This window comes from Miscanthus floridulus, chromosome 17 (genome assembly GCF_019320115.1).
Source record: "Miscanthus floridulus cultivar M001 chromosome 17, ASM1932011v1, whole genome shotgun sequence".
Taxonomy (NCBI): Eukaryota; Viridiplantae; Streptophyta; class Magnoliopsida; order Poales; family Poaceae; genus Miscanthus; species Miscanthus floridulus.
In genome coordinates this window covers 109,749,846-109,821,934 of record NC_089596.1, presented here as the reverse complement: position 1 = coordinate 109,821,934, position 72,089 = coordinate 109,749,846, and the positions used below count along the sequence as shown (strand labels likewise).

Sequence of the window (72,089 nt, the reverse complement as noted above, 5' to 3'; positions counted from 1 at the left end):
TTGGCTCTGATCGCGCCAGTCGGAGAAGAGTAGTGAGCAGGGGTTTGGCGCATCCCCAGTCGGAGACGCGGGTCAGAGTCGAAAGTGGTGCTTGGCCAAGCCTTCCGGTCGGAGAGGCCGTCCGAAGGCGGGCTGGAGACCAAAGCGAGTGCTCCGGTTAGAGAGACGGGCCGGAGCCGGAAGCGGGTGCCATTCCTCCTCGGCCAGGCCTTCCAGTCGGAGATTGGATCACCCCTCTGGCTTGTCGTTTAGGTACTTGGGCCAAGCCATGTGTAACACCCTAGGTGTTTAGCTTCCACATTTGCACTGCATTTCATAAACATGAGCATCATGCATCCATTCGTGAACTTATAGCACATGAAACATAATTTCGAAACATTGCAAAATGTTGTATATTTCATGTGTGTTGTTCTTTTATGAAATGTAAAGTGTGCAACACTTAAGTGCAACATGTGACACTCACTTAGTGAAACAAGATTAGTTAATACTATGCAACAAGATCATGAAACATGTGAAACATGACTATGAAACAGTTGTAACATTTCAGGTGTTTTTCATTGTTTCAGTACATACCTTGCTTGATTCGTGTGTGACCAATGTGTGGTGGGGCTAATAATCATCCTAAGTAACTTAGTTACACCTAGAATGTCATTAGGAACAATGTTCATGTTGATCATTTTGCCTAATTAGGTTTCCAAGTCATGGTTGACCAATTTGGACCCCTAGAGCTCCTGAGTTTGACTGTTTAAAAAGTGTAGCTTAGAATGTTTGCATGTCTGAGCAACCTAAAGCAAAGTTGTAGAGAATTATATATGGAACAAAAGTTGTTTTATGGCCATCTCATGAAAATGTGCACAACATGTTAAAAAATGACCCACAAGTAAGAATTGAAAGTGGAATCAACAGTTGAAAAATTTTCTAAGTCTGAAACCGGTTTTTCAGTTTCATGTGTCGATGTTTGGGGTATTGTATCTCACAAACCAAGCCGAACCAGCTCGAGCTCCAATTGTGAAAGTTGTAGACCACATGTAGATCTCCATCTTTGTTAACTATGACATGATCTAGATCGGCACGGTTTAGGAGTTAATCGGTGTCAAAGTTCGCCTGTCAGTCGGACTCGATGAACGCTGAAACGTGACCTTCAGACCGGTCATGGCCGACCGACAACAGAGACCGGCCGCCGCGTGTCCGCCACGCGCTCGGATCGCCCTGACCGCGCCGCGCGCTGGTCGGCTTGAACTGGAGCGCGCCCTGTTGCCTCTCCACTCACCCGCACGCGCTCTGCCCCCATTCACTTCTCCGTTCACAGCCGAAGCAGCAGCAGCACACCGCGGTCGCCATTGCTGCCGAGCGAGCTCCGCCTCCGTCTAACTTCCTCGCCTCACCACCTTTGTCCGATTGATCACGGTCTTAGCTCCATCACCATCACCTCTACGATCTCCACCTCTTCATGCTCGTGTTGCCCCGTTTGGTGAGCCACATTTCGCGATGCGCTCGAGCGGGAGGCCGGCCAGAACGCCGCCGCTCGCACGGCCATCGTGGCCCCATCTCCCCGTTCCCTCTCTCGCTGAGATCTCTACCATCCTAGTATCCTCCTAGCTTGCTGGTGCTCGGGTAGGAGTGACGTTAGACGCTACCGTGTGTGCATGCCGGAACGGCCGGTCGCTCTCGCCATGGCTGCCATGGCCGCATACGCGAGCTCACCGTCATCGGCCATGCCTGGCTCATCTCCGTTCTAGCTAGAGCACGCATAAGCTTCCCTATTAGCTATAGTTTCTACCCTCTAGATGTAGTTCGGTGATTCGTTGTTTTCACGCCGGACCGCGGACCTCGTCGGCGTGCCCTGAGCGCCGCCGTTGGCCGGTGCACATGGCCAGGCACCTACACTGCACCTCGGAACCTTAGTTCGTCTAGGAAGCTTCGCTGTGGTCTTGCGGGGCTCGTACCGAGCTCGAGCGGGACCATGGCAGGTCGCCGTCGTCGGAGCGCCGCCGTGCCTTGCGCACCGCCGCTGCTCTCGCCGCCGGCAAGGCTAGGGTTAGGAATAGGTCATGTTCTTGGTACCAATCGGTGCGGGTTGCTTAGGGGAGCACGGAGGTACCCTCTGCGTCGCCGGTGAAGCCGCCGCCGGCGAGCTATGCCGTCTTCCGCGCCGTCGCAGCCGTGTCCTCTGTTCTGTGTCTATGACACGCGGGCCCAGCTGACCGGTGGACCCCAGTTGTCAGTGGCCTGAGCAGTCTTAGGGCTAGTTCAAATTTTCAGTTTTGAATGCTGATTTGTGATTTTTGTAACTCCTAATTGGTAGATCCAAATTGAGTGATTCCAATTTTGGTAGACTCACTGTTAGGTCTAGTATTTAAGAAAAATATATCTTGAGCATATTATGTAGAAATTTTGGGTGAATTAAATAGGAACTTGAAAAGTGTTTTTGAATGCATGCAAACTTGTTTAAATCATATCATGAGTTTCTGTGATCCAAAAATTATGAAATTTTGTGGGTAAGCTAGTATTGTATAGTAGAAGCTCTGGTTAAAATTTGAGAGTCATTGCATGTGTAGTTTTTAAGTTATAGATTTTCCTTTTATCTTTGGTAGATACTTGTGTGAATTTTTGTAAATTATCTATGAATCCTATGGCCATGAAACTTGGTAGGTAGTATCTTGGTACCTTATAGATGCTAGGAAAAATATGAAATCTGTTGCTTGACACTTTTCACTAAGGTTTCCTAATTATGCCATTTTAAGCCATTCTGTCTTACCATTTTTGTGTAGGCTGTTGTACTTACTAAAATGGTGTGAAATTTTTATGGTAGTCTACTTGGACCATGTAGGGTCTACTGTAATTTTTGTAGATTTAATGGTGTAGCTTTCACATGTGTTTACTATTTTCCCTAATTAATTAAATAAATTAAGAAAGGTATTAAAAGAAATGTTTTGGTGATGAACACCCTACTTTCTGGTGTGCTTGTGATATGTGTCATATGTCAGTAAAGTTGGTTTTGTCTAATTATATGTTTACATCATAAGTTGCTAATTATTGTTTGCATTATGTCCCTCTGGACAGATCTGGGGACTTTGAAAGGTTCCCCATGATATTTTGGTTTTCTGTGATTGAGTTGAATACAAGAGTTGTAGGTAATCTATGTATCTAGCTCCTGTCAAAATTTGAGGGCATTTGGCCCAGTAGTTTAGAAACTACAGCTGTTTAAAGTTAGGTTGCAGTTTTTGCTGATTCTCTGCCTTGTGAGGATAGACTTCTGTTGATTAATGAATTCGACCTGGTAAAGGTTTGAATCATGCTTTGAGGTCTGAAAATGTATTGTAGACAATTTTATAAGCTTTCCAGATTGTCTTGTTGCATATCATTTGGATTTATAAATCTTCGGTTATGACTAGTTTATTGCACCGCTACATCGTATTCATGTTGCTGAAATACAAATGCTTGAAAGTATGTTGTTGCACGGTTCTCGTTGATTGCTTAGGGGTTAGCCTAACTTGAGAATATGCTTAGGTGCAGGTGCTAGGTCATTAACGGAAGATGAGCAATTATACCTTAGGTTGTATAAACGTGGTAAGTGAAAGTGATTTGAATAGGGCTTAAGTTAGAATGTGCAAACTACAGCGAACATGTGCATTCCCGAGCATCCCCGACATTCGTACATGTGCATCCATGATATTTATCTTGCGCATTCATGCAATAGGTGTGCCGGAGGGAGTGACGTTGCTGGAGTTCGAGGGAGCCAACCAGGAGGAGGAACCCGAGGTGCAGGAAGCCGACGAAGCAGTCGCCGCGGAGGAATTGCCCGAGTGCCCTGACCACCAGCCTTCCTCGTTCCTGAAAGGCAAGCCCCGGAGCATATTAAGCCTCCTATGTTTTCACAAATACATTGAGTATCTTTTATTGTTGATGATGCATTAAGTATAGGAATTGGTTGGAACCAATTGCTGCATTTTATATCCTTCCTTGTCCAGATATCGCACTGGAATCCTATTTAAGTCCAGGACGGGTTAAATGCTTAGCCATGCTTAGTGCGGTAGAAGTCAGGTGATTTCCTGTCACCTGCGAGCTTTAGGATGAGGTGGATCACGGTTGGCTATATTTGCTATCGTGGAAAAGAACCATGTGAATAATGAATTAAAGACCGGGCGGGGTCTTGTGTAGGTTTGAACATAGTGACTCCGTCTGAGTCGTTTAAGGACCGATACGCTGTACGTCCTCATGTCATGTTGAACGCAGCCTAACACTTAGCTGGCCGGATAAGTCGTTCCGACCGCGAAGCCTAGTAGCTCGATTCAGGCCGGGAACGCGAGCAGTGGCGGCACTCTGGAGGTAGTAAGGATGTGCGGAGAGCCATTGGCATAAGTCCAAGGCGGGTTAGAGTCCCGAACAACCTTGGCAGAGTGGTTCTCTGAGAATGCCGATCTGTTCGGACCCGCGACTCCTGAATTGTACCAAAGGTGACTTGTTGCGACCCTGACGGGGGAAGCAGGGTTTGTGTTTAGGAATACCCCTCCAGCTGGATAGGAATCGATTCGAATCGCCGTCTCTCCCGGATAGTGAGAACTTGACTGAGCAGCGGCAACGTAGATTCAATTAATTTAACGATATGGTTAAATGGATGATGATAAGGTTGCCACAATGAATACCTGATATGGTTATTAATGTTTGCACCCTAATAAAATGATTGCTTAGTACAGGTGCTAATATAGATGACAGGTTAATGGCTAAAAAGTTACTGCTAGTTCAGGTTAAGAGTTGATCAATATTACTTATGCTTTTCTGCAAAAAAAAGAGTGTCAGCCAGCTCCACTATATTAAGCTATGCATAATCCTTGGTGTCATTTGTTTGGTTTTCGACGGGTAAGTCTAGCTGAGTACATTCCCGTACTCAGGGTTTATTCCCTCTTGTTGCAGATGACCTCCTATATCAGGGATTCTGCAAGTATTGTCTCCACCCGGCGGGTGATGAGGACTAGATCATGGGCATGATCTCCTTTCTCTTATCTGAATGCTTTTGTGGTCTGTGATCAACCAACCAGTATGTGTATTTGAACTCGGTGTGTGAGTTAAACTATTTGCTTCCGCATGTTTTACAAGACTCGTTTTGTAATAACAATGACTCTGTGATGATGTAATCTATTTGCGAACATCTGTGAAATGTTGTAACGTACGATATGTTATGTTGGATTACTGTGATCTTGGTTGTATGCAAGTTGGTTTGAAATCCTTCGAGATTTCGGTTGACTACCGGGTTTATATGGGCTCAAGTTCGAGAATTTGATCGTTCCGGCGATTGTTTTTGTACTTGTGCTCTTATAAATTGGTCGGTTCCTGTGACAGCTGGTATCAGAGCTAGATTCAACATTAAACATGTCTTACGGCTATTTAAAACAAAAGCTTTTGTTGTTAAAATGGTTTTCAAAACTTATAGTTATATATAAGTGTTCAAAAATCAAAATTTTTATGGTATACTGGTGATCACATCCCTTATAGCCCACTTAAGGACTTCTAGGTGGCTTATATATAATTACTAACTGGGGGAATTGATTGTTTCTATTTCGTCGTCCATGCGGCGTGATATTGCATGGGTGCCATTCGTTGAATGGTAATGTATGGATCAATTGCCTCTACGCTAAGGTAAGTGTGAGTTGAGAGAGCATGACCGTCCAACCGTCGGTCTAGGGGAGAGCTAGTTGTGGTTACTGGAGTATTTACATGTTGCATACATGTATATATGAAAGTACTTAATTGTGGGTACATTTGTCGGGTAGTTTGGATGCCGAAGTATATATATCGGGGGATGTATATATGGAAAGTATCTTAATACTGTTTGTGTAATTAGCATTATATCTTGTTGGGTTGGGCTGCAATGAAGTTTTTCTGCAGGTACGCTAACAACGCACCGTGTAGATCGACTAGTTATCGCTAATTGAGAGAACGTATGTATGCCACCGTATATTCCGCTAAAGCTTAAATTTTCTTAGGTTTGTGAGGACGTACGGAACGAGCATGCATCATATTCACTCATGACATTCATATTGCATTACTCCCTCCCTTATAATTGTTTAACCCAAGTATAAGGTGAAATCTCTCGGCAAGAAGTTAGAAGGAGAGGAATACCCAGGAGAAGTCCAAGGTGTCTCCAATGTGGACAGTAATCGCTTCGACGAGTAGTTTGTTAGCAAGTCTCACGAGTTAAGCTTTTGCAGTCATACTTGTGAAGTACCTCAATTCGCTCCCTTCGGGATACGTATCGTAATGGAAGTTTAAAACTTGTCATGTTGGAATGCACTGCGTATGGCGCTAGTAATCTACTTGATGATGTGGTGATTGGGGAATGAATTATTGCCTCTGTTTATTGTATGAAGCTTTCATTCTCATCAGTAAATTCAGTTTGGCGCGATTATATTGATTCTTCTCCAATGTGCTGACATCATCAATAATTACTGGTTGCGCATTGTGCAGATGCCTCGTACTCGTTCCACCGGTGCGAGTGATGATGATGATCTTCCGCCACCACCACCCACACCCACGGAACTAATAGCAATGCTTGCGGAAGGACAGCGCACTATGGCTGAGGCCCTCCGTACGATTGCGAATCGTGATGGCCGTGGTCCACGCCAAGGACCGGATCCAAATCAATACAGTGATTTCAAGGATTTCCTTGACACGAAACCCCCAATCTTCAAGGAGGCTGAGGAGCCTCTACAAGCTGATGAGTGGTTGAACACTCTCGAGCAGAAGTTCCGTCTGCTCCGCTTGACTGAGGTGCTAAAAACTGAGTACGCATCGCACCAACTTCATGGGCCTGCTGGCATTTGGTGGAGTCATCATCGGTCCACTATGCCTGCTAATGCCCAAATCACATGGGATCAGTTCAAGTCTGCTTTCAGGGGAAATTACATTCCTCCTGGTCTTATGGCGATCAAACATACAGAGTTCATGAAGCTGACTCAGGGAAACAAGAGCCTGAACGAATACCTGCAAGCTTTCAACAACCTTGCTAGGTATGCTACCGAGTTTGTGGACACAGATGCCAAGAAGATTGCAAGCTTCAAGCGGGGACTTAGCCCCAAACTGATGAAGACCATGGGAAATTGCAAGTGCGCTCATTTTAATGAGTTTGTGAGCGATGCTTTATCGCAAGAGAACAACAATGCTGTGTATGCTGCTTCAAAAAGTCGTAAGAGGGCCTATGAGGCGGGCGCCTCACAATCTAAGGCTCCCGTCGCACAAAGGGCTCCATTTCGTCCTCCAGCGTCAGCCGCCAAGTTTCGCCCCCCACAGAAGAAGAATCCCGCCAAGACTGGGTTTCGCAAGGCATTTACAGTTGCTCTTCCCAAGGGCACTACCAGTCAGGGCAGTTCCAGAGCTCCACCAAGCAACATGCCGTGCTGGAATTGCAATAAGACAGGCCACTGGGCAAGGGAATGCCCTTACCCTAAGAAGAATAATTACCAGGTTGGCCGTCAAGGGCAAGTGAACCACACTAATATCACTGAGATCCCTTCAGGTGAGGTAGTGACTGCCGGTAAGTTTCTGATTGACCAACACCCCGCAGTTGTACTATTTGATTCAGGTGCTTCGCATTCCTTCATTAGTCCATCATTTGCATCCAAGTTTATGCTGAAAACATATACTGTTGAGGGTGAGGGTTATTGTATTAGGGCTGCCAGTGGTATTATCCCAACCAAGCTGGTAGTTGGGGACGTACAATTTGAGATAGAGGGGCGAAGTTATCAGGTTGATTTGGTAGTTTTACCGGGGCTAGGTATCGATGTGATATTGGGAATGAACTGGATGAGCCGTCATGGAGTGCTTATCGATACATCGACTAGGGTAGTTATGCTCAGAGATCCGAGCAATCAAGAGGGTTTTCTAGTACAGTTACCCAAGGACATCAATCTTTCTTGCACGACCAATGCGGTGCAAGCAAAGTCTCTGGCAGATATCCCGGTCGTGTGTGACTTTCCGGATGTTTTTCCCGATGATTTGCCTGGATTGCCCCCGGATCGAGAAGTAGAATTCAAAATAGAGTTGCTTCCTGGTACAGCTCCCATATCTAGAAGGCCATATAGAATGCCTCCCAATGAACTAGCTGAACTCAAGATCCAGTTGAATGAACTGCTACAGAAAGGCCTTATCCGCCCTAGTTCATCTCCGTGGGGGTGCCCAGCCATCTTTGTGAAGAAGAAGGATCAGTCTCTACGCATGTGTGTAGATTATAGACCCTTGAATGCAGTTACAATTAAGAATAAGTACCCTCTGCCACGCATAGATATCTTGTTTGATCAGTTATCTAAAGCAAAAGTCTTTTCTAAGATTGATTTGAGATCTGGGTATCATCAAATCAAAATTCGGCCTGAGGATGTCCCAAAAACTGCATTCTCTACAAGATATGGTCTGTATGAATACCTTGTTATGTCTTTTGGATTGACCAATGCCCCTGCACATTTTTCGTATCTGATGAATTCAGTGTTTATGCCTGAGTTGGACAAATTTGTGGTGGTATTCATAGATGATATCCTGGTCTATTCTGAGAATGAAGAAGATCATGTTGAACATTTGCGGGTGGTTCTTACTAGATTGCGAGAACACCAGCTGTATGCAAAGTTCAGCAAATGTGAATTTTGGCTTCGTGAGGTACCTTTTCTTGGACACGTGTTGTCCGATGGTGGAATTATGGTTGATCCCACCAAGGTGCAAGAAGTACTGAACTGGAAGGCTCCCATCTCGGTGCACGAGGTTCGGAGTTTTCTGGGGTTGGCTGGCTATTATCGTCGCTTCATCCCGGATTTCTCTAAAATAGCCAAGCCTATGACTCGGTTGCTGCAAAAAGACATGAAGTTTGTCTGGACTCCTGAGTGTGATGCGGCTTTCCATACCCTGCGAACTCTTCTAACATCGGCTCCGGTTTTGGCGCAACCGGATATCGAGAAACCTTTCGATGTGTTCTGTGATGCATCAGGTATTGGGTTAGGAGGTGTTCTTATGCAAGAGGGTAGAGTCATCGCTTATACCTCTCGCCAACTTCGGAAGCATGAAGTGAATTATCCAACGCATGACTTGGAACTTCGCTGCTGTTGTTCATGCTTTGAAGGCCTGGAGACATTATCTGCTTGGCAATGTGTGCAACATCTACACAGATCATAAAAGTCTCAAGTACATCTTCACTCAACCAGAGTTAAATATGCGTCAGAGAAGATGGCTCGAGTTGATTAAGGATTATAACCTTCAAGTGCACTATCACCCTGGCAAGGCAAACGTCGTCGCGGATGCCTTAAGCAGAAAGTCTCATTGCCACTCGTTGATTGAGAGTGATGTCCATTTGTCAAAGCTTCTTCATCCTGCAGTCCTACACAACATCACTGTCAGTTGTACTCTACAGAGTCGAATTATCGAGCTACAGAAGACAGATGCAGGTGTGTTTCACATCAAGCGCAAGATGAAAGAGCAAGAAACCAAACATTTTCGAGTCGATGAGGAAGGCGTGTTATGGTTCAAGGATAGGTTGGTAGTTCCGAAGGATAGAGAGCTCAGAAACCAAATCATATCCGAAGCTCATTCCTCTAAACTATCTATTCATCCTGGTAGTAGTAAAATGTATCATGATTTAAAGCCACGATTTTGGTGGACCAAAATGAAGAAAGAGATAGCCGCTTATGTGGCTAGGTGTGACACTTGTTGTCGGGTCAAGGCTGTACACATGAAAGCTGGATTACTTCAGCCACTCTCTATTCCAGGTTGGAAATGGGAAGAGATAAGTATGGATTTTATAGTTGGACTCCCTACCACTCAGAGGAATTTTAACTCAATTTGGGTAATTGTGGACCGACTGACCAAGTCGGCACACTTTATTCCTGTCCGCATAGACTTTCGTCCAACCGACTACGCGGAGTTGTACTTCAACCAGATAGTCCGACTTCATGGGATCCCTCGTACTATTGTTCTCAGATAGAGGACCACAGTTCACTGCTCGCTTTTGGGAGCACTTACACGGATTATTAGGGACTAAGCTCGTAAGAAGTTCTGCCTATCATCCGCAAACCAATGGGCAAACTGAACGGGTGAATCAAATCTTAGAAGATATGTTGAGAGCTTGTGTCATCTCGGCTAAGGGCTCATGGGAAAAATGGTTACCCCTAGCTGAATTCTCGTACAATAATAGTTATCAAGAGAGCATAAAGATGGCACCATTTGAAGCTTTGTATGGCCGGAAGTGTAGAACCCCGTTGAACTGGGTAGAAGCCGGTGAAAGGAGATATTATGGAATTGATTTCGTTCAAGAAGCTGAAGAACAAGTCCGTACTATCCAAACCCACATGGCCGCAGCTCAAGCTAGGCAGAAGAGTTATGCTGATCGACGTAGGAAACCTATTGAGTTCGAAGTTGGAGACTTCGTTTATCTGAAAGTCTCACCTATGAAGAGTGTCCAACGCTTTGGTGTGAAGCGAAAGCTTGCGCCGAGATATGTTGGTCCGTTTGAAATCATTGGACAAAGTGGTAAAGTGGCGTACAAGATTCAATTACCTCCTGAGATGAGTGCTAGTCTTCAATGTCTTTCATGTATCCCAATTGAAGAAATGTCTTCGCGTCCCTGAAGAGAGAGTTCCATTGGGGGATATCGAGTTAAAATCGGATTTGACCTTTGAAGAAAAGCCGGTTCGAGTGATTGACACTCGTGAGCGAGTGACTCGGAGTCGGGTAGTCAAGTTCTATAAAGTCATGTGGAGCAATCAGGGTAGTGAACGCGATGCAACGTGGGAAAGGGAAGACTATTTGAGGGATGGTTATAAGGAATTCTATCAACAATGGTACGCTTTTCAAATCTCGGGACGAGATTTTTATAAGGGGGGAGGGCTGTAACACCCTAGGTGTTTAGCTTCCACATTTGCACTGCATTTCATAAACATGAGCATCATGCATCCATTCGTGAACTTATAGCACATGAAACATAATTTCGAAACATTGCAAAATGTTGTATATTTCATGTGTGTTGTTCTTTTATGAAATGTAAAGTGTGCAACACTTAAGTGCAACATGTGACACTCACTTAGTGAAACAAGATTAGTTAATACTATGCAACAAGATCATGAAACATGTGAAACATGACTATGAAACAGTTGCAACATTTCATGTGTTTTTCATTGTTTCAGTACATACCTTGCTTGATTCGTGTGTGACCAATGTGTGGTGTGGTTAATAATCATCCTAAGTAACTTAGTTACACCTAGAATGTCATTAGGAACAATGTTCATGTTGATCATTTTGCCTAATTAGGTTTCCAAGTCATGGTTGACCAATTTGGACCCCTAGAGCTCCTGAGTTTGACTGTTTAAAAAGTGTAGCTTAGAATGTTTGCATGTCTGAGCAACCTAAAGCAAAGTTGTAGAGAATTATATATGGAACAAAAGTTGTTTTATGGCCATCTCATGAAAATGTGCACAACATGTTCAAAAATGACCCACAAGTAAGAATTGAAAGTGGAATCAACAGTTGAAAAATTTTCTAAGTCTGAAACCGGTTTTTCAGTTTCATGTGTCGATGTTTGGGAGCATTGTATCTCACAAACCAAGCCGAACCAGCTCGAGCTCCAATTGTGAAAGTTGTAGACCACATGTAGATCTCCATCTTTGTTAACTATGACATGATCTAGATCGGCACGGTTTAGGAGTTAATCGGTGTCAAAGTTCGCCTGTCAGTCGGACTCGATGAACGCTGAAACGTGACCTTCAGACCGGTCATGGCCGACCGACAACAGAGACCGGCCGCCGCGTGTCCGCCACGCGCTCGGATCGCCCTGACCGCGCCGCGCGCTGGCCGGCTTGAACTGGAGCGCGCCCTGTTGCCTCTCCACTCACCCGCACGCGCTCTGCCCCCATTCACTTCTCCGTTCACAGCCGAAGCGCAGCAGCACACCGCGGTCGCCATTGCTGCCGAGCGAGCTCCGCCTCCGTCTAACTTCCTCGCCTCACCACCTTTGTCCGATTGATCACGGTCTTAGCTCCATCACCATCACCTCTACGATCTCCACCTCTTCATGCTCGTGTTGCCCCGTTTGGTGAGCCACATTTCGCGATGCGCTCGAGCGGGAGGCCGGCCAGAACGCCGCCGCTCGCACGGCCATCGTGGCCCCATCTCCCCGTTCCCTCTCTCGCTGAGATCTCTACCATCCTAGTATCCTCCTAGCTTGCTGGTGCTCGGGTAGGAGTGACGTTAGACGCTACCGTGTGTGCATGCCGGAACGGCCGGTCGCTCTCGCCATGGCTGCCATGGCCGCATACGCGAGCTCACCGTCATCGGCCATGCCTGGCTCATCTCCGTTCTAGCTAGAGCACGCATAAGCTTCCCTATTAGCTATAGTTTCTACCCTCTAGATGTAGTTCGGTGATTCGTTGTTTTCACGCCGGACCGCGGACCTCGTCGGCGTGCCCTGAGCGCCGCCGTTGGCCGGTGCACATGGCCAGGCACCTACACTGCACCTCGGAACCTTAGTTCGTCTAGGAAGCTTCGCTGTGGTCTTGCGGGGCTCGTACCGAGCTCGAGCGGGACCATGGCAGGTCGCCGTCGTCGGAGCGCCGCCGTGCCTTGCGCACCGCCGCTGCTCTCGCCGCCGGCAAGGCTAGGGTTAGGAATAGGTCATGTTCTTGGTACCAATCGGTGCGGGTTGCTTAGGGGAGCACGGAGGTACCCTCTGCGTCGCCGGTGAAGCCGCCGCCGGCGAGCTATGCCGTCTTCCGCGCCGTCGCAGCCGTGTCCTCTGTTCTGTGTCTATGACACGCGGGCCCAGCTGACCGGTGGACCCCAGTTGTCAGTGGCTGAGCAGTCTTAGGGCTAGTTCAAATTTTCAGTTTTGAATGCTGATTTGTGATTTTTGTAACTCCTAATTGGTAGATCCAAATTGAGTGATTCCAATTTTGGTAGACTCACTGTTAGGTCTAGTATTTAAGAAAAATATATCTTGAGCATATTATGTAGAAATTTTGGGTGAATTAAATAGGAACTTGAAAAGTGTTTTTGAATGCATGCAAACTTGTTTAAATCATATCATGAGTTTCTGTGATCCAAAAATTATGAAATTTTGTGGGTAAGCTAGTATTGTATAGTAGAAGCTCTGGTTAAAATTTGAGAGTCATTGCATGTGTAGTTTTTAAGTTATAGATTTTCCTTTTATCTTTGGTAGATACTTGTGTGAATTTTTGTAAATTATCTATGAATCCTATGGCCATGAAACTTGGTAGGTAGTATCTTGGTACCTTATAGATGCTAGGAAAAATATGAAATCTGTTGCTTGACACTTTTCACTAAGGTTTCCTAATTATGCCATTTTAAGCCATTCTGTCTTACCATTTTTGTGTAGGCTGTTGTACTTACTAAAATGGTGTGAAATTTTTATGGTAGTCTACTTGGACCATGTAGGGTCTACTGTAATTTTTGTAGATTTAATGGTGTAGCTTTCACATGTGTTTACTATTTTCCCTAATTAATTAAATAAATTAAGAAAGGTATTAAAAGAAATGTTTTGGTGATGAACACCCTACTTTCTGGTGTGCTTGTGATATGTGTCATATGTCAGTAAAGTTGGTTTTGTCTAATTATAGTGTTTACTATCATAAGTTAGCTAATTAATTGTTTGCATTATGTCCCTCTGGACAGATCTGGGGACTTTGAAAGGTTCCCCATGATATTTTGGTTTTCTGTGATTGAGTTGAATACAAGAGTTGTAGGTAATCTATGTATCTAGCTCCTGTCAAAATTTGAGGGCATTTGGCCCAGTAGTTTAGAAACTACAGCTGTTTAAAGTTAGGTTGCAGTTTTTGCTGATTCTCTGCCTTGTGAGGATAGACTTCTGTTGATTAATGAATTCGACCTGGTAAAGGTTTGAATCATGCTTTGAGGTCTGAAAATGTTTTGTAGACAATTTTATAAGCTTTCCAGATTGTCTTGTTGTATATCATTTGGATTTATAAATCTTCGGTTATGACTAGTTTATTGCACCGCTACATCGTATTCATGTTGCTGAAATACAAATGCTTGAAAGTATGTTGTTGCACGGTTCTCGTTGATTGCTTTAGGGGTTAGCCTAACTTGAGAATATGCTTAGGTGCAGGTGCTAGGTCATTAACGGAAGATGAGCAATTATACCTTAGGTTGTATAAACGTGGTAAGTGAAAGTGATTTGAATAGGGCTTAAGTTAGAATGTGCAAACTACAGCGAACATGTGCATTCCCCGAGCATCCCCGACATTCGTACATGTGCATCCATGATATTTATCTTGCGCATTCATGCAATAGGTGTGCCGGAGGGAGTGACGTTGCTGGAGTTCGAGGGAGCCAACCAGGAGGAGGAACCCGAGGTGCAGGAAGCCGACGAAGCAGTCGCCGCGGAGGAATTGCCCGAGTGCCCTGACCACCAGCCTTCCTCGTTCCTGAAAGGCAAGCCCCGGAGCATATTAAGCCTCCTATGTTTTCACAAATACATTGAGTATCTTTTATTGTTGATGATGCATTAAGTATAGGAATTGGTTGGAACCAATTGCTGCATTATATATCCTTCCTTGTCCAGATATCGCACTGGAATCCTATTTAAGTCCAGGACGGGTTAAATGCTTAGCCATGCTTAGTGCGGTAGAAGTCAGGTGATTTCCTGTCACCTGCGAGCTTTAGGATGAGGTGGATCACGGTTGGCTATATTTGCTATCGTGGAAAAGAACCATGTGAATAATGAATTAAAGACCGGGCGGGGTCTTGTGTAGGTTTGAACATAGTGACTCCGTCTGAGTCGTTTAAGGACCGATACGCTGTACGTCCTCATGTCATGTTGAACGCAGCCTAACACTTAGCTGGCCGGATAAGTCGTTCCGACCGCGAAGCCTAGTAGCTCGATTCAGGCCGGGAACGCGAGCAGTGGCGGCACTCTGGAGGTAGTAAGGATGTGCGGAGAGCCATTGGCATAAGTCCAAGGCGGGTTAGAGTCCCGAACAACCTTGGCAGAGTGGTTCTCTGAGAATGCCGATCTGTTCGGACCCGCGACTCCTGAATTGTACCAAAGGTGACTTGTTGCGACCCTGACGGGGGAAGCAGGGTTTGTGTTTAGGAATACCCCTCCAGCTGGATAGGAATCGATTCGAATCGCCGTCTCTCCCGGATAGTGAGAACTTGACTGAGCAGCGGCAACGTAGATTCAATTAATTTAACGATATGGTTAAATGGATGATGATAAGGTTGCCACAATGAATACCTGATATGGTTATTAATGTTTGCACCCTAATAAAATGATTGCTTAGTACAGGTGCTAATATAGATGACAGGTTAATGGCTAAAAAGTTACTGCTAGTTCAGGTTAAGAGTTGATCATATTACTTATGCTTTTCTGCAAAAAGAAAGTGTCAGCCAGATCCACTATATTAAGCTATGCATAATCCTTGGTGTCATTTGTTTGGTTTTCGACGGGTAAGTCTAGCTGAGTACATTCCCGTACTCAGGGTTTATTCCCTCTTGTTGCAGATAACCTCCTATATCAGGGATTCTGCAAGTATTGTCTCCACCCGGCGGGTGATGAGGACTAGATCATGGGCATGATCTCCTTTCTCTTATCTGAATGCTTTTGCGGTCTGTGATCAACCAACCAGTATGTGTATTTGAACTCGGTGTGTGAGTTAAACTATTTGCTTCCGCATGTTTTACAAGACTCGTTTTGTAATAACAATGACTCTGTGATGATGTAATCTATTTGCGAACATCTGTGAAATGTTGTAACGTACGATATGTTATGTTGGATTACTGTGATCTTGGTTGTATGCAAGTTGGTTTGAAATCCTTCGAGATTTCGGTTGACTACCGGGTTTATATGGGCTCAAGTTCGAGAATTTGATCGTTCCGGCGATTGTTTTTGTACTTGTGCTCTTATAAATTGGTCGGTTCTGTGACACCATGAGTTGCGTGTTGTCTGCTAGGGCCAAGCCTTTGTTGGGAAGCCTGTCCGTGAGGGACCCCAGGTTCATGAACCCGACAAGAAGTTTTCCCTGACTCAGTAAACATTGAAAAAAAGAGAGACAAGGTTGGGGTCTATTTTCAAACACACCATTCTTCTTCCTTGGGCTCATGGCCATGGCCGATGATTGGGAGGCTCGGCCAGCCGGTCAGCTGTGACTGGGAGCGAGCGACAGAAGCAGCAGAGCAGCGTGGAGGGGCGGTGGCACATGGCCTCCATCGCCGGACGCTACGCCGGGAGCAGCTGCGACGGCATGACATGGTGGCGGCTCAGGTGTGAAGGTATTATTAGGATGCGTTCGCGGAAGAGGGAAATTGCACGTGAGAGATGGAGACGCACGCTGTAAACACCTACAAGGCCAAGGATGGTGAGAGAGTGTGGCCCTCGGCATTTTACCAGTCGGTTTTGACCGGATAGAGGTGAGGGAAAAAAGGAGAACGAGAACGGCACGCTATTGATGGTGTTTTGACGTCCAAAATCGTGAAACCGAGTTTCTTGGATGGCAATAGCGATGATGCTCTAAAATGCAAGTTGACTATGTAATAAGGAGGAAGTGGTATTGAGTTTAAATCTTGAGAATCTGCCTCTATATTTTGCGTGACTTTGACTTGCCATGAGATGGGTTACCTGCCTAGGTGTAAAAATATATTTTTGGCTAGTTTTAACATCCTTTTTATAATCAAATTGATTTTTAAAGGTGGATGACTTATAGCCTGCTTATTTTTGAAAATATTTACCAAGAGGCTTGCTCAACCGAAAACTGTCTATTTTCTGAGACCTTTAACCAGAGACGGGCTAGAAAACCACAGGTTAAAACCCATTTTAGTTTCTGCTTCTAGAAAAAGACGACTTTGTAGTAGGGAAGCACAACTAAAAAGTTACTCCGAATGTTAGTGATTTTGCAGAGAAAGCATCAGCCTAGCAAGTTTGGAACAGCAGTCCTCGCCTTGTTCGGATACAGTTGGATTAGCATCAATCCACATGTGTTAAGATGGATTAGAGTAGAAGTTGGACTAAATTCCATCACAATCCTACCCAACACATATGAATTGAGGTGAATTCGATAACATTTAAACAAGTAAGACAGTTTATCATGGTTCCTAATAAAGACAATCCTCCGACTAACAATTAACCAACTAATCAAAACGAAAAGCAGTGCTGATCACTTTCTTTAGGCAGATCTCATCATTAATTTGATGGTTACGTGACCGTGTCAGATGTACCTTCCTCAGATCCGTTTCGTACATGCATGAAGAGCGACGACGCGTGGGTACTATGGGTCATGAAATGAAACAATCTCTCTTCACCTCCATTTTTCAAATCGTGTGCGACAAAGGCGCGATTTGACAAGATCGGCCGGTCGCGGAAGGCACGAAAGCTACGCACGGTCATGCAAAAAATCATGTGCTACTGCTTGCCTTGTCCGGTGCGGGCTGAAACCGGCCGACATGATGATGAGTTGACGAGTAGGGCCAAGCATGCACTCTAGAAAATGGCTTGTACGGAGTACGTCCATGGGACGACAATCCAAACATCTGATTTCCTGGATTTTGTCGACATCACAAGCGCTTGGAGTGCAGCAGTTTACTACCTCCTAATGCAATTTTAGATTGGAAACGCTCCCTCATGAAAATATCAAACGGTCTTACGAACAATCACTCATTTTTAATTAAGTCTTATCCACTCATTTTCTCAGACTCCACCGACCACGCCTCCTGCTCTGCCTCTTCTTCAAACTCCTCTCATCCTCATGAGGCAAATGGCACAACGAGCTTAGCCATCCCCATCCTCTCACATTCACCAGGCAGGCACTGCGACGAGCTCCTCATCAATGCCCCCATTTCAAGCTCCTCTCACCCTCACCACCTAAGTAGCTGAGCGCTCCCCCAGCAGCGGAGCGTCTTGACGCATGGGCGGTGCCTGGCGTGTTGCAGTAGGCATGTCTGAGCCCCGCGAGCCACAACACGCGAAGTCGAGCCCCTCAAGGCGAGTAGCATGGCGAGCTGATCTTCCACCCTGATGCATTAGCCTCTCCACATCGAACTCATGCGCTATTCTACTGACGTCCTCCTCTCTCTCTCTCTCTCTCTCTCTCTCTCTCTCTCTCTCTCTCTCTCTCTCATCTTGACAGACTCCACCCGAGCGCTGCTTGCTGGCTACCGCAGTTCCCCACCAGATAGGCCATGGGCGTCGGCGATGCCGTGTTTGTTTTAGGGTGTTTCAGATGTATGTTTAAAGTGTTTCATCAAGATATTGCGTATGTTGCAATGGCTATACACGCACGTTGCAAGCCTATGTTTCAAGTGTTTCAGGTGTTTTAGACGTATATTTCAAGTGTTTCATTTAGATGTTGCATAACATACATGTTGCAAGAGTATGTTTCAAGTGTTTTAGGTATTTCATACATATATTGCAAGTGTTTCATCTAGATGTTTTAAAAGTAGATCTAGATATTGCGCATGTTTGCAATGGCTTTGAAGTGTTTTCAGATGTTTTTGCAAGTGTTTCAAATGTACGTTGCAAGTGTTTCAGCTGTTTTAGACTTATGTTGCAAGTGTTTCATCTGAATGTTACAAAAGTAAATCTGGTGTTGCACATATTGCAATGAGACTCACATGATGTAGCCACCTACTGCAGTTGTTGGGGTGGAGCCACTGAGCGGGCGCAAACGCGCGGGCAGGAAAGTCGAGGGGGTGCGAGCATTTCCCGCATGGGGTCGGGTGACATGCCCCCCACCCCCACGTTGGCGTGCCAACGGAGTGCAGGTGGCAGGGGAAACGGGGTGCAGGCGTGGGCGTCCATGTCCGTCTGGACATCCAGGAGCTAGCGCTGCCGATTTCAGATTTGGTCCAACACTAACTATTTTAGGTTTAACTATGATTTAAAAAAAATAGTATCTAAGATATACTATTAAAATATATTACAAGGTTAATTTAAGCATACTTATTTGATATCATATAAATACTAAGACTATTTTGTAAAAAAATAATTAAACTGAAAATGGATTGACAAAACAATATAGCTATAATTGTATTTTTTATGATTTGCAAATAAAAGTTACATTCTGGGATAAAGAAAGTATTAATAAATGGAGGGCCTTATCCCAATGTCCTATAATTTATCATACAATCAGATATGTCCAAGGATGTATATACAAATGCAAGTTATTTCCAATAAAAAGGAATAGCTCCTAAGATCCAATCGGATGGTGGCAGGAGAGGAGGGAAGGGTGCCTACCCTCCAAGTAACTTTTTGGGATCAGAGAGGACTTGGCTCGATAGGCAAACTCTCCGTTTCAAGGGGGTGGATGAGAAGATGATAGAAGGCAACTTGAGCAATGGAGAGAAATCAACAAAGACCAAGGTCCACGACCTGTAGAAGGTAAGGCCAAAGTCCTAGGAGATAAAAGGGCGGAGACTGGAAAGTTTACGATTTAAGCCAATGCCTAACACTTTCACTGTCTGTAATGGAGAGAAATGATTCACTCCTAATTGCTGCTTCTTACTTCTGGTCCAACACCTTGAATGCCTTCGTTTTTTGTCATGGTCCAATGACTATTACCTTGGCCGATGTTTATATGTTGATCGGCCTTAGAATAACAGGATCAATGCAACCATATGAACTATTAGGCGCCGAGTCAAAGAAACTGGCCAAAATATCGGACTGCACAGAATGAACAAGCTATATCCAGAACCACATCGGGAATGAATCATCTGTTAGCGAAAGAGAACATGTGGCTTTTCTAAACATGTGGTTAGAAAGATTCATCTTTTGTGAGTCATCTTGTGGTCCGACTTACAATCATAAACTCATGACAGAGCATCTAGTAGTAGGCGTTGAGATTCCTCTTAGAAAGTATTTGTTGGGATCAGTTTACCACTTGATGCACCAGGTGGCCACCCAGCTGCTGAAGAATGAAGCAGTGCACACCATCAGTGGCCCTTGGTGGTTAATACAAATGTGGTTGAATTTGTATATGCATGAGATTGTGAAGCCAAATCTCTAGAATTTGAGTTTTCCCTCAATTTTGATGTGGAATACAAAGGCAAAGAAGGAAGAATCCGTCAGTGTATGAACTATGATAAAGCTGCATCGGCCATAACAATTATTGTCGATGTTGGCCATCTCTTTAAGAAGTTTTATAGAGGGTTTGATGCAGATATTCTGATCTGGCTACCCTATGATTAAGATGAGAACAATGAGTTGGTCTTCCTATTTAAATTTCGATTTGAATCAGTTTGCTCAGACAAAAAGGCAGCTGCAATCTTCAATTCATTCATCAAACCCTGTGTTTTTCTAGCCGAATTTTGTCATGGCCACAACAAAATGTCTACAGGTTCTTTCCTTCTAGGCAACCTCCCAACCTATGAATTTTACAACCCTTCTTTCATAGCTCACCAGTTTGGTCTTGGTCAACTGCCCCTGGTTATTTTTAAAGATATACTAAAACCGAGTGAGGACATCAATGAGGCAATGGAAGCTTCTAGAGTTTTTTAGCTAGGATCAAATCTTCCTTCTTTCTATCTGCTTGAATGGACTAGAGCCTCCGTCACTTTCCATTTATATGATTCCTGGTGGCAACAATGGCACTCCCACCTCTTCTGCAGACCAGTTCATCCTAGTTGCATAGCTCTAGATGAAGATTTTGCTTCCAACAGCGAGGTAACTAGCTAACTCCTTTCCTTCCATAAATATCATCTACTAAAGTCCCTCTTCCAACTTATCTAACAGAACTCCCTTGTAGGATGCTGAATTTAATCCCCCAATTGTGGACAGAAAAGGGCATGCCATAGAGTATTATCCACCATGTCCAATCTCAAGACTGGGATCAACTGCACCTCTACTGAAGAAGCTAATGAAAACCCAGGCTACTCCTACAATTATAACATACCAATCTTCAAAATGCAAGGCAGCCGAAGGGACAATCCAGAAAACCAATACTAGAAAAAAATACTTCGTAGAACGAGACCATCAACTGCTCAGGTAAAATAATTCATCCTCTTCTCAAAATGATATTCAATTTCTAATTCTAATTCTTTCCTCACAGTTATCAACCATTGCATCCCAATCTGCTCTAGGTGATGAACTGTTGTCCTAGGTGTTTAAATCAGCACCGACTGAGCCTTTATTGGCTGATCCTCAAAAGGGGTCAATTTTGGTTGAAACGACCAATGCTTCTAGGACAACAGAAGATGAGAATCCCCCACTTCACTTCCTGATGTTGCCAAGGTATCTCCTCAAAACACTTAATTTTATTCAATTTTCACCCTTCTCTGACCATTTATCATGTCAAATACTCCCTGAAGAAATATTCACGCAAGAGTAGGAGTCTGACAGTCTACCCATTGAAAATGATCATGTTGGTGTTGTCATCCAGACTGTCGAATCTCTAGTCCAGCAAATAATTGATGGTAAGAAGAACATATATATATTTTATCCTTCCGCAACAAACATGAATTGAAAAATCTTCTTTGATGTTTGTAGATACCAACGTTGAAAGTTCAGAGCCGATTTAACCGGATACCATTGGTGCATCATCAGCTGTTACTTCTCCTCAAATGGAAACTACCCTAGAAAAGGTACTGCATCCACTTCACCATTTATCTTTTTATCAACTGATTCAATCCTCTTAACAAGATTTCCTTATATGTAGATACTTAATTCTTCATCTCTGAGCCACTCCTTCAACTTTGAAGAATACATAGATGAAGGTGAGATCAGCTCATCAGCCGCCTCTCTCCAAAAGACTTTATCAGAAGAGACCAGAAATCGGCTAAGCGACATACGACCAATGCTTGAGAATGATATAGCTGATTTGATCCAGGATGCAGATCTAGTTAGAAGAACTTTCCTAGCCATTAAGGGTAACTTGCCCTTGAATCTTGCTGAAGTTCTGACACCTTTATCTAATATTGAGGATCAAACTCCAAGAGTGAAAAGGGCTCAGAGAAATCTAGCTGACCGTGAAGCTTTATTGGCCAAGAAGAACTCCAATAGACAAGGGGCCAAAGAGCTGGTATAGCTAATCGATAACTTTAAGAACTCCTCCCTCAGGATCGAGCCAGAGCTGAACCAACTAAAAACCAAGCGTGCAGAACTTGATAAGGAACTAGAGAACATAAAGGCTGTCATCGATCGCCATGAGTCCAATCTGGCTCAAATACCCAATGTCATTAAGCAGAAGAAACAGGAAATGTTGACCAAGGTCAAAGATGGCAAGGCCATCCGCAGCAGCCTTGAGAACTTTCCTAGATCAGCCGAAGGAGACAAGCAACAAATTGCAGAGGTTGATGCTATTCGGCTGAAAGCTTTGAAGGCAATTCGGGATGTTTTGAATTTGTAATGTCACTACTTGTAATATATATCCCGTGTGAAACTAATAAGAACCATATTTCCTGCTGATCTACTGTATCTCTTGTCTCGGCTAAAGAGCTGATTTGAAAATAGTCGATTCTAGACTTCTGACTTTAACCCAATTAAATCTAAAAACACGGCTTCCATTAAGAAAACTCCCCAATCTCCCATCATTAGTTATTAATGCCGCATTCTCTTCGGCATTAGTGAGGCGGCGCTTCGCCTATTATTAATTGCAGTTACTCTCCGCATGTCCCATGATTTCTGCCATCCCATCTCTATGGCTATAAATACCAGCCAAGGGCTCTGGCCTCAAACGCATCCATGCTTACAACTGCCTCTGTTCTCTATGCTTCTCCGCCTTCACAAACCCTATAGTGGTTTTCTTCCTTCTTCCGTAGATCCAACCAAACCCTATGGCTAGCGAGGACAATCAGGTCAAGCACGCGGTGAAAGAGGTCCCGGAGGAGAACCTGCTAGTGAGCCAGTGTCTCCGCCGTATGTGGTGAGATCGACATCTTTTGCTCACGGCAATGAATTTCTCTAACCTGTTTATAGGTTCATCCTGAATGACAGCCTTTGTCCACTTCCTTCTAGGGCCGACGAGCCCTCCAATGCTGGATCTGATGCAAACTCCATGCCGGATGACGCCCGGCGTTTTCTCCAAGAGTGGAGGGCGGCCCAGGACCGTTATTCCGAGGCAACTCGGGAGAATGGTCAGCTTAACATCCGCCTTGGTGCCTCTCAAGCCGCCCATCTTGCCACCGAGGAAGAGGCCAGCGCTGCTCGGGCGCGTCTGGCCGAGTCTGACGCCATGGCGGCGGGTAAGATGAACTCCAAGAAAACTTTTATTTTAATTTCCACTGTCTTTGTGTTGATATTTTTTCTGTTTCTGTGATTGCCAGCCCTGACGGTGCAGCTGGAGAATCTCCAGCTAGCGACGAACGTGGCTACGACGACCATCAATGCTCGGGGCCCCTTCATCAATGCCCGCCTCCACGATGTCCCATCCCATGTCTAGGAGATCACCCTCCATGGCGTCCGTCGTGGCGCATCGGTGGCGCTGGCTGCGGTGTAGGTTCAGACCGGGTATGAGCTCCATACCATGGAAACTAGTTTCCCAATGGGTGACGGCCTCAAGGAGCACGAGGAGCTGATCGAGGACTTTGAAGACACTGCAGCGGCCATTGTCGATATTACCTCAGCTAAGGACGTCATAAATAGGGTGTTCAATTAGCTTGTACCTAGGACAAACTGATCAATGAAATCCCTATTTTTCTATGACCGCGTCTCAATGAATTTTCTGCAATGTCTTGTGTATACCATAATCGTTTCTGTGTTGGTTTTTGCTCTATAGGTGGTATATATCGTATCGGCTTTTCCCCTTTCTGGGTTAATTTTTAACTAAATACAATACCCTTCTGGTACCAGCTAGTAGAGCCGACGACTGAACAAATCGGCTGTCAAGTATTAATCCAAACGCTAGGGTAATATTCCTTTAGACACTTTCATTGATTGCTTCTTGATAGGTTGCACCACTACTCTTCAAACCAAAGATCATTACAACCCATTCAAATAAGCCGATTGCGCCAGGGCACCTGAAAGCTATCTTCTTTAGCCATAAAAATTTGATTATATCATGCATTGTCGTCCATAAAACTAATAACCTTATGACCGGCTGCTGCATCTATCAACATATCGGCTATCGGTATTGGATAACCATCCATGGGTGTAGCCTTGTTCAGATCTCTGAAATCGATGCAAACTCTTAACTTCCCATTTTTCATATATACAGGAACAAAACTCTATATCCACTCTACATATCAGCACGGTCGGATATATTTTGCTTCTAGTAATCTTTCAGTCTCCTTTTTGATATCATCAAGAACATTTGGGATAAATCTCCTCGGAGCTTGTTTAAACAGCCGATATCTAGGTTTGATTGGCAACCAATATTCAATAATTGATTGATCTAAACTAGGCATCTCATAATATTCCCAAGCAAAACAATCTTTAAATTCATTTAATAAATCTATCAACTCTTGCTTATACTTAGGATCCAACTTAGCACTTATATATGTCGGCCTAGTCCTATCTCCAGGACCAATATCTATCTCCTCTAATTCATCAGCCGACGTAAAGCCATGTCCAAGTTTACCATCTGTACCATCTATTGGATTATCCATTAAAACAAACTTTTAGAGCCGACTGCTTGGATCGGTTGTTGGCTTTGATCGTTGATCTTAATGAAACCTCCTTCCCATAGCTTGTCAGAAAAACACCCGAAGTCTTCCAGTTCACAATATATTGGATCAGTTGTTGCTACACTCATGGAATCATTAGTATGAACTAGCTCAACATCATCTCCATACCACTGAATCAAGCATTGATGCATAGTCAATGGTACACAATAATTTATGTGAATCCAATCACAAGGAAGGAGTAAACTATATGAACCCTTTCCATCAATGACAAAGAATATGATGAGGAAAGTCTTACTTCCAATTGTTAATTCAACGTTTATTGCCCCCTTGGTCTTGGATGCATTACCTCCAAAATCCTTAAGCATCATGTCAGTCTCAATCAAATCTCCTGGTCCCTTGCCAAGCTTGAGAAAAGTAGTATAAGGCATAAGATTAACAGAAGCACCTCCATCCACCAACATTTTGCTCATCGGCTTCCCATCAACAAAACCTTTTACATATAAAGCCTTTAAGTGTCAATGCTTGACTGGCTTATCAAATATAGCTTGCTGTATTACTGTTAACTTAGCAACTATCTCCTCATATTCTGATTCATCAAAATCTGAATAGACTTCTTGGTCTGCTGGAGCTCTAAATTCTGATGACAACAGAAAAACCATTTGAATATTAGCCGATGGTTGACCCCTATCGGTTGTTTGTTTAGCACACCACACTTAAGGTTTACTAGATTTCTGAGCCTGTTTTAGCTCTCTATTCCTTAGGCATTGTACCCTTCTCTTTTGACTTCTTGTCAAACCTCCTAGACACCATTGCTCTTCCTTCCAAACATACTCTTTCTCATTACCTTCTTCTTCATAATCAACCTAGTTTTGATCAACAACTCGCTTCTTAAGCCAATCATATACACTTCTATTTTTTAAGCGCTGATCCATATTATTATGATGATACTCATTTTGAGCATGGATAGATCAGTAGTTGGCTTGAGATTGCCTAAACTCTCAATATTGCTCACTACACTCTGGGCAATTATTTATAGTAGGCAATTTCAAACCTTCATTTCAACAATATCTGAAGAAAGGACAATTCTAATGTGATCCAGCTTGTTTTCTTTCATACCTATCCTCTTCTTGTTGACGCTGGTGTTTTTTCTCTTCTAACCAATGCTGATAATAATTTTCCTTCTGTCGTTGCCATTTATTCAACAAAATTCAAGATGAGACATGCGGCCTTATTGCCCCATTTCTTGATGTCTCTCCCTACTCATATCGGCTCTTACATTAGTCATGACACCTTTTAATTTTTCTATATTCATCAACCGATATTTGCATCTCTAGATCGACGGTTCTAGTTTCTTTTACCCTAGTTGATGTTAGGACTTTAGTCTTTCCTTTGAGCAACTTAACATCGACCATATTCTCATCTCTTGGGAAGGGATTATCATCAACTTTTATCTTCCGAGGTGTATCAAATTTAAGCTTCCCTTACTGAATAGCCCTCTATATATGTTGTCGGAAAATTTTGCACTCATTAGTAGAATGAGAAGTAGCGTTATGAAATTTATAGAACTTCTTATTCTTTAACTGACCAGGAGGTAACATAACATGATTGGCGGGCAATTTGATCTGTCCTCTCTCAAGCAAGAAATCAAAGAGCTTGTCTGATTTTATGACGTCGAAATCATAGCTCTCTTCAACTCCTCTTCCCCAAGGATTTGGCACCATCACTGTCTTCTTACCCCAATTCCATTCAGCCGTAGCAACCGCTTCTTCTTCATCGTCCTCATTGCCACCATTAACTGAATATGGATCATAAGCTTCAGCAATTGCGGCACTCTTCTAGAATCAGGTATCTCTGCGCATATTCTGGAATTGGCTATTGAGTGCCGCCACTCGTTGAGCCAACTGACCTAAATTGACAAACTCTTGCCCAAGCAGCTTCTCTCTCCACGTTGGCAACATTCCTTGAATGGCCAAAACAGCTAGCTGATCATCAGTTAGATTCAATGAAAAGCACAAATTTCTGGTTTCTCGGAACCTTTGAAGAAATTCAGCACCCGATTCATTAGTCCTTTGCCTTATGGTTGTCAAATCTGTGATTTTATTTTATCTTGTCCCAGTATAGAAATATATATAAAACTTCTTCTCTAGGTTAGTCTAATTGGCAATGGAATTAATTGGTAACGATGAAAACCAATTGAAAGCTGGTCCTGATAGGGACAAGGAGAAGAAATAAACTCGATGAGCCTCTTTAATGGATGCTTCATCCCACTATGTAAGATATTGACTAGAATGTTCTATTGTACTTGTGCTATCTTGACCAGTGAACTTAGCAAATTCTGGGAGCCTGTAATTTGTAGAAAAAGTGACCAAATCATAACACTCTGGATATGAATGTTTTACAAAAAGGTCTGCCCTTTTGGTTTCAAATCGAACTGATTCTTCATCATCTTGATCACTTTGAGCAACAACTCATCAGCATTTGAATCTAGATTTCTTTGCAATTGTTGACCCGTCTATGGATTCAAATTTCGGGTATCTTGATACCCTGGATTTGGAATCATATGAAGGATATTTTAATCTGTTCCATAATGACATCCTTGTGGAATTTCTATCTATTGAGTCCTTTGTTGATTTGCTGTTTGGAGTCTCTGATTGTAAACGTTGGGATCGGTATCTCTATGAATTCTTTGAACTGATGGTGCTATTTTTTGAGCCAACAATGGTATTTGGCCTGCTTTGCCAAAATTAATCATTTGATTCTAAACTTGCCCCATCGGCTGTTGCACATGCTGCACTGACGATCTAGGATTATACTATATTTGATTAGTAGTGGTACCTTGAACTTGCTCAGATGAGCTCTAAACAGCCTGGACATCATCAGTACTAGCTAGTGCTACTTCTTGATGGCTAGTACCAGCTTGATTAGTCCCTTAAGTCAATGGATGTGGAATGTTGTAGTAAGTCGGTCCAATCTGATCGATTGGATACCCATGAAACACCTCCTTCATGGTATTATGGAATGTGTTTAAGAAAGCAGTGTTAAGGTTCAACATGGCATCATGAACAGATTTGTTTACAGCATCTATGAAGAAACACATATCATCAGCTTCGTCTGTATCTGACTGCCCATGTATCAAAACTCTCGGTAGTGGATATTTCTGGATAACTTTGTTGGTGTAGGACAGCAAACACTTGTTCTGAAACTCTTCTATAGCTTTGCTAATGATGTACTTATCTTCATCAGGTAAGTCTTCATAAGGCACCATAAGAATACCCTTGTTGTTGTGAGCTGCCATGATGATTGTGGAGTCCCACCGAGTGTGCCAGAGCGCGTGTTGGTGTGAAAACGTGGTAGACACACCAAGGACGACACGCAGCAAGCCGGAGCGATTCGGAGATCTGCAAGATGGAAAAGGCCAAAATTCAATCAAACGACCAACAAAAAATTTGAAGTTTTGCACACACCTTGCCTAGATCATACTTATGATAGACCAAAAGTATCTTGTCCAAAATCTCAAAGCTTTGCCGATAATCTTGAATTTTCTCACTCAAATTGGGGTTTCACAATTTTCTTGAAAAGGGTGTTTTGAGGGTGATCGTGGGAATTCATTTGATGGCAACACCTAAGCATATTTCCCAGACCTCATAGCACCTAAGAAGCAAGGAAGATCACCATGAAAAGTTTAGCTCAAGGAACTTCACGAATTTCACCAAAATGAGCAAGAAAGGAGTTTTGGGGTTTGGAACAGGTGAGATAGAAGCTAGGATTCAAGAATGTTGTGGTCAAGTTTCGAGGAACCTAAAACACACAAAAGATAAGCCAAGTAACCAGCCAACACAGCAGAAGAAAAATCTCCCTAAAATGACCATGAAAATCACCAGAAAAGGAGAAATTTGGAAGAAGGGAAGGATGGAATAGAATTTTAGCAAGAACATCGATTACCAAACCATGAATTCATCCATACAAAAGGAGACTAGCCTCCAGTCTTCATCCTCCCCCTAAAGTAGAAGATTAATAAAACAATAGGATCTCACTCTCTCTACTTCTAATCTCCCTAAGCAAGAAGCACTTGGCTTGCCTAAACAAGAAAGAAAATAGAGATCCAAAGATGCATCTACCACCAGCCACATCTAATATATGTAGTGTCTTGGCTGCTCACTAAAATACCCCTACTAGCTAATACGGGATACACACCCCTGAGGGGCAAAACCATCCATATATTTTCCCGCACATCCGACAGTCCCAGCGCCTTCACAACTTTGCTTCGCCTTGACACAAGCTTCATGATGCCTCTAGTGTCTGTCGATCCACCACTCCTCAGTTTTAAGGTCCAAGCTGACAAACTTGTCGCGCGTGGTTTTGAGGCCAAAACTACCAAACCACTTGGAGTCATGTAGCCGCTACGCCATCTCCATGGTGTCGACGCCTGTCTCACTCAACCTCGAACGTCCGATCACCAAGTGCTTGCGTGCCTACTTGACTTGGTCTAATCTCCGTTTGTCTTCAGTCAACATGTCTTCACCTTGCATGTACACTTGCCACACAACAAGTCAATGTGCTAGCCGTCCATGGTCCATCATCCGCCCTCATTTCCTTGGTCCAAGCCTTCACATCCACCCATCACCACTGTCAGCCTAAAAACATGGTAGACACGCCGAGGGCGACACACAGCAAGCTAGAACGATCTAGAGATCTGCTTGGCTTCAACGCAGGACCAGTCGACCCTGCGAATTCCTGAAGGCGTGCCAGTCAATTTGACATGTAATTGACAAGGAGAGAGAGTTTATTAGTAATTTAGGGTGGAACATGCCGATTTTACCCAAATAGTTCCAATTGTGCCGTTTCGGAGCAGTCAAACGGGAAAATCGACTAAATAGCCGAATACGGGGAGAAAATCGACTGTTTAGGACTGTGATGCTTGTGGGTCACGATTGATTTGTGATAATGAGTATAATGCACCTAGTTTTAATGATCCCTTCCCTTAAGCTATTAATATGTATGTGTCAAAGATACATCATTGGCTAAATTAGATTTAATCAATACATAATGCAACACCAATGAATTCGATAAAAAAGGATATGCCACGCAAATAATCGACTGTTTGATATAAGAGGATCTATGAACTATCTAGATCTAATCTATTACCATCAACAGTGAGGTTCGACAGGATCGATGCAGCTATGATAATGACAATAGTCTAGAACCCGAAAATCCATAAAACTGACTATATGCCAACAGATTCATGAAAGCGTGCCATATCTGTGAAAGCGCAGGTGAATCGCCTAAAATAATCGATTTAGGTAGGAAAAGGGTCATAGCATGTGAACAATCTACTATTTAATATGAACAGATTTACAAACTAGTCAAATCTAACCTATCATCTTTAACAGTGGGGTTCAACCGGATCGATGGCAGCCATAATAAAGATAACAGATTAAACCTTTGAAGTAAATAGACATATTCACATTTAACAGAATCATGAAAACGTACTTTGAGCGTTAAAGTACGGGCAATCGACTATTTAGCCGATGCGGGCATAGCAAACAGCCAAAGTCATACCTGGCCGAAAGCAAATCTACCAACTAGCATACTCTGGTTTAAAGTGCTAACAGTGGGGATCGATCGGATCGTTGCAGTCATGATAGCGAGCTATATACCAGATTCAACTAGCTAGTAAACCTACTCAAGATCAGACATGCCTCGGCCCCATACTATGCATGATCAAGATCAAAATAGAACGGCCGATAAAACATAATCCATCATTTAAAGTAAGAATTATCGCAATATAACAAAAATAACGATGGACTAAAAGGATGTGAGGCCGATCCAGATCGATCTTGATCGGGCACGTTGATATTGCTGAAATTAATGACAATTAGAACATCAGCAAGATCGATAACTTAATAAATCTACCCGAAGAATGCCACCCTTAGGTAGAGCCAGTAACTAACTCATACTAAAGCTCATAAGAGGTCAGCCGGACCGATACAGCCTTACGAACAAAAGTATAAGCCATGACGGTACTCACAAACAAGCCAGATGTCGACCGGATCGATGCAACCCTGCTTGTTTAAGAACTCGTCGAGAGCTACAGTACTCCTACTCCTAAGGGTTGCCGTGAAGCCAAAAAAAGTAATTGGTATTGATTGATTGGATGTGTTCTTTTACAATAGCCGGAGTCCAATATTTATACCCGGAACATAAACATGAATCCTACTTAAGTATGACTCATTACGATCTTTTGAATAAAAGAAAACATTCCTAACTTAGGATAACTTAGACCCTAATTTTCCCTTTTTGTAGAGTCCGACATATTTTTCCCCGATGCCATCCGTAGTTCATTGATGTTATCTGCTGATGTCACCCGAAAAGAACCGATCCCAGTACCGCATCTGAATCAGCTAATATCAATCATTATACAATTGATCCCTTGATGACACAATCCTGGAAGCTTTGAGTTCCCGTGTTCTACTTTCTAAATTTTGGTGTAAACAACCACGCTTGGTCCATTGTGCACGGACTCTTTGCTTGACCTTCTCCATTGCCATCTACCATCTCACGCTCAACACCTGCACATCACAAGGCAAGAGACATGTTACACACACTCACTCACACCTTGGTTAGTCTCATGCATGCTAAACGAAAGCTCAGATCACCTCCTTGACAATCATTCATCACACACATAGGCACATATGAACCATGTATTCGTAATCCCCCCTTGATGAGTGCATTGTCAACACCAACGCAAAGAGATGAATCAAAAGCAAAAGAAAAAAGTGTGAGAGTCATCCAAATGACAAAAGCCTAGAATGATAAAGAGGCAAAGTCATTTGAAATGAGCACATTCGGTCCCCAAAAACATGGGCAACAACTCAACACAACTAAGCAATATAGCTAGTCCACAAGAAGAGGTAGAAAGGTCTCAACTCCACTGGCAAAAGACCAAAGCAACTCAAAGCTTACAAGAATAAGTGCTAGTCCCTCCAGAAGAGGTAAAGGCTCAACATACTAGCAAAGTGATCAAAATAGGTCTTGAATGCACCTCCCCCTTAACAAATGAATGCACACTCACCACATATGCTAACGGATGGGGATGGGGTTCCTGACCTTCCATCAAGTGGAGACAACTATAATTTGGGTTATCGATGTATTCACGGACCGTCCGATGGTGAGGGTTGGACCGTCCTCTTGAACATTAAAGAGCCCATAAAATACATAATTTTGTATGTAAGCTTTCCAAATTGAGTTAAAAATGCTAATGATGCTCATGATGTCAATGATTATGCAGTGGGCACGACCAGGCTGTGACATTTAGAATTTGAGGTAGAAATTACTCCCTCAGTAACGTTTTATAAGGTGGGGTATAGAATGACAAGGTCTCCTAAATTATATTTTGACTATTTATTTATTTTATAATATATTGTTGATGCTCATAAACTTATGATTATTTAGCACAATTGTTTACAAATATAACAATATAATGTTTGTATGATATTAGTTCAAAATTGTTAGCCAATGTTTTAAAAGTTTGAATCTTGATATATACATGCGCGTCTTAATGAAGTGGTGTTTGTCGTGCATGTATCAATGGTACCATTGGCGGGAGTTACTCCGCATTTGCATGAGCGCAACAAAGACATCGTTTTGCATTGGTGTTCATTTGACTAGACATTGCATTGAGCCTAAAAGACCGTATCATAGGATGTATTTTCATATTACGTTTATATGCTTATTTGGTATGAAAAATATTTATAATTTTTCTATACAAATTTAATTAAAGTTTAACTTAAAGTAACTATAGAAATTGATTTATTTAAAGACCTAGGGAGTAGTATTAGTTTAGTTCTATCCTAAAATTCATGGCACCTGCCAACCCCGCCAATGACTAGCGCTGAACATGGCTTTGTAGTTTGCACCACACAACTGCTTGCCATGCCTAGTCCTGAACATTAGAACATCTCAATATATACGTGTTGGAGTCAGTTGAGGTAGAACTTAATCAATTTTCACCTTAATCCACTTCAGCACACATGGCTTAAGGTCGCTACATATGCATTCAAATAAGTCCTTATGCAACCACAAACCTTCCTGTGCTCTTTAACCAGCATGTATGTATAAAATTATTGAAAACCATATATAGTTCATCACTCAATTAAATCGCCAAGTTGGCGGTCCCGGTTAGTAGTTTTGAATCGCAGCACATGTGCCTCCCTCAGATCGTACCATTTCGTACATTGATCGTGAATCCGTGATAAGCTTAGAAAAAACACAAGGTGCAATTTTCTACTCCATCTATCTATCTGTCTGCCCCCAACGGGAGGCGTACGTACGCCGCATGACATTGACAGCAATTGCACCCCTGCCTCCGATTCTTTCGCCGGCGAATATATGATATGATTATTTATTATTACTATATTTGTTATTATATGTTTATTTTTTTGAACGTAAATTGTTTATTGCTCATACTTATATTAAATCGCTCAAGCTACCCGCCGGCGATATGCATGCACGAAGCCACGAACGCACGAAACGAATACGCTGCGCGAGAGCGTTAACGTACGTCCTGTCCTGGTGGGCTCTTGGCCGACCGGCCGGTACGGTACGGTACGGTACCCAGCAGAATCCTCTGGCGGACAGTGGACAGTGGACTAGCCGCGCGGCCCTGCCAAGCCAACCAAGCCCGCATACAAGTTTTTTTTCTCTAAGGCCATTTTCCATGGGGGCATAGAGTTTCATGGACATTAAATACGCTGACATATAAGAGAGATGTTGAAAGTTTCATGGAGTAGAGATAGTTTTATGTGGATAAAACTCTTCTGCATTGTTTCTAAAATATGAGCGTGTTGAAAACTAGGCTATGAAACCCCCACTGAGATTGGCCTAACTAATCTACAACATGTCTAGTTGTCCGTCCATCTGGTTCGTTCGGGTGGCTTTTAATTTACAACACCATAGTCCATCCTACTAAATATATGTCGTTTTCGCTTCCCGATAAACAACTTTGACTAAACATATATAAAAATATTAATATTTATGGTACATAATTAATATCATCATATAGATATTTGAATCTAGTTTTTTTAATAATTTTTTGAAGATATAAATATTACACATATTTTTTATAAATCAAGTCAAACTTTTGGCATAGAAACCAACGGCTTAAATGGGGACAGAGGGGAGTATATACTTTTGTATCGAGGAGGTGATATGTTTGATAGATGCACATCCGAGTTAATTAATTAATATAAAAGGTTTCACAAGGTTAATTTAATTTGGCGGCTTGATCACACCTTGCTTTGGATAATCTTTTCTATTTATAGTAGCACATTTGTATGCGAGTGTATATTAATTAATCAAGCACTCTACAACACCATTTTAGCAAGGATCCTTTTGTCCTACTCCTAGCTCCGTGTTCTTTTTGTTGTGTAGTACTGTATATATACACTAATAATGTGTGTATGTCTGGATAGCCATGAGGGAAAGCTTTAATTTATGTCGCTTGAATGAGATTAGGAGCCGCGTCTTGCGGGCATAGCCTATGTTTCGTCCAACACAATTTTAATAATTATATCGCTACCGCATCCAAATCCTTTTAATTTCGGAAGTAGAATATATAATAAAGCCATTCTCTAAGGGTCCGTTTCTATAAATAGTTGTTCCAAAAAATCATAACTTTTTCATATGACGAACTTAGGGCCTCTTTGGCACGGCTTATGTCGGCTTCGGCTTCATCTATTTTGCACAAATCGAGGCACTGTAGCGTGAAGCCATTTTATAAGCCGGGGTTAAAATGAATTAGAAGCCGGAAAAAGCCAGTTTTTCTAGCTTTATCGGCTTTGGCTTCACCGGTGAAACCGTTTTGGATGAGCCGTGCCAAAGGGGGCTTTAGTTGAAGACAATCTTATAACTGTTGAGAGTCTCATAAACTCATTTTAATCTCTCATATTTTAAAATTTAAAATTTAGAACTTTCAAACAACCTCGGATGTTGAATCTCCAACATTCATTTTAATCTATCATATTTTAAAATTTTAAATTTAGAATTTTCAAACAACCTTGGATGTTGATATAATCTACGCAAAAGTTATAGTTTCTCAATAAGATCTAAAACTTTGTAGTTAACATGTTATTTATTTGTATTCATTTTGAATCACACTACGCCAGATTCTCACACTAGGAACGGGGGTATTTTTACTGTAGGGGCGGCTAGGGTTGGAGGAGCCCCTACAGTGGGCGTCCTCGGACCCCAGCAGCCCAGCCGCCCCTACAGATGGCACTGTAGGGGCGGCTGGTAACCTGAGCCGCCCCTACAGTTAGGGTTGATCTGTAGGGGCGGCTCAATCACCAGCCGTCCCTGCAATGCCCATTTGTAGGGGCGGCTGACATCAGCCGCCCCTGTTGTTCGACTATAGGGGCGGCTGAATCACCAGTCGCCCCTACTGATGGCGCACGAATAAATAGCAGACTCCTCATTCTTCCACCTCGGGACACACTCTTCTACACAAAAAAGGTTGGGAGGTCTTAGGCTCCTCCTAAAAATTGCTCTACTAAGGGGGGAGGTTTTGATCTCAAATCCTTTGGTGAAGAGGCTCTAAAGGTAAGGAAATGTTTCTCCAACTCTTTATTTGAAGTTTAATTCGTTGGTTAGTGAGTAATTTAATTTTTGGTTTGCTCTCTCTTCCATGGAGCTTGAACTAGTTATGAGTAAAATTGGACCCTAATTTTCACTATACTAGGGTAAATTAGGTAGGAAAGTAAGATTGCACCCTTTGTTAGTACATCTTTGTTGATTTTAGTATAGTATTAGTGAAGTTTGGTGCATGTGTCATGAAACCCTATATCTAGATCTAGATCTAGGATTTTGTTTTTTTTTGTTTTTCAATTTTTTCTTTATGTGACTAGGGTTTGCATGTAGGTGAATGTGTAAGATTTTAATTGTTGCTAATGTGTAAAATATTCTCTACCATGGCTACTAATTATCATTTAATATTTATTTTGATTCCTTTCTATAATGTGTGTTTTTAATTAGTTATGGATAAATAGGCCATTAATTAATTATCCTCTACCATGAAATTGGAATAGAGTTTGCATGAAAGGTAGTGGATGAAATATTAAATGTTGCTAATTGTTTTCTTTGAAATTATTTATTTGAACCAATTAATTTATATTTTAAAATATTTATGCATTAATAGTCAATTAATTAACTATCCTCTACTACCATGGTGCGTGTCTCAGGTATATACAATTATTCTCGAGTAATATTCTTTCTTTGGTTGTTTTGTTTCTATAAGATGGACTACATGAACTCTTGGATGTATGGTTCGTTAAGACACGGCGCTCTTTTCCGTGATGAGGTGGACAAATTCATCAAAGCCGTAGAGAAACATGCAACGACGTTGAAAGAGAATAGTGACACGATTATTTATCCCTGCAAAGATTGCAAGAACCTTATTGCATTTTGAGATGTGAGTACCATCAAAGAACATCTGATTAGAAGAGGATTTGTTTCGGACTACACAGTGTGGATTCATCATGGTGAAACAGTGGTTGTTGATAACAGCGACGATGATCTAGCTGATGAAGCTGAAACCCAAGCATACTTGTCCTGATTCACAGACGATCTTGAGCAACAAATGGATCATGACTATGGCAATCAACAAGGTGATGGCTTTGGCAATCAACAAGGTGGTGATGATATTGGTGGTGCCAGCAATGATGGCAAAGCACGTGAGGGGGATGCAGATGACGGTGACAACTTGGACGAAATGCTTGGGGCCTTTGGACCAAAAATATTAGAAAAGAGCAAGAGAGGTCTAGAAAATCTTGAGAGGGTGAAAAAAGCATCGAAAAAGACTATGTATGATGCTGAGAAGGGTTGTTCGACATACTTCACACTGCTATATTTTGTGCTTGAGATACTCATCCTGAAGGCTAAGTACAGCTGGTCGGACTGCAGTTTCGATGATCTGTTGTGCCTCATGTCACAGGCTGCTCCCACGGCCGAACATAGTTCCCACCAACGCATACCAAGCGAAGAAGGTTATAAGTCCACTCACATTGGGGGTTGAAAAAATCCATGCATGCCCGAACCACTGTATCCTTTTTGACGTGGCACATCATTCGAGACTTTAGATACATGTCCTAGGTGTGGGGCTAGTCGGTACAAGAACAATGACCTTTAAAAGTGGGGGTGGAAGCCTCCATAGGAAAGAGGGAAGAAGGGTGGGAAGAAGGTGGTGTAAGAATCTCAGCCCCCAGAGGAAACTCTATTAGGCAATGATCTAAATAAGAGAAGAATTCCTGCCCTGGTTATGTGATACTTGTCAGTGATCGACCGCTTGAGGCATATGTTCCTAAACCCTAAGGAAGCCGCATTGATGACATGGTGGGATGATGAGCGCAAGGTGGATGATGATACGATCGCACATCCGGCCAATTGTAGCCAGTGGCAAGCATTCGATGCCAAGTACAAAGTAGAATTCAGTGATGATCCATGGAATGTACAATTCAGCTTAAGCACCGATGGAATGAATCCCTTCAATGAGAGGATGACCGAGCACAGCACATGGCTAGTCATCTTGACCATGTACAACCTCCCAACGTATTTGTGTCAGAAGAGGAAGTACCTTCTCCTCACCATTTTTATCTCTGGCCCCAAACAACCAGGCATTGATATAGACGTGTTCTTGGAGCCTCTGATGCAAGAAATGGAGAGGCTATGGAGGTATGGGGAGCCGATGTATGATGCATTCCGGTGGGAGGACTTCATATGCAAAGTAATAATATTTGTTACTATTAATGATTACCCCACGCTGTTTGCCCTATCTGGATAGTTCAAAGGCAAGACTAGATGCTTAGTCTGTTTGGATGGTACTAAATGGGTGTTCCTAGATGGATCTAGGAAGATAGTTTACATAAGGAACCAGCGCTTCTTAAAGACAGGTCAAAGTATCATGGCAAATTGTACCTAAGATACTATGGCAACATCTCAGAGGATGAACCCCCTCCAGAGAGACGTCGTAATGGAGAACATGTGTTCAGAATGGTCCAAAACATACACATCGTCTATGGAAAGAAGAATCCAGATGGAACGATCAGAGATAGAAGCACACCTCCCATCGAAGGCGTACCATTCAAGAAGCAATCGATCTTCTTTCAGTACCTGCCTTATTGGCCAGACTTGGAGGTCCCCCATGTCATTGATGCGATGCACGTGCAGAAGAATGTCTTTAAGAGTCTCATGGCTACCTTGATGGACACGGGCAAGTCAAAGGATGGTCTCAGATCACGGAAAGACATGGTGTAGCTGAACATGATGCAGGAGCTTTGGCCGGTACATCAGGATAATGGCAAGTACAGTCTTCCCGTGGCTAGCTCCAACCTAACCCTAGAGGAGAGGGGAGCTATATGCAATTTCCTTAGGGAGGTTAGAGTGCCGACTGGGTTTTCGGTGAACCTGAAGAAGCTAGTGTCGATGAAGGACCTATCATTAACATACTGCAAGGCTCACGATTGTCATGTGATGCTGATAGTGTTCCTACCAATTGCAATCAGGGCTATAAAGCCAGAGTTCCTAAAGATGGCCATCACCCGCATGTGCTACTTCTTTTCGAAGATCTCACAGAAGACGATTCGCAGGCAAGAGCTGAGTGACCTACATGAATTCATGGTGGAGACCCAGAACCAGCTAGAGATGTGTTTACCTCCCGCTTTTTTTTGATATAATGGTACATCTCATGATTCACCTAGTTCATCAGATCGAGGCGCTGGGCCCTAGCTTCTTGCATGAAATGTGGTCCTACGAGTGGTTCATGTCGGTTCTAAGCCGATACGTGCATAACCGAACACACCCAGAGGGCTCCATGATAGAGGGTTATAATTCCGAAGAAGTCGTCGAGTGCTGCCAAGAGTGGCTAAAAGTACAGAGAGGGTCCTACGAGCGGTTCATGTCGGTTCTAAGCTAATACGTGCATAACCGAACACACCCAGAGGGCTCCATGATAGAGGGTTATAATTCCAAAGTCGTCGAGTGCTGCCAAGAGTGGCTAAAAGTACAGAGAGGGATTGGTAATCTCGATTCTCATCACAAGGGAAGGCTAGCTGGGAAGGGCACAAGTGGTAGGAAAGTGTTCCTCAACAATGATTACAGAGAGGTGAGTCGGGCGCATTATAGTGTCTTGCAGAGTATGACAGTGATGCAACTGTACATTGATGAACACATGGCTATCATTATGGCCGAGAGAAATGGCCGTTTAGATGATTGGGTCATGAAATAGCATAAGCAACGCCTGACATCATGGTTGAAGGACCAGAACATACAGCCTAGAGAAACCATAGATTCTATTACCAACAGTCGGTTGGCGGCCGGGCCATCGAAACAGGTGACGTCTTGGAATGCTTATGACATCAGTGGGTATACATACTATACTGACACAAAGGACAGAAAAACTATGAATCAGAACAGCGGCGTCCAAATAGAGGCTCTCGATGGAGTGGGGCGAAAGGTCCTGTACTTTGGCATAATTGAAGATATATGGGAACTTGACTATGGAAGGGATATAAAGGTGGCCCTGTTTCGATGCCGCTGGATCAAGCAACATCAATTCAATGAGACCAGGAAGAGAGTCGTCAATCTCCAGAATGTAGGCTACCAGGATGACCCTTGGGTGCTCGCTGAATGTGTCGCGCAAGTCTTCTATATGCCCGACCCACAAAGTAACCTCCCCCCAAATAAGAAGACAAAGCACGTGGTGGCCTCCGGGAAACAACATATCATTGGAGTTGATGGCGTGGATGATGTTGAAGCTTACAATAAGTGCGATGAGATGCCGCTATTCATAGACTTTTGTAAGAAGATCGAGGCTGTGGAAAAGAACCTACCTAAAGATGTATTGCCATGTGAACGAAAAGGTGTCAAGGGGAAAGTTGTCATGGTGGGCTAGCTAATTTATATAAGTGTGTCAGTGTTCGTAAGACTACATTCATGTATGTGTGTGTGAGACTACATTTATGTATGTGTGTGTGAGACTACATTCATGTATGTGTGTGTGAGACTACATTCATATATGTGAGACTACATTTATGTATGTGTGTTTGAAACTACATTTATGTGTGTGTGTGTTTGAGACTACATTCATGTATGTTTGTGTGAACAATGTGTACTAAGAATTTATCAAATTATGAAATTACCAAAATAAAAGTTGTAGATCTCCATGAGTTATTCAACTTTGGTATTCATTACTTTTTCAGTTGAAATGATTTGGGGGTTCAAATTATGGTTTCAACTTGTCTTTTTTCAAATTTTAAAATTTGAAAGGTTCAAATTTAGTCAAATGATAAGATAACCAAAATAAAAGTTGTAGATCTTGATGAGTTGAACAACTTTTGTATTCATCACTTTTACATCTGAAATCATTTAGGGTTTTAAAATTTGGTTTGAACTTGTTAAATTTCAAATTTTAAAATGTGTAAAACATTGTCACATCCAAGTTTGATCAAACTTAAATGCTGAAGCATAATTTTAGAAATTTTTAGGAAAAAAATATCACATTTGGAGTTAGTATGAGGGAGAATAACTAGTTACAAAGTTTACCCATAGATTAAAAAGAGAAATCACACTGTTCTAGATGATCCTTACATGATCATAGTGAACAGTGTGATTTCTTTTTTTAATGTGTGGGTCAACTTTGTAACTAGTTTTTCTTCCTCATACTAACTCCAAATCTAATGATTTTTTTCCTAAAATTTTCTAAAATCATTCTCTATCAATTTATTTTGTTGGTTTTGTCAATATATACATATGAAAAGTTTGAGCAATTTAAATTTTGAATTTAAAAAAATGCAACTTCAGACAAGATTTTGGTACCCCAAATGATTTCAGCTAAAAAGTAATAAATACCAAAGTTGAATAACTCATCAAGATCTACAACTTTTGTATTGGTCATTTCTTCATATGACAAAGTGGTAATGACATTGTTCACAAATGTGACACATCTCTCATAAGGTTTTATAAACTATATGAGACATGTGTAAGATTAGTGAACAATGTGTGCTAAAAATTTGTCAAATAAAGAAATGATCAAAATAAAAGTTGTAGATATTCATGAGTTGAACAACTTTGGTATTCATCACTTTTTATGTTGAAATCAATTTGGGTCTCAAATTTTGGTTCGAACTTGTCGTTTTCAAAATTTCAAATTTGAAAGGTTCAAATTTTGTCAAATAACAAGATGACTAAAATAAAAGTTGTAGATATTAATGAGTTGAACAACTTTGGTATTCACCACTTTTTATGTTGAAATCATTTTGGGTCTCAAATTTTGGTTCAAACTTGTTATTTTTTAAAATTTCAAATTTGAAAGGTTCAAATTTTGTCAAATGACAAGATGACCAAAATAAAAGTTGTAGATCTTCATGACCTCTACAACTTTGATGTTTATCAAATTTTCATTTGAGATCATTTGGTGTCTCAAAATTATTGTAGTAGTTTTGATTTTAATTTTTTAAAATCTTAATTTTTTTCCCATTTTTAAAGGTTCAATTTTGCAATTTTAAACTGTTGTAGTTGTTTTAGTTATTGTATATGTAAATATATCTATAAGAAAATAATTATAAAATTTTGTACTGTATTATTTATTAATTACATGTGAATAATTCATTTTGATTTAGAATTTAAAAAAAAAATCAACTGTAGGGGCGGCTCATAACCTTAGCCGCCCCTACAGTATTTACATGTGAATAATTCATTTTGATTTAGAATTTTGAAAAAAAATCAACTGTAGGGGCGGCTTATAACCTCAGCCGCCCCTACAGTGGCTCCGAGGTATATTACAATGACCGTCGCTGTGGACGCTAAGTGTTGGACGCCGTCAGGCTGCCCAATTTTACCGTCGGTGCCGCCTGCACCGCCGTCGCCTGCCCCTCCCTGACCCCTCCACTGCCTCCTCCACCGTCTCCCTGACCCCAACCGCCACCCCCGCCCCATCCACCGCCGTTCCCTAGGCCGCGACGACGGCTAGGGTTTGGGAGCGCTCGCCCGCGGCCGGCTGCCTCATCAAGGCCGCGGTCAAGGTAGTGCCGCACACGTGCCGAAAGCCCACGCCTTCATCGCCGACTTGCACCGACCCAACGAGCCCTCACCTCACCAACGCCAAGGCTGCCGCTGGCGCCCTTCGCCACGCCGACCCTAACACCGACCAACAGCCGCGACTAGGACCACCGATTTCAAATAGGTAACAAATGCTTGTTCTGTTATTAGGTCTTGTAGCAGCATAGCAGCTTAGAGTTACGATTTGACTCACGACCTGCAGAAAGAAGACTGTGAACATCCATACTCTTCTAGGTGAAGTTCTATTGCTGCACATTTGCTCCATAAGTTTATCTAAATTTTGGACATCCTCTGTACCTGGGCAAGAAATAATTTAGATAATATTTCTATGTCAATTTTTGGACCATCGGGCACTGGAGGTAGTCAGTGTGGTTGAGCTATTTGCGCATCTGAATTTCATTTTCATCATGATAGGTGAAGATTAAATTTTCTAGGATCTGAAAACTTATAACTGTCATCACACATCTGTTGTATGTACATGGGCCTTCCAGGATTTGTTTCATGGTGTGCACTTTGCAGGTCAGAAGAAGTAAGGAAGCACCGGAATGCGCTTCAGTCTATTTTGTCTCATGGTGTGCATTGTCGTAGTGTGATGCATGATTGTCACTTTTAGGTGATGAATGCCAATTTTTTTATCGTTTTTTTCTCGATTGGGTCTTTTACCTATTTTTCTGATTTTTTTTATCATGTATGATGATTGCCGATTTTTTATTTGATCTTTGATCAGACTGAAAAATTAATGGGTAGTAAATTCAGAGGTTGATGTGACTAATGTTTGCATTGGATTCATATTTAGAGATTCCTCATGTTTAGAGACTCAGAGATTCAGATAATTGTGTCATTGCGTTGGAGTCACACGAAAACATGTTAACCACTCTGAATTATGTCATTGCCAAAAAGAAAACATTGAGCGAGGTGAATTGGGCAGTAAAACATTTCATAGTTTTAAACTAAAAACATTTTAGTCTTAAACTAAAACATTTTAGGCCACAAGTTCCTTTGTTTCAGTTTGATATAGTTGTGTTAATTACTGTTAACTTTTCTTTTAGGTAATGCAAACTAATTTACTCATGCAGGTCTCTGGCAATCAGGTCAGTTGTTCACTGGTCTGGTCTCGATCGCTCACCTTTCAGTTTGTGTAACCATAATTGTCTAGTTAAGCAACCCAAAACCCAAACACTTTGTGCTTTTTTTAATCTTGTCATAGTCTATTTGGATGCAAGACTGCCCAATTTTTTTTGTCATCTCACACCATCATTTATTAGTACCAATTAAGTGATTAAGTTGGCAAAAAAATAGACATATATTAGTATTAAAATAAGTTCTTTTCCTCCCTGTGCAATACTGCTATTACAAGGAGCATATTGCCACAATTTAAAGGAAAGATAGTTTAGGGAAACAATGACCGGATTAAGTTAGCATCCCTCCTGCTCAATTTGACGCCTTCCTTCAGGTTAGTTATGACCTTCCCATCACATTGTTAGCAGCAGCAAGCCTTCAGCTGTCCGCTGCAGCAGCACCCCGCTTGCCGACGACGACAGAAGGACGCCGCTTGCCGCACTATAGGAATGAGGTCTCTGGCCTCTAACGGTACATTTTCAAGGCCGGCCAATTTCATTGTCTCTATTATTTTTCTAGCAGTTTGCCCATGCATCATCATATCGTTCTGTTTAGGCTTCCCATCTAAATAATTGGGGGCAATTCTGGTTTGAATTTTGGGGCAATGTGTGATACATTTTAGGTTTACAGGACTTGTTTATTTTAGGTTTACAGTACCTGAATATAGGACTACTGTGTGTCTAAAAAAGCAGTTTAAATTAGTTATGATGTATCTTCTATTATGGATAAGTGGAATTTAAAGGGTTGTGGGTGTCATGTTCTACATTTTCATCTCTGGCAGAAATGATGAACTGTACAATCTTATAGTAGGCATATATTTGTCTATGTCCATCCTTGTAGTCCATCTTGTTTGAGTCATACAGCATATGCAGTAGTTGGCCTAACTGTGAATTTTTTGCTTATCTTTTCTTCTGTCCATCTTTTTTGAGTCATACAGCATATGCAGTGGGCTAGTCCTGCTTTCTCTTTGTTTGATTACTACTACTACAAGTACTACTAGTACTACTAGTACTACTACTAGTACTACTACAAGTACTACTACTACTACTACTAGTACTACTTGTACTACTAGTACTACTACTTCTACCACTAGTACTACTACTTCTACTACTTATACTATTTTTTTTCTTGCATCTCTTAGAACAAGGCACGAAATATTGCGAACATCAAAGAGTGCATCCCGATGCCCCATGAATGATTAGCAGCCATCCCATGGAGAGCAAGAACTAGATGACCAGCTTACTCAGGAGCAGTTCGATAACGAGTTAGAAAAGGGTCTAGAAGTGATGCTTACTCAGGAGGACCTTGTCGACGATGAGGATCCAGTGGGGGAGCCCAGGGAAGAGAAGGTGGAGAGGATGCCCAAGGCGAAGAAGGGGATGATGATGAGGATGAGGATGACGACACCTCATCAGGGGGGTATGTAAGTCCCAAGGATCCTTTCCCACAAGAACCCAGATGGAGGCCAACGGAGGACGAGTTGGACAAGGATTTTGATCCGAATGACAAGGTACGGATAAAGCCTTAGTAGCTTGTAAATTTGGCTAATGCTATGGCTATATGTTACCTCTGCTAACACTTTTGACCTGCTGTATACACATGTCGTCCCTACTCAACCTCTGAAAAGATGACGTTGACCTCCGGCTCGTCTTGCCGGACAATACATAGCAGGGCAAAGGAGATCAGAGGAAGGAGCCACAGATACTCACAATGAGGCCTCCACTTCACAACCTCAGGACACAACCACGACTGAGACTGCCCAGCCAAAGAGGAAACATGGGGGGATTAGAAAGCCAAACCAATATCATGACAAGGCATGCTATGTGATAACGGAGGTCGGGCCAAACGGGCAGATCCTTGAGCCATATACATACAAGGCAAAATTCCATAATCACATCGGGTTTGTAGTTAGCGATAAGTTGAACCCAGCTATCCATGGCTGAAATCTTGTACCTATGAGCCAAAAGGTAGACCTATGGGAGAAGCTGAAGCAGAACTTTAGGTTTTTGGAGGGAACACATGAGTTGGTACAAGAAAATGCTTTTAAGATAATGGAACAGAGCTTCCAACATTGGCGGTCGGATCTGAATAAGAACTTTATCCAACAGAAGTTAACTCCTTTCCACGAGTATGACAACATAACTCCTAGTCAATGGGAGGAGCTCGTGGCTGAGAAGACTTCAGAGGCATCATTGGCCCTCAATGCCTGTAATAGCGAGCAGGTGAATAAGAACCAACACTACCCTCGTCTAGGCCCCAGTGGCTACACTGGCAAGCAAGAGGTCTTTAGGAAGATGGACGCAGAGGCCGAAGCTACTAGGAATATGGAAGTGCCAAAGTTGAAGCCATGCCTCAAATAGTGGATATACGCGAGGAGTGTGGATTCATCCAGTAGTAGCCTCAAGTTTGCTAAGCCAGAGACCGGAGAGGTAGTATCAAAGATACTGAAACTTGCTGAAGACAAAGAGAAGGGCGCATTCAACCCTTCTAGAGAGAGGGACGAGCTTACCGTTGCCTTGGGAAACCCCGAGCACACAGGACACACCAGGGGGCTAGGGAAGAGGATGTCCTAGAAGCACGGATTCGTAGAGGAGAGGCACATGTACAAGAAACATGGCAGAGACCGAGAGTCTAATCTTAAGTGCCAAGTGAAGGCTCTAGTTGAAAAGATGTTGGTGGAGAAATGACTGTCTACGATAGAGCCACAGACACTAATGAGGCCGCTCGGAGAACTGGCGGTAGTTGGCAGCCCTTTGGATGTTCCCAGCAGTCAAGGTTCCAATGCAACCAGAACCCCCATCGATCGCATATGGGCGCCAACCAGTTGCAAATTGGTGGTTTCGATGGGCAGGTAAAACATGATCATTAAGGTGGCAACGGGAGTGGCACATCCTCCGGGCAGCACGTGGCACAATAGGGACATCCCATAGGACTACACTCGGGTCGAGGTGCATACCATGAAGCCCGAGTTCATGACTTGGAAGATAGAACACCCTACTCCCGAGGGGCTCATGTTACTCAGAGACGTCATGAACCAGTTCATCCTCTCGTACAGATGGGACATTGTATTGACCGAGTCTTCACCAACTCTGACTGAAGTTCATCCTCTAGAGCGACCCGTCGAGGACAGGGAGGTATACTCACCGTCCCATGACCATGACCACCACACGCTAGAGACTTCTCCACCTCATATCGAGCAAGGGCATGATGACATGCCACATCCTTCTCCACCTCGTACCGAGCATGGGCATGATGACATGCCACGTCCTTCTCTAGCTCGTACCGAGCAAAGGCATGATGAGATGCAACATCCTTCTCAACAAGCGTAGCCAATACATGAACAACAAGTGTCTCATAAACAACAATTGCCTTATGAACAGCCGATACATGAAGAACAAGTGGCCCCTGGAGCAGGTGATGCACAAGTTGACAAGGACGTGCCTGAATGGGAAGCTCAAAACAAAATCCCAATCAAGATAAGGCCATCGTATGTGGGCATTAATGATGTCTCGTCGGTGCACAAGTGGATGGCCCATGACCAGTTCAAGCCTAAGAACCAAGTAAAAGAATTCAGAGCACCAGCTTCTGAGGAGGGCACCACTAGCAAACTGCACAAAGGGTTTAACAAGTATCCAGCTGTTGATAACCTCAAATGGTCAAATGATTACTCGGATAAATATGAAAAAGGCAAGAACTTCCTACCAAACCGAGTCATACAGTGCTTACCACGTGGAATGAGAAAGTTCCACGATTGGTACTTGCGTGCTCAGATAACAGAACTAGAAATCTTACAAGCATGGATCCATGCCAGCACATTTGGAGCCCCAGGTGGGCAAATTGCCATTGAGTTTAAGGATATCCAGGCATGCTTCCACCTCGGATGAATGGAAATGAATCTAATTCACATGTGGTGCCTGTAAGTCCTTGCCCTCTCGATATGATATGAATGTAATCTTTTGATTTTGTTGTAACTAACCCGCACCATGATTTGTAGAATGCAAGCGGACTTTGTGAGAAAGAGGCCAGCTCTGAAACATGGGTATATAGACCCTGCACCTATAGCATCAATAAATTTTAATTACCCTAAAGAGTGGAAACTAGATTGCAAAGAACTAGGAGCTGGAAAGACACTTAAGGAGAAAGAGGACATCAGGAACAAGAAAATATTGGAAGAGTCCCTCAAGGTTGCGGCATACATTGCCCTATGTTTTAAAAATCTCCAACAACACGATACTATATGGATACCATACCACTTCAAGTAAGTTCGACTGTATACTTAGCTTTGTTCAATATACTTTGTTCGATGCAAAAGAGCTTATGTGTTCCTTCTATGACTAAATTCATACAGCGATCACTGGATTTGCATAGGCGTCTGGCTCTCACATAGCATGGCATGGGTCTTTGATTCAGCGGATTTCCCAGTCGATACATACAAAGACTTCATAGTGATTGTCAAGACGTATACATATCGACAATCCTCATTTTAGCTACTATATTTGTATACATACTTGTAAGGTTCAATGTGGGATACTAACAAGTTGCATTTGCTAAAACCATTGGAACAGGGCATTCAAGCACTATGTCCAGGAACATAAGGGGAGGCATCATCCAAATAGGAAGGAAAAGTTGTATGTCAAAACTCTATGTGCGGTAAGTGTCATTTACTTTGGTACTCCATATATTACGTGTCTGTCAATAGCATTACTTAACATCTCCATATGCAAAACACACAGTGCCCCAAGCAGAAGCCTGGGAGTCTACATTGTGGATACTACACATGTATTATGATGAGTACCATCGGTGGCTACAACAAAAACCCCAATCTGGTAAGTTTGAACCTCTTCGCTCGTAGTATGAAAAGTTCGCATATGTTGTGATATAGTAAACCTAAACTTGTTCTCTTATAGTTGGAGAAAGATAAAGACACAAGAAGGAACCCATGCAAGGATGACGAGCTCTTAGAGATGGTCGGCGACCTTTGCAACTTCATAATAGACCAGATTGTGTACCATAAAGGCACTTACCACCATTTTCTTTCTGACTTAGGTAGTAATCCTCTATACCAACACCTTCGTGAGACTGATAGGCTATCCCTAGGCCGTTGATGACAATGTGGACTTGTGGTATAGTTTGGATTAGACTTTGGAACGGTTTGGACTTTGTTTTGCATGTAGACTTGTGGATTTCTTAATGGACTATGTTATAATGATGGACTTCATAATGGACTATGTTGTAATGATGGACTTTTGTGAATTATGACTTGTGATGATGTTCTAAATAATGGTCTTGTGTTTGTGGATTTATATATGTATATTTGTGGCGGTCAGATTCGAATTTGAATTATATATATATGTGGTCAGATTTGAATTTGAATTATTTATTTTTTTGCTGGAAAATCCACTGTAGGGGCGGTTCTTGATTGAACCGCCCTTACAAATACACACAGCAGGGGCGGCTGGTGATACAACCGCCCTTACAGAAGTCCACTACAGGGGCGACTGATATTACCAGCCACCCCTATAGAGGGCACTGTAGGGGTGGCTGAAAACACCAGCTGCCCCTATAGAGGCACCCTCTATAGGAACACCTTGGGAAGGGCGGCTGGCGTAGCCGCCCCTACAGTTAACTTCTGTAGTAGTGTCATAAATGTTCGTTTTATGTTATAAGATTTCAAAATTTAAAATTTAGAAATTTTAGATGACTTTGGACGTTGACACAATCTATACAATAGTTGTAATTGTCAATGCAATCTACAACTTTGCAGTTGGCAATTTTTTTATTTGAAAACATTTAGAGTCCTAAATATTCATTTTAAAATTCTAAGATTTGAGAATTTTTTTTTTGAAATTTTCAAACTACCTCAGATGGAGGCACACTCGTCATCAAAATCATAGAGCTCAATAAGATCTAAAACTGTGTAGTTGAAGCTTTTTTTCATTTGAAATCATTTAGTGGTTTAAATATTCAATATAACGAAATGTTGGTGCTCTCTAAACCTGCTCTCCAAAACTCTTTAGATTCTCAAAATTGGTACCTTCACAACAGATTATCTATAAAGTTAGGTTCTCTATATTTCATATAGATTGTTTAGAAGTTTTCCATGACTCAGTAAACATTGAAAGAAAAAGAGACAAGGTTGGGGTCTATTTGCAAACACACCATTCTTCTTCGAAAAAATTGCAAAAATGACACTCAAAAAATTGACTCCTTGATTATGATGACACTCGGGTGGATGACAAGTGGGTCCATCTGTGTCTATGAATATGCGTCCCGTGTCAAATCTGCAAACGACCGATGTTTCGAGTCCCATGTTTGCAGGGCTCATGGCCTTGGCCGACGATTGGGAGGCTCAGCCGACCGGTCAGCTATGGCTGGGAGCAAGCAGTAGAAGCAGCAGAGCAGCGTGGAGGGGCGGTGGCAGCATGGCCTCCATCGCCGCACGCTACCCCGGGAGCAGCTGTGACAGCATGACATGGTGGAGGCTCAGGTGTGAAGGTATTATTGGGATGCGTTTGCAGAAGAGGGAAATTGCGCGTGAGAGATGGAGACGCGCGCTGTGAACACCTACGAGGCCGAGGATGGTGAGAGAGTGTGGCCCTCGGCATTTTACCAATCGGTTTTGACCGGATAGAGGTGACGGAAAAAAGGAGAACGAGAACGGCACGCTATTGACGGTGTTTTGACGTCCAAAATCGTGAAACCGGGTTTCTTGGATGGCAATAGCGAGGATGCTCTAAAATGCAAGTTGACTACGTAATAAGGAGCAAGTGGTATTGAGTTTAAATCTTGAGAATCTGCCTCTATATTTTGCGTGACTTTGACTTGCCATGTGATGGGTTACCTGCCTAGGTGTAAAAATATATTTTTGGCTAGTTTTAACACCCTTTTTATAATCAAATTGATTTTTAAAGGTGGATGACTTATAGCCTGCTTATTTTTGAAACTATTTACCAAGCCGAAAACTATCTATTTTCAGAGACCTTTAATCAGAGACGGGCTAGAAAACCACATGTGAAAACCCATTTTAGTTTCTGCTTCTAGAAAAAGACGACTTTGTAGTAGGGAAGCACAACTTAAAAGTTACTCCAAATGTTTTAGTGATTTTGCAGAGAAAGCATCAGCCTAGCAAGTTTGGAACAGCAGTCCTCGCCTTGTTCGGATATTGTTGATTAGCATCAACCCACATGTGTTAAGGTAGATTGGAGTCGAAGTTGGACTAAATTCCATCCTAATCTTACCCAACACATATGGATTGGGGTGAATTCGATAACATTTAAACAAGTAAGACAGTTTATCATGGTTCCTAATAAAGACAATCCTCCCACTAATAATTAACCAACTAATCAAATCGATAGCAGTGCTGATCACTTTCTTTAGGCAGATCTCATCATTAATTTGATGGTTACGTAACCGTGTCAGATGTACCTTCCTCAGATCCGTCTCGTACATGCATGAAGAGCGACGACTCGTGGGTACTATGGGTCATGAAATGAAACAATCTCTCTTCACCTCCATTTTTCAAATCGTGTGCGACAAAGGCGCGATTTGACAAGATCGGCCGGTCGCGGAAGGCACGAAAGCTACGCACGGTCATGCAAAATCATGTGCTACTGCTTGCCTTGTCCGATGCGGGCTGAAACCGGCCGACATGATGATGAGTTGAAGAGTAGGGCCAAGCATGCACTCTAGAAAATGGCATGTACGGAGTACGTCCATGGGACGACAATCCAAACATCTGATTTCCAGGATTTTGGCGACATCACAAGCGCTTGGAGTGCAGCAGTTTACTACCTCCTAATGCAATTTTAGATCGGAAACGCTCTAACCCGAGCGTCCAACGCTCTTGAAAATATTAAACGGACTCCAGGCTCATCTGTCCTACGAACAATCACTCATTTTTTAATTAAGTCTTATCCATTCATTTTCTCAGCCTCCACTTCCCGCTCTGCCTCTTCTTCAAACTCCTCTCATCCTCATAAGGCGAATGGCACAACGAGCTTAGCCATCCCCATCTTCCTCTCACATTCACCAGGCAGGCACCGCGACGAGCTCCTCATCAATGCCCCCATTTCAAGCTCCTCTCACCCTCACCACCTAAGTAGTTGAGCGCTCCCCTAGCAGCGGAGCGTCATGATGCATGGGCGGTGCCCGGCGAGCTGCAGTAGGCATGTCTGAGCCCCGTGAGCCACAACACACGAAGTCGAGTCCCTCAAGGTGAGCTGATCTTCCACCCTGATGCATTAGCCTCCCCACATCGAACTCATGTGCTATTCTACCGACGACCTCCTCTCTCTCTCTCTCATCTTGACGGACTCCACCCGAGCGCTGCTTGCTGGCTACCGCAGTTCCCCACCAGGTAGGCCATGGGCGTCGACGATGCCGTGTTTGTTTTAGGGTGTTTCAGATGTATGTTTAAAGTGTTTCATCAAGATGTTGTGTATGTTGCAATAGCTATACACGCACGTTGAAAGCCTATGTTTCAAGTATTTTAGGTGTTTCAGACGTATGTTTCAAGTGTTTCATTTGGATATTGCATAACATGCATATTGCAAGAGTATGTTTCAAGTGTTTTAGGTATTTCATACATATGTTGCAAGTGTTTTATCTAGATGTTACATATGTTTGCTATGGCTTTTAAGTGTTTTTAGATGTTTTTGCAATTGTTTCAGTTGTTTCAGACTTATGTTGCAAGTATTTCATTTGAATGTTACCAAAGTAAATCTAGTGTTGCACATGTTGCAATGGGACCCACTTGCTGTAGCCACCTACTACAGTGTTGGGGTGGCACCGCCGAGCGGGGGCAGACGTGCGGGCAGGGAAGTCGATGGGGTGCGAGCATTTCCCGCATGGGGTTGGGCGACATGGCCCCCCGCCACAACCGGATTCCCCTCCTTTGCCGAGAGCCCGAAGCTCTCGGCAAAGAGGATTTCACTCTCGGCAGATCATTTGCCGAGAGCTGCTCTCGGCAAAGAGCGGTCGGCAAAAGGTCTCCCGGCAAAGGTTTATTTGCCGAAAGCCCCTCTCGGCAAACTCTTTGCCGAGAGCAAAATAAAAACTCTCAGCAAAACCTAACTCTCGGCAAAATATCACCGCTGTAACGGCAACCCGCCCGTAACGGTCGTCCCATACACTTCTTTGCCGAGAGCAACTCTCGGCAAAGAATTTTTTTTTAAAAAAATAAAATAGATTATGGGGCTGAGGTGGTTTAAAAAAAACTTCTTTGCTGAGAGCCAGCGCTCGACAAAGGAAAGGTTTGCCGAGAGCCAGCTCTCCACAAAGGAAAGCTTTGCTGAGAGCCCTAGAATATGCTCTCGGCAAAGAGTCATATTTGTCGAGAGTTAGGTGCTCGGCAAATCTTACTCTTTGCCGAGATCCCAGTTAGTTGGGCTCTCGGCAAATATTAGCTCTCGGCAAAGAGTCCAGAGAGCATTTTTTATATTTTTGTTTATATTTCCAGCTTCAACATCACATATTTCACAAATATAACACATCATATATATCACAAATATCACATATTTAACAAATATGCCATCCACATCACATGTCTCACATAATCCATTTTAACATCTCAAATCCAACAGTTCATCTCACAAAGTGCACGACAATACATTATGAAGAGCAACAAGCTCACCCCAAGCATCCCAGTCCCTCGACCCTCCCTCTGGCGGCTGCTGCTGCTGCGGCGGTGGATACTGCTGGTACCCCGACGCTCCCGACGGCTGCTGATGCGGCGGAAGTGGTGGATATGGCGCGTGCCACGACCCTCCCGACAGCGGCTGCTGAGGCCCCTCATTCGAACCCGCCGATTGATTCTGCACAAAGGAGAAGAAAAATTAGTAATTATAGTAATACTAAGGCATATAATTGTAATCTAAGCGTACACAAGTCAATATTTGCAGAACTAGGTATAAAATTGAAATCTAAGCCTAGACACATCAAAATTTCGGCAGCACCTCCCCTGCACGGTGGGGTTTCCAAAACCTGCAAGAAAACCAACGGCACGATGGCCGTCCACCACATATCAACGGCGAGATGGCCGGCACACATATATATGAACGGCATGAAGGCCTCCCATCACATATCAACAGCACGATGGCCGACATGCACAGTAAAGAGCTTTTGTTAGAGAAGTTGAACTCACGGATGGGTAAGGTGGGTATGGGTAAGGCGGTGGAGGAGCGAACAGCTCTGGTGGCGCTGGACGACCCATCGTGACGCCAAGACTTGCCACGTACTGAGCCAAGGCATCAAACCTCGTCTGCTCGGCCTCCAACCTTTGTCGCTCGGCCTCCATCCTCTGTCGCTTGGCCTCCCGCTCCCTCTGTCGCTCTTCCTCCATCCTTGCCTTATGCTCCTGGAGTGCAAGCACCTGGGCCTGTAATTTTTCACCGCATTGTTACAAGCAGTTTCGAGGAATGTAAAACCAAAGAACGACGAATAAAACAGAAATAACCTGTAGTGCTGCCACACGATGCGTCGAAGTGTCCTGCCTTGGGCGTATGGGCACGCTACCGCTCGTGCTGCTTGCCCGGACCTGTGAGAGAGTGGGAGTGCTGTGCGGGTCGAGCGTGCTGTTGCCGATGAGGTACCGCCCATGCTTCTTGCCTCCTCCCACCCTCATGATGATGTCGCCGTCAATGTCCGCGGTGTGCGGATCCCAGTCTGCCCCATGGACCGTCCTTGCCACCTCGGTGTACTGACTGATGCGCTCGGGGATGCTCTCGTTGGTGAAGGACTCGGCTGGGTCGTCCGGGTTCCAGTCGATTTCGTCTGTCGCCTTACCCTTGTGGGCCAGAACCCATGACTTGAGCTCTCCGCATGGCTGGTTTTGATGTGCAGCCGACTGCGACAAAAACAACAAGACGGTTACAAATCATGCAGGAATAAGCGTCTGAAAGAATAATTGAAGCTACACCAAGTCACGTACCCATCTTGCCCCGTATTCGTGGATGTTAAGGTTGCCCTGGTGGTGTGATACACCTGGCATCAGCAAACGCCATTCCCGGAGGACGGTGTGGTTATCCGCCCAATCGGCACTCACCCACCTGTCGACCATCATCTTCCAGGCCCGCGTTTTATTGGCGCACCAGCCAGGAGGCACCTGTACGACATCAAGTACATTGACAGATATAAGAACAATTCAAGCCTTAGGCCTGGTCCAATTCAAGTACATTAATGTTTTGAACCATTCTAATACTTCTCTCTTTTGTTCCGGTTTCAATCTGTAATCGGCCTTAGGCCTGGTCCATTTCTTGCCGCTTCTAGGAGGTTGCATGTGTTGGTTTGGTCTATCACATATCGTTGCCAGATCTAGTCTCGCCTTTACATTATCCTTCGTCTTATCCTTAATGTCCATGATCGTTGCCCAAAGAGCCTCAGCAACATTCTTCTCAGTGTGCATTACATCAATGTTGTGTGGAAGAAGAAGGTTGTTATAATAGGGGAGCATCATCAAGGGCGACTTATGAGTCCACATATGCTCCTCACCATATCCCACGAACCTACCATCTGTTTCATTGATCCGGAGAGCATCTATCTGATCATGAACCTCGGCACCAGTCAACATCTGTGGTGCGGGGTCTGTAACCATGACACCTTTAGTAAAGTTCTTGATGTCTGCTCTGAATGGATGATGAGCAGGGAGGAATTGTCGATGTTTGTCGAACGCGGAATATTTGCCGCCCTTCAGCAGCCAATTGAACTGCAGAGCTGCCTTGCACGTCGGGCATGGAAACTTCCCGTGAACACACCAAGCGCTGAATATCCCATATGCTAGGAAGTCATGCATAGAGTATTGATACCAAACATGCATGTTGAAGTTTGTCTTTGTAGCTCGATCGTATGTCCATACACCATGGTCCCAAGCATGGACCAGTTCATCGAAGAAAGGCTCCATGAACACACCCATGTTATTCCCAGGGTGTTCTGGAATTATCAACAACAAGAACACATTCTGTCGTTGGAAGGAGACGCCAGGAGGAAGATTGAGGGGGATAACAAACACAGGCCAACAAGTGTATGGGGCAGCCATCATTCCATAAGGATTGAACCCATCTGTTGCCAGTGCAACACGCACATTACGTGCCTCTCTAGCTTTGTTACGATGAATGTTATCAAAGTGATGCCATGCTTCACCATCGGCTGGATGCACCATCTTCTTAGGACTGTATCTTTTTCCATTTTTGTGCCATGTCATCTATTTCGCGGACTCCTCTGTCATGAATAGCCGTTGGATCCTCGGTATGAATGGAAGGTACCGTAGGATTTTCACGGGGTACGGACTTTGCCTCTTCTCACCATCACCAGAGTCTACCTCCAGATACCTAGAGGATTTACACTTTGGACAATACTTTGCATCCGCGTGTGCTTTTCTAAAGAGGACGCAGCCCTTCGGACAAGCATGTATCTGCTCATACGGCATCTTAAGTGCACGAAGGACCTTCTGCGATTCGTACATGTTCTGTGGCAAAAGGTGACCAGCCGGAAGGATGGAGCCAATAACTGTCAACATTTCATCAAAGTTCTCTCGACTGAGGTTGAACTGGGACTTTAAGGCCATTAAGCATGAAATGCCATCAAGCTTTGAAATCTGTGTGTGGCCATGAAGGGGTTTTCCTGCCGCAGACAACATGTCGTAATACGCCTTTGCGCTTGCCTCTGGCTCCTCCTCCTGCCTATGTCCTTCAGCGAAGTGTGCTTCGTGAAAGTCATCTAACCAATCTGCTACCCCGGCATCAGCATTATAATCCTCGACACGTGGTCTCACCACCTCCTCTCTCACATGATCGGCTTCACCATGGTGGGTCCACTGGGTATAGTTTTTCGTAAATCCATTCCTAGCAAGATGTGAAGTCATCACCTCCTTTGTCTGCCTCTTTCTGTTCTTACAGTTGGTGCAAGGACAAAAAACGACAACCGCTCCGGGAGCCTAGTCAAATGCTTGCTCGATGAAAGCCTCGGTCCTGACGACCCATTCTCTGGTAATCTCACGGGTGCTCCGGCGGCCCGAGTACATCCACTCACGGTCATCCATCCTCTAACATATATATCACCAAGTAATAAATATGACCATGGACTTGCATCTACACGTCGTTCCTACCATCTAATAGGTAAGGATAGGTCCTAATCCCACCCGAGGATGCATAGATGGGGTTAGTTCCCATGGTCTAGTCCTATCCGAGACAGAAATTTGGCAGCACCTCCCCGCTGTTCTCCAAATACACGTCCGGACAGGGAGATTGTGTATCCGGAGAACAACAGGAAGGTACTGTCGAAACTCTGTCTCGGATCAGAGCAGACCATGGAAACTAACACCATCTACGCATCCTCGGGCTGTCCAAAAAAACGTGGACAATTCAAAACAAATACGGTTATAGATATGCAAAGATCTGCATATTTGTAACCCTATCTCTTTCGAACGGGAGACGCCTAACTGGGTTATGTGGAGATACATGCCCAGGACAAAGAAATAGTGGTTATACCTTAGGTGGCGGTGAAGTCAGGCTAGCGGGGCCATGGCGGGTCGGTGCAGTGGCGAGGCGACACGGTGCGGGCAGACCCGCAACGTCAAGGAAGACGAGGTACTCCGGCTAGCTTCCGACGGGATCTTCTCTGAAAATCAAAAGGACACAAGACCATCAATTCAAAATTTCGGCAGCACCTCCCCTGCAGGGTGAGGTCTCCAAAACCTGCAAGAAACAAACGACACGATGGCCGGCAAGCATATATATCTCAACGGCACGATGGCCGGCATGCACATATACAATTCCAACATAAACAACAATCGACAATCCCAAACGTCGAAACGCCATCGGCACACCACCGCCGAAACCTCTGCCGAAACCTCCACCACCACTTCAACACCACCCCAACACCACCACCATGACCTCCACCACCCTAGCACCACCGCCACCACTCCACCAATCCACCACCACTCCACCACCACCCCACCACTACCACTACCACTACCACTACCACTACCACTACCACTACCAAGAAATACAAGATTGCAATACCTAGGGCGCCAGGCACGTAGAGCGGAGATGGGCGGACGCTGGTGGGGGCGGGGCTGCGGCGCCGGGGGGAGCGGCTAGGGCGCGGGCGGGCGGACGCGGTTGGGGGAGGGCGGGCGCGGCTGGGGCGTGAATCGCAAGGAGGCGTTGCGGTGTGGCCGGGCGGGAGGGGCTGCCGGCTGTCGGCCGTGGCGGGCGGGCGCGCGAGCGCGGGCCAGGCGGGGCGGGCGGCCGCGGCCAGCCAGCGCGGGCGACGGGCGAGGCCTGCTGCCGGCCGGGCGGTCAGGCGCGGCGCTGCCGGGCGGGCGCGCGGCCGCGGCCAGCCAGCGGCGCGCGGCCAGGCGAGGCCTGCTGCGGCGGCCAGGCGAGGCCTGCTGTGGTGGCCGGACGGCGGGGTGGGCGTTCTACGGCAGCTGGACGGCGTGGGCGGGGCGGCGGCGAGCTGCACGGGCGGCGGCGGCGAGCTCCACGGGCGGCGGCGAGCAGCAGTGAGCGCGGGCGCGGTGGCGGCGGGCAGCAGTGAGCGCGGGCCGGTGGCGGTTGGATAGCCTTTGTGTCGCGGGCGCATTGGATAAGACCTGGAGGCCCACTTTGCCGAGAGCCAGATCACGGCGGCTCTCGGCAAACATCCCGCCTTTGTCGAGAGCCAGGCCGATCTGGCTCTCGGCAAACATTTTTTTTTGAAAAAATTATTTATTTCTTATTTAAATAACTGCAGCAGCAAAAAAATTTAAATAACCTGGAGGCCCACTTTGCCGAGAGCCAGATCACGGCGGCTCTCGGCAAACATCCCATCTTTGCCGAGCACCAGGCCGATCCGGATCTCGGCAAACTTTTTTTTTTGAAAAATATACTTATTTCTTATTTAAATAACTGCAGCAGCAAAAAAATTTTCTTTTTTTACTCCGCCCAGATTTTTTTCAAAATAAATGGAAAAAATTTTTAATCCTTTGCCGAGAGCTGCTCTCGGCAAAACCTAATAAATCTTTGCTGAGAGCCACTCTCGGCAAAGAAAGGTTTTTTTAAATATTTTTTTTCAAAATGATTTTTTTAAAAAAAAATAACTCTTTGCCGAGAGCTTCTAGGGGCGCTCGGCAAACCCTTGATGCAGGCCAGGTAAAAAAAAAGAAATCGAAGCCGAGAGCTAACCAGAGAGCTCTCGGCAAAGGTTCTTTGCCGAGAGCAAAACCCATATGCGCTCGGCAAATAATTTGTAAAAAAGAATTAAAAATAGCAAACGGCTCCCAAAAATTATGAAATTTTGCCGTGTTACAATTTATGCTTTCTAATGACTATAGAATAAGTTTGGAAGTCCAAAACCTAATTCACGCATGACATTGTTTGAAAATCCTAATGGATCCTTCTCAACTCTATGAAACATATTCGGAGATGTTTCAGATTGTAAGAATCAGACGCCACCGCTTGTGCGAAACTTTTTCAAATTTTTACCACGGCCTCCAAGTGTGGTAACATGACTTTATTGCAAATATCACAATTTTCCGATTTCGTTTCCGTTTTTTAAGAATTTTTAAATCGTTCGGCGACATTTTCGTGGTATTCGATTCGTAAAATAAAAGGTGAAAAAAACGTCAACAAGATGTTATTTGGCCTCAATAATGCATAAATAGCATGAATATCAATTTATACTTAATTATTTCCCGTGTTTAAATCACTCGTCGTTCAAATTTTAATTTTTACCCATGATTAAAAAAACTGCTTGAAATGCAATTAATTAAATAGATATAGCAAATAATTACAAAAATACACAAAATTTTAATATTGAGTAGAACCTATAGTATGTGTATAGAGAAAAAAGTTTAGAGCGCCCAAAATAAAAAAATAATAATATTTTTGGACAAAAGCGAGGAGAAGAGAAACACATGAAATAATAAGCACCCTTTGCCGAGAGCCATACATGGCTCTCGGCAAATAGGTCACTTTGCCGAGAGCGGCTCTCGGCAAATAATTAACGCCGTAAGCCTAAATACCGCTGGAAGCCTATTGCCGTGCGGACTTCTTTGCCGAGAGGCCGGCTCTCGGCAAATGTTATGTTTGCCGTGAGTTCTTATTTGCTGAGAGCGCAGCTCTCGGCAAAGGACAAGTTTGCCGAGCATTTTTGTTTGCCGTGAGCCGTGCTCTCGGCAAAGTTAACCTTTGCCCAGAGTTTTACTTTGTCGAGAGGTGCTCTCGGCAAATCAGTTCTTTGCTGAGAGCCCTTTGTTTTGCGCTCGGCAACTATTTAGGCTCTCGGGAAAGGCCGGTTTTCCCGTAGTGCGCGTTGGCGTGCGAACGGAGTGCAGGTGGCAGGGGAAACGGGGTGTAGGCGTGGGCGTCCGTATCCGTCCGGACATCCAGGTGCTAGCGCTATTGATTTCAGATTTGGTCCAACACTAACTATTTTAGGTTTAACTATGATTTTTTTAAAATAGTATATAAGATATACTATTAAAATATATTACAAGGTTAATTTAAGCATACTTATTTGATATCATATAAATACTAATACAATTTTGTAAAAAAAAATTAAACTGAAAATGGATTGACAAAACAATGTAGCTATAATTGTATTTTTTTTTATGATTTGCAAATAAAAGTTACATTCTGGGATAAAGAAAGTATTAATAATTGGAGGGCCTTATCCCAATGTCCTATAATTTATCATACAATCAGATATGTCCAAGGATGTATATACAAATGCAAGTTATTTCCAATAAAAGGGAATAGCACCTAAGATCCAATCGGATGGCGGTAGGAGAGGAGGGAAGGGTGCCTACCCTCCAAGTAACTTTTTGGGATCAGAGAGGAGTTGGCTCGATAGGCAAACTCTCCGTTTCAAGGGGGGTGGAGGAGAAGATGATAGAAGGCAACTTGAGCAATGGAGAGAAATCAACAAAGACCAAGGTCCATGACCTGCAGAAGGTAAGGCCAAATAAGTCCTAGGAGATCACCGCGGTTTGAATGTACAAATGAACCTATCTGCTATAAATGTAAGAAGACGGAACATATGGTTGTTCAATGTACCGGGTGAAGATTAGCGTACCGACCTTGTGTTGTGTCATGAGCAACGATCACAAATGACTTTGCGAGGGTTGAATCATCCTTGTCTCAGCTACAATCACTGCAACTTCATAGCCCATGATGAATTGTCTTGGGTCAAAAGTGTTGTTTGGTTCGATCATTTATGGACGTGAACTGATCAAAATGTGAACTGTTGGCGATACTTTATGTTTATTTCACCACCAACATGATTCAGTAGCAGGGAAATCAATCCCACGCTTCATTATGTCGATTACATTCGAATTGATTAGCAAACCATTCCACTCCCCCCGTCTTTGTTACCATGGCCAAACCAAACAAAACATGTAACCAACTGTTCCCTTCCCATTCTAGCAGAGGAAAAGTTCCATTTGCGTTGACGTTATCTTTAAACAGCCAAACATCACCAAAGTTGCCATCATACTATAATTTTTTTTTGAAGATTATAACCCATAAGCTTCGCCTTTGAAGGTCCTCAGAAAGTGGCGAAGTAGGGTCATATGTAGTTGGATGTGGTGGTGGTGATGGAGGAGGAGGAGGGTTGCTAATATTGTTACTGAGGCTGCGATGGTGGTGGTGGTTGTTGGATGTCAAAATCTGGCCCTGTAGGTTGCTCGTTGTGTTGATGTTCGTGGCTGCTATGAACTTATGGTTCTTTTGGGGTGTTATGGACGTCAACTTGCTTTGAGTTGATGTCTTCAACTCTATCCAGCCTTTGCAATTGTTCAACTCTTTTTCTTTTGAAACATAGTTGATCATACATATTTCTGCCAGTTTTGCCTCTTCATTGAATGGTTCTTTCTCGTGCTCGTCTTGTGGAGGCATGAGTGTATCATTTTGAATGTGTAGAGTAGGATGATCTGAAGATCACACTAGGTTGTTACCTACGGTTGACTCCCGTCTTTTGAAGGTCAACTCTTCAAAAGGGTTAATGAGTGGTGTATATATTCATTTGTTTTATTGTTTCGAGTTGGTGTAGTAGCCAGTAAAATAATTGCATTGGATGCATGGACGACCATCTAGATACTAATCTGCGTGTTTTGGGTAGGGTCTTGTGGATCATCCGGAGGTGTCCTCGATGTTGTTTTTCATGTCATCTTTGACGTTTTGAGTCCAAACCTTGGATGGTAGCAACTGTCGAGATGCAGCTCCCTCTCCAACCCTTGTGAAGCCTTGAGGCTCGAGAGAAATATTTACACTCCAAAGAGGGTAACAAAGGTAACTAGTCTCAATGAACTCAAGGAAAAACAATGTATTCGATCTTTCTTTTCAATTGCTACAAGCACCATATTATTACAAGAAGGTGAATAGATGCTCCCAAAATTACAAGATACTTGTACTCTGATCTACTAACTACATTCCCGACATATTTGGGGTACTGTGATCTTTTACCCAGATCTACCAATCCCATGGAACTCGCTTGCCTCGCTCCTCATGTCTCTAGATTGGGGTATGGTGTAGACCTTCAGGTCCTCCAAAGGGTTTGTACTTCTCCATGCTCATAGTGTATCTCCGAGACCTTTGCCATCATCTTCAGAAACTGCTCTTGGCCTTCCCACCGTCTTTACTCTGTCCTGCTTGCAATCTTTGAGTTATATGCACAAGTGCAAAATGTAGCATACCTTCATGGAGGTGACAAATAGGGGTGTTAGAAGGAGGGTGATGTTCCTGAAGGTCTTGAACCCAACAAAAATACAAAGTAATGGATATGTTCATCATAATCGTGCATAGATATGTACGTAGTATCTATATAGGTATTGTGTTAAAAAGAAAGAAAAGTCCAAAAATATTACCTGAAGTATAGCCTATGTCCAGATAACCCTCTAAACTTTCTCCTTTGGTTCGATTTACTCCCTCAAGTATTTTAGTTGGTCCAGTTTACCCCTCAACAAGATTTTGTCTTTTTTGTTTCTCCACATTCAAGTTGATTTTTAATTTCAGTTTTTTTAGACGATATCTTGCACCATTATTTATGTTCAAAAAATATGTCATAAATTTATATCATTGTTTGGACAGGTTAGGATATATAATAATAAATTAACACTAGAAATACAAAATTGTATTAAACACAATGATATAAAATTCATAATATATTTTTTAAAAACAATATATGATGTCCACTATCAGCTCACTAATTTTGAAATTAAAATTTGAAATGATAAAGACAAATTTTATTAAGTGGTGATTTGGACCGATTGAAATAGTTAGGTGTAAACCAAACTAAACATTAGTTTAGAAGGTTATCTGGACAAAAACGACACTTGAAGAAAGTAATTTGGGCTTTTTCTAAAAAGAGACAAAGATAAATAGTTATTAATAATTATAGTATAACATGAACTTTTAATACTTATATGTTTCCTAAAATTTTTGTGCACTGGTTACGTTGTTTGAACGCGTCCTAGGCTGCTTGCCGATAGAATGACTAACATCTAAAATTTATATACCTGTTCTTTTATTTTATCACAGACAGTACAATAGTACTGATTTGTAAATGTAAGGGGTCAATGTTCTTAATTTTTAACGTAGTTGTTTACGAAGATGATGGTATCAGCATTGGAAAGATGACCACACAGAATCTTGTGAATATTTTTCTCCCTTCTAAAAAATAGTTTAAAACTTGATAAACTATTCGAGCAAGATCTTAAGCTGAAACCTTATTGGCAGAAATCTTGCCCAGCCTCTAATATATAGACACGTCAGCAGCACATGTGATGAGTTGGATTGTTTAGAAATGGTCATACCTCATTTAAGCCACTAAATCATTGACACACCAGCAGTGTCAACTCTGACTAGGCAGCCAACTCAACCGTAGCTTGAGGATTCTTTATTACGGCCAAAGCATGTTGTTGTTGACTTGTTGCTGTTGTCCTTATTCTGAGAATAGTATGTACAACTACCGATATTCTTTCAGCGGTTTAGATACGTTTTGGACTGGTTTCGAAGCGTTGGATTTTACGGTTGTCCAATATTTTGGTGTTGGTTGTTGGATTCGGCATAAGAATTGTACTTTGGCTCCGACGTTCGATGGAAGCCATTGAGGAAGAAGACAATGGAAGAATCTGGATAGAATATTATGTATTTTTATTTTAAATTTTTTCATGTGTAATTTGGAGATGTACTGTGCCAAGATTTAATATAAGTCCCCCTTTCCTTCAAAAAAATAGTTATATTATTTTGTTGGGAAATAAAATAATTTCAATCAAATGAGGTTTGCTAAATTGCTTTCTGGTGTTGATAGCTAGCTGTTGTAGTTCTCAGCAAGTAAAGTTCTGTCTCATTATACATGCAAGGGTTCTTTATATTTTGCCTCACTTACAGTGGGGAAATGAGACCTCGCATGTATATATTTATGAATGGTGCCTAGGCACCGAACGCATCTTTGCCCTCGAAAATTCACGTATTAAGCTTGGGTGTTTTACATATATACCTCATCTTTTGCTAACTTCTCACTTAAAAATAACATGTAAAGGGAATTGATGGGAGGATATAGAGTCTTGTCATTAGATGATTCTCATGTAAAAGGCAACCATTCTCTTTGAAAAGATGATCCCTCCTCCCTTGCACCACCCCAGCCCCACATCTCTTCTTGTAGCATGTCCATGTTTTTTCAGCAATAAATTTCATTTGTACTAGTAGGAATACCACATTAGTTCTCTTCTATGGAATTAAGTCCTGCCAATTTGAGCAAACAGCGAACATGTGCTCCATATTTTGTATTAACATATCTTCGGACTTTGATTTCTTCTCTAAGTATATATAAGGAGTATTTGAGAAGAGCTCTAGTGATGGCTTCAGTTTTTAGGTCCACCCTTGTTAGGATAAGGAAAAGAGCCCACCCTAAATACAACTAACACAAACGGAGTTTAATTTAGACTTTAAGTGAAAGAAAAAAAAATACCACAGAGCTTTACATATTACTGCTACAATTTTATCATTGAAGAAGAAACTCATTGGAAATAACTGAAAAACGAGGAAGTATCAGGGGTACAAGAGAATATTGGTGGTCATGTGGACAAACTCATTCTTATCCGTCAGATCCAATCTGAATGTTCTATGTGAGAATCTCCTTATCCCTCTTGGGATGATTTAGGCCCTCTGATCCAAATACAATTATTAACAGGTGAACAATGGGTTAGCAGATTCCTACTCCTCACTTGTGCGGTTGTGCCATACAGATTTGATACAATTAGATTGACTTTGTGCACATATGCATCAATACATTCTTGTGCGCATTAGATACTCCGTCCATTCCAAAAATATAAGGCGAGATTTGACTCAGTGAAGTCTTTAAGATCATACTTTGACAACTAATTTCTCTTATAATACACGATTTATTGTAACAAAAAGTTTGACCATTAGAGAAATTATTTTAAAAAGAAATAGAATGTAATCACTTTTAAAGTATAGAACTTATCGTATTTGAAAATTTTAAATCAGCTCCTAATGGGATCCAAGCATGAATATTGGAAATTTAATTCATTTGTACTATTTTAGTCCACTAAGAAATGGAATCACAATCCATTTCTTTAGATCCTTGGGATTCGTACATGTCCTAAATGTTTGTCCCCATACCAATATTTAAGCTTTGAGTGACATTGCCATCAACATTTAATTTTATCCAAGGTTCGATTTCGACGACTTCTTCTACTAAACCCACGGTTCGTAAACATACAATGAAAGGAAACTCAACCTAGTTGACACGCTGAACCACGACAAAATGGAATTTCATTTTCTATTGTTGAATAAGGAGGTCTCCTAATAAGAAAATATAACAAAAATCTAGCTAGCTCTGTCATGATTTATTGAGTTATAGTACGAAGCAATGGTGGGCATCATCAATAACAAACCATGCAACAAACTCCAAAACCACCCGAGTCAAACCGCTTGGGCATTAGCAAAGTCCGTCACCGATTCACCATTGGACAACCCAAGAGCCAATTGAATGGGCAATGCCACCTCCCCCGCTTCTACCTTTTATAGCTCCCCTCAGTTCCCCTTTCCTACACAACACCTTCCTCCATCCTCTTCAGCAATTGTTGGCTATCTTCTCCTCTTCCCTGATTCTTAATTTTTTCTCAGAAGAGACTTTCGAAAACTTGTGATTTCTTGTCCCAATTCTATTGCATCTTCTTCTTGGAAGGGCGTATTAGTTTCTAATAAATGGGTTAAAAGTTTTGTGGTTTATGCGCACCATTAGCAGCGACTCTCTGCTGTTTGGGTCGTCCAGAACCATCTCGTCAGTGCAGAAGCCAGCATGTCCACTCTCGGGAGCGGCAGTCTTAGCCCGGCGGCCGGTGCTTCGTCGGCGCCGGAGGTGGAAAGCCACTGGGCTCCGCACGGCGTGGTGCTGACGGCCTGCGTCGTGGGCATCAACGTGCTCGTGATCCTCCTCATCTTCGGCTTCTTCTGGCGGTTCTTCTCTGGGAAAGGGGTGCCGCCGTCCACGTCAGACGGCGCCGACGACGAAGACGAGGACTCGCTGCCCGTGGCCTCTCCGTGGGCGTCCCGCCACCGGCACGAGCACGAGGGCCACGACGCGCAGTCGACGCCGGTGGAAGACGTGGCGTCGTCCCTGCCCGTGTCCGTGTACTCCAGCGCCGAGGAAGGAGGAGGGAAGGCCCTCGAGTGCGCGGTGTGCATCGTGGAGCTGCGCGACGGCGACTCGGTCCGCGTCCTCCCGCGGTGTGGGCACCGGTTCCACGCCGACTGCGTGGGCGCGTGGCTGCGGCTCCACGCCACGTGCCCGCTCTGCCGCGGCAGAGTCGTCGCCCCCGCCGCCACGGCCGTCGCTGACTCGTCAAGGAACGCCAAGGACGATGACGACGTCGCCGCGGATGATTGTCCCGTGTGAGGCGGCGGCCGAGGCCAGATCGCGCACTCGATCTGGCAGTGCATGGCGAGCAAGCAAGTGGACCACGTACACGGCGGAAGGTGACAACCATTTCTTCCACCTTTCAGGTTGGTGTCCATATGTCGCTTAGCTCCAGATGACCAGCTAGAAAAGGTTGGTGAGGCGATCGATTCCTGTTCTTCATATTGTGTGATGTATGCATGTATATTTCTGGTTGGTTTTCAGGTTTTGGGATTACATATATCGAGTCGTACATATATCGTGAATGGAGTCTTCGTCCATGTGTAGTGTATGCATGTGAGATCTGCATGATTAATTACTCGTTGTATGAACTATATATGATATGGCCGATTTGCTAATTGCATTTGGCATGCATATGCGTTTGTAAGACAGTAGAATTACTGGTAGTCTGTTTGTTTGCCACTTCGCCTTGAGAGAAGGACGGATCATCCAATTCTCTGGTATAAATAAATACGACGAAAACTGATTCTTCTTCTTGAATGAAAAAAATTGATGCATGACGATTCTTTCTTCTTGAATGAAAAATTTGATCGACCTTATTGTGCAAGCCTGTATCTGTATGGGTCGTAGTTGTCACGTCTATCACTCTGATAAATGTACTGAATGCATGCACAAGCATCAGATAACATACACATGGTGAAATGGAGCAAAGAGACGTTGGGTAAGAGTCAGAAGAAGATTAAAACAATCTACCTTTGATACAAACAGATAAAATTAATCATCTGATGGTATAATAACGCAGCAGGTAGGACGACTTTATTTGTATGAAGCAGGTTTCTCTTTTAGTACAAACTAAGGTGCAGCAGATCATTACGAGTTTCGTCTAATTTAGTTTCACGTTTTATCACGTGTACTCCATCTGTCCAAGAAAACATGTAACTACGGGTTGCGTGCCGACAAAAGTAGTTTACATTTGACCAAGTTTCTAATGAACACTATTTACATTTATGACTCTAAATTAATTTATTAAGAAAATATATTTCGTAATTAATCTAATGGTATTTATTTGATATCATAAATATTGATGATTTTTTATTTATAATTAATCAAACTTAGATACTAAACCATGACACTGAACTAGAATTGCATGACGGATGGAGTATATATGTAAGTGTTGAGAGGGCAATAGGACACATTTTCCATTTCCGAGGCATAAATATTTCCTATTTCGACAGAATCGTACCTTTTATTCCAAATTCATTGCCAAAATAGCAAGGCGTCCAACAAAGCTGTGTATGTACCATTCTATTATATAGCTCCATCACGGACTAGAATCTTATGTAACATAAATATTAAAAGTTTTATGATAAATCTATATATCAGGTTTTGACTTTTAATCTTATTAGCTATTGTCATGTTTTCATGAATATGTTAATTTGAAACTCTAATGCTTGTTTTTTTCAAAAAAATCCTTTAACATTTTATTAAGAAATGAATCTTAGGTTTTGTGCTCCACTCTTATTTTCTACAATAGAATAAACAGTTGTTTCGACCAGCACCATGACACTCAAATTGTTGACATCAAAGAATTATATTGTATCAGTATTGTTTAATTTGTAAAAAGATAGAGTGCTTCCAACTAAATTACCAAATTGATATTTCTTAATGTTTGAGTAAAAATGTATAAACTTTTATAAAATAATAACTTACAAAGTTTATAGTTCATTGAGTTTCAATATAATATAATGTGATTGTTAGTATCATTGGTATATGATTTGTTGATGGAACATTTTTTCATCCTCGACAAATCTTTAAAATGAATAGTTATCCTAATGTATACATGTTTACTTGGTCTAAATAATGATACATAACATTTAAGCTTACTTCAAATCTAACAATGGGTACAAGTGTATAAATTAGAACATATGTGGCATGTTTTATAGATATTGAATTGTTTTCTATAATAGCTTATATTGGTATTTAGATGTAATTTGAGATATATTTTAGTTATTTTTTATGATGAAAGATAGGTGGGTAATTAAGATACAAACTTTAAAAGGGTTATTTTTTCATAGTGGCGATGTAGGTGATTTAAAAAGCAAATTTAGAGGTTGCTTTGCATTATTGATTCATAATGGCATATGTTGGTAATTAAGATGAGATGGAGATTTAGGACTTACTTTATGTATTTTTCATAATGGCAACGATGAGTAATTTTTTTAGGAAAGAATAGATCTAGTGATTATTATCGGCAATATTGGTTGAAGTCTACCAAATGAAAGACTATATGCTTATAATTATTTTGTGAACTTTTAGGACTTATTTTTTTGCTAGCTTGTCTTGTGAAGATAAATGTTGGGGCACTGTTGAAAGCCTCTGATTAGTAATATTAAGATGCTGAAACCATAAAATTAATCTCTAGCCTAAACTACTACGGATCTATGGATCGTTGCCGAGTCCTCACCCAACATCACTGCATGACAAAGGGTAGCCAACAGTGATGGGCTTTCCTATCAGTACCGGTTCCTAGACCCGCCAGTAGTGAAGGAAAGATATCACTAGAGTCAAGGCTAGACCTAGCAGTATATGATGAGGTGATGTAGACCGGGCCCCGATCTTCCGATAGGTAAGATAGTGTCGATTGGTGGAGACTCAACGTTCACGATCTAGGCTTGAAACCAAGGCTGATTCGGACTACCACAACCATTACACCGTTGCTCCGTTGGTTATCAACCATGTACAACACGATTGACCTCATCGAGAAAGCTTTCCTGCAAGCGAATCGAGAACACAAGCAAGAACGGGATGAACGCAATATGAAATTGCAAATAAATATGAAGCTTATGATACTGGGAAGGAGTTCAAGTCTTTATTCCAAAGGACTAATCGCCACATACGAACAAGACCAAGAATAGGGACCCTGGTTCATAGCAAGCGATCTTGACAATATAGTTGCAGCAAACAATGTCTGTTTCACGAGGAAAACAAAAACTCAACAAAACCCAAACCCTAATGAGAGTGATGGTTGCTAATTATGTAGCCTTGGACGTCACCCTCTGGACGCGCCCCCTAATGGACTCTAAGACGATACACAACCCAACAGACCAAAAGATGATGTCACACCACCCTGATAGATTCTGGACACTGACTTATTTTGACGATTTCTGTTGACTTTGAATGAATTTTGATGTCAAACCAAAGCCATTGGTTAGCTCATCAAGTTATCTTTCCAAGCATATGTAGATCGTCAAAAATTGAGTCCGTATGCGCCCTGGGCGTCGATTTTTTGTGGGACTGCTCTTGGATTTCGAGGTGGACACGAACTTGATTTTTTTAGAGTACTCAAACTTGATTTGGGTCTCCACCTTGGTGACTTGAACCAGATAAGCTTTGGGCCTCCTTCTTGTTTTGGATGCCCTTGTTGATCTCCTTGTCGTCCATGCGACTCCCCAAGCATGGTTGTTTGTACGGAGGTCATGTCCTCATCATCCTCCCCTTCTTGACAAAAAACCATCCTCGGCGTCAATTTTGCTTGAAGTCAATCTTGCACAACTTGAAGACAAATGAGGTTGCCAAAAAAATGTGAATGGACAATGTTGTGAGAAAGAACATGACCACATGTCTAGATTTGCAGCATGTCTTCTTCTACAAACATATTGTCTCCTTGATTGAAATGCACATGATCTTTGTCAATACTATCCTGCAAAAGATCAATACTAACAAGAAACATATGCTCCTGTCTTTGGATTAAACTTGTGTCCGTAAATCAAAACTAGAGGAATATGGTGTCCGTAAATCAAAACTAGAGGAATATGGTATGCCAACAATACATTTTATTGTCCTCCAATTGATCACGATTTTGCACAACAAAAGGAGAATTCATATTTGTACAAATGTAAACTCGTTGCACCATATATATTGTCCTTTGTTGTTATATTTGCTAAAAACATGATATGTATGCCTAGAAAACCATGGCAAATCAACATATGTATAAAGTTTCTCCTCCAAATAACTAAGATTGCCCAGAACATCAAATTCAATGTATCCTAAAGTATTTAAAAAAGATAACAATTTTAGCACAAGTGTTTGATTCCAACATACATATAGCATGATCATTCATTAATGGTTGTATGAGTACAACAGAAATATTATCATGCAAGTCATCTTTATCACTGAAGAACATGAATAAGATGAACACTAAGATTGTCATAACAATTGTAACTATCATATAAAAATAATGGATAAACAAGAGAGAGAGAGGTGTACAAAGTTTATACCGAACCACACTCTTCACAAGATCAGGAATCCAAGCGAAGTCCTGCTTGCCTCCCTCTAGATCTATCCTAACTAGCTATGCTATGGAGGAAGAGCTCTGAGGAGATTAGAGTTTCTGTCTTCTCAAATGACTTGATGACTAGGGTTATGCCGAGGGGGAGAGGCAGGGGCTGGATTATATAGCCCTGAGGGTCCAACATGAGCCATTAGATCAAACCGACTTAAGCAACGGCCTAGATGCATTCTCAAAGGCGGTGGAAAACTGACATAGCGACGAGACTAACAGGTAGGGCCCACAGGGGTCGGGTGGCCCCACCAAGAGGCCGAGCGGCCCCACCTATCAGGGGGTGGCCCTCCGCTTTGGTGACATGGCTTCTAGACCCTTCTAGAGTCTTTCCACGTAGGTACCGCGGTGGAACTCTATATTTTCCTTTAACGATTAGGTCCTTCATGGTGGTTTTCTGATTAAACCCTGCTGGAAACACAGATTCACCAAAACTTGTGGAATTTATTAGTTTAAACCCCTAAACCTTCATTGGTGATTATATTTATGCCCTTATGCATATTTAATTGATGGTTTAAATTGGTTGTTAACTACCATCAACATCTGCCTCGACCTCTCACCCCCAAGCCATACGAGACCGTCTTGACCCCTCCCGCATCTCGGCCATGCACCACGTTGTGCCCCTGACCACCTCTGGCCTTAGCCGCTAAGGAAAGGATGGGAGGTATGTGGACGCATTAAATGCACCAGCCCCGCCGGGACGTGCACGCGTGCTACACTGGGTACATGGAGGATGACCAGCCCGTCAAACCAGCATGCCCTAGGGCAGAGCATCATGCCTTGGACAAGACAACACCAGGACTTGGCTACATCACCCTGCATGGCTCAGCACCATCCAAATCCCATCCAACCTGATGGACGGGCATACGACCGTACCCTACATTATGAGAGTCACAACTAGGAGCCAGCTCCTATCAAATTAGACGCATCCAATGCCCCCAACCTAACTAGGAGAGGTTGGGGCAATGGGGCCATGACCAAGAGAGTAGGCAGCCCAGCATTAATAGCCACTGTCCGCATGCAGTGACATCATAACTTCCCCTCAAAGAAATGAACGCCAGGACAAAGGCCATGATGACCATGATGAGCTCATGCCATACAGAGGAGTTGGTCAATAACTACCATTCCCAAAGTGTCACCACGACCGGCACAGTGGTTTCACCGTACACCATGCCTTGGAGTAAGGGGAAAGGCCTCGACGACCATGCCTGGACGTGCGTACAGAAGCAAGGACAAGACAGGATGGAGAACCCTTCATCTCTATATGTAACCTGGCCCCCACAACTATATAAGGGGAGCCAGGCCTCCTTTCTAAAGATGGATTCCCCCTACCTCTAGCTTTCTATCTATAGAACCCTAGCTTGCATACCCACTGTTGTAAGCCATTTGGAGCACTTGAACTTGAGGAACACATACTCGTAGTCTCCAACACTAGATGTAGGGCTTCATCCTGAACTTGTATAATTCCTTGTGTCTTGAGTGCTAGCCATCAAATCCCTTGAGCAGTGCAATGCTAAATTTACTCGTCGATTCTCAAAACACCAACAGTTGGTGCGCCAGGTTTGGGAAAGTCGCACACTCACATTTGTGACCAGGGCATCGATGGCACCCTCCACCTATGTCAGACGTGCTCTTAGTGCGGCCCTTGGCGGCCGCATCCTCTTTAGGAGCCTCGAGTTCATCGACACCGATGGGCTAATGCTCGTCCCAAGTTTCTATCTTGTCCATAGTCTTCGCCTCAATGATCCGAACTTTGTGGCGGACCACCTAGGTCAGCCACACCTCAGTGAAGGCGTCGAGCCTGTGCCCCAGATGTCGTCCTAGGACCTTGCACCCAAGAACAGTGATCCAACAACTCCTGATTTGGATGCTCCAGCAGATCACCTGAGTTAGCCGCATCTCTAGGATCATCACCTCACCGTAGGCTCCATGGCATGGCCTAGTGGCCATTGATCCGGGCACGGCGACGCACCGAGTCGAAGCGCACCTTAGGCCTGAACCCACACCAGAGCAGAGCCGGCACACAATCCAAGTGATGGACGACACTCTCCCTCAACTCCCTAGGTGAAAGGTCCTAATATAGCTAGAGGGAGGTGAATAGCCTATTTAAAAA

General features: G+C 43.1%; 2 protein-coding genes and 1 pseudogene across 2 annotated transcripts; 2 read left to right on the top strand and 1 right to left on the bottom strand.

Moving 5' to 3' along the window:
• Positions 1 to 44,732: 44,732 nt before the first annotated feature.
• LOC136516179 (uncharacterized) lies at positions 44,733 to 47,421 on the top strand (annotated as a pseudogene).
• A 4,943-nt stretch (positions 47,422 to 52,364) lies between these two features.
• LOC136516178 (uncharacterized) lies at positions 52,365 to 53,116 on the bottom strand. Its single transcript, XM_066509546.1, has 2 exons — positions 52,919 to 53,116; positions 52,365 to 52,589 (listed from the first exon to the last, which is right to left on the bottom strand). Exons 1-2 carry the CDS (start codon positions 53,114 to 53,116, stop codon positions 52,365 to 52,367), a joined length of 423 nt encoding a protein of 140 aa, XP_066365643.1.
• An 11,745-nt stretch (positions 53,117 to 64,861) lies between these two features.
• LOC136518885 (RING-H2 finger protein ATL3-like) lies at positions 64,862 to 66,055 on the top strand. The gene has a single exon (XM_066512580.1). It carries the CDS (start codon positions 65,080 to 65,082, stop codon positions 65,674 to 65,676), a length of 597 nt encoding a protein of 198 aa, XP_066368677.1. The 5' UTR covers positions 64,862 to 65,079; the 3' UTR covers positions 65,677 to 66,055.
• The last annotated feature ends 6,034 nt before the right edge of the window (positions 66,056 to 72,089 follow it).

Coding starts and splice junctions, on each gene's coding strand:
- LOC136516178 (XM_066509546.1), bottom strand. CDS start 53,116: ATGGAGGAAGAGCGACAGAGGGAGCGGGAGGCCAAGCGACAGAGGATG. Junction 52,590..52,918: donor CATACCCACCTTACCCATCC/GTGAGTTCAACT, acceptor TCCTTTGTGCAG/AATCAATCGGCGGGTTCGAA.
- LOC136518885 (XM_066512580.1), top strand. CDS start 65,080: ATGTCCACTCTCGGGAGCGGCAGTCTTAGCCCGGCGGCCGGTGCTTCG.